Source organism: Miniopterus schreibersii (assembly GCF_964146895.1).
Source record: "Miniopterus schreibersii genome assembly, chromosome: 4".
Classification (NCBI taxonomy): domain Eukaryota; kingdom Metazoa; phylum Chordata; class Mammalia; order Chiroptera; family Miniopteridae; genus Miniopterus; species Miniopterus schreibersii.
The window spans coordinates 84,522,090-84,594,178 of record NC_138105.1 but is presented as its reverse complement, the minus strand read 5'-3'; the positions used below and the strand labels follow the sequence as shown (position 1 = coordinate 84,594,178).

The following is a 72,089-nucleotide window of genomic DNA, read 5'->3' as shown; positions in this document are numbered from 1 at the left end:
TCAAAACTCGGTTAGTTTAGGAATGTTGGCTCCTGTTTGACGAATGTGTGTCTAAGTCACAGCTGTTTGGATGAAGACCGAGAATGACGGCTGGCTGAATGACTAGACTATTTAAAAACCTAGACTTATCCCTCAGTCTCAGGCCCCGCATCTGCTGCTCCCCTAGAATAGTGCTCTCCGCCCCACCCAGCCAGAATTAGGCGCTTCCTGTGTACACCCATCCCGTGTCCTTCTGGGAAAGCACTCGCGGAAGCAACAGCGCTTGTCCGGGAGCACTGTCCACTGTTTGTTGGTCCATCTCCTTGAGAACAGGGACTGTGTTATTCTTCCCACATCCTTAGCACCCAGTATGCATTCAAAATGCCTCATACACAAAGGAGACCAAGGTGTTGCACACCCCCCCCATGTTATGGCAGTTATGACAGAGGGACATGGAAGGTTTGGGGTGGGGCTTGGGAGTTCCGAAAGCCAGAAGGGAGCAGGAAGATAGACAAGGGGGGAAAGAAGAGGTAACGCCCCAGGAGGGAAACACGAACCTCACAAGGTAAGAGCCAGTGGCTCTGGGTAGGGTTCCAGAAAACATGGGTCAGACCCTACGGCTCAGTCACTGGAGCTTATTGCTGAGAATGGATTCCTGTTATCTTTTCTCTCTGAAGTGAGATTAGCCACTGTTCAGAGCCCCTTAGCCACTCTTTAGCTTCCCCAGCTCCACTCTGATGGGGACAACTTCAGGGGAACTGATTCTTCTGTACCGCAGCCCGAAAGCTAGCCTACTACTCTGAAACCTGGAATAAGCCAGACTTGGCTCCTTGGGCTGGCTACAGGGTATCCACCTCTCCGGCTGAGCAGCAGGGCTTCTGCATCGACTCCCACCACCTGTAGAGCTGGATTTCATTACACCTACTCGACCACCCCTGTCTCAAAAAGAAAGAGACAGAAACAGAAGATGGGGGATGAGGAAGGGAGTGTTGGGGTCCCTGCCTCCCATGTATGAGACTCTTACTGTGTGCCAGGCCCCACCCTTGGCAAGTCACATGCGTCAGGCCTCACTTAACTCTCACCTTGGAGGCAGGCGTTTTTATCACTCCCATTTACAGACAAGGAAACCAAAGTTGGGAATAAATAATGTGCCCAAGGTAAGATACCTGGTCCCCATTAGAACTCATATTTGAGAGGATGGTCAGACTCCAGGACCCATTCCCTTCACCATGATGTTGCTGAACCACCACCCACCCACCAGGGGACACAAGATCACTGGTGGGTGTGGCATGCTGCTGCTGATGGTGACAAGGATGCACAGTCGCTGAATTATTATTACTAAGCATTAATTTGTGCCCAACGCTGTACAAAGTGATCCACATACATTGTCTTATTGAAACCTCCCAGTAACCTGGTGAAGTAGGTTTTATGATTTATCTGTAGACAAGACATTTGAGGCCCAGAGAGGTTGAGGGACTCATCTAAGGTTGCTCAGTGAGTTGTGCAATGGTAGAGCTCAGAATGAAAATACAGTCTCTCTGGCTTTGACGATGACACTAAGGCTGGGAAGGGTTAAACCTGAGGTTCTCTTCACTGAGCAGGGTTCCCTGTGTTTCACAGAACCTTCCTGGGGGAAGGGCTCTCCAGCAATCTTTTGATTCACCCCTCTGCCTTTGGGGAATTAAGTTGTTATTATTTGCTATGGATAGTTGCAAAGGGGTCAGGGATTCTTAGGGGCCTCATTCAATGTCGCACAGATATTGAATTGAGCTTAGATATTCAGAGACATGTCTGACATCATCTCAAGTCCCCATAAGACTGTTGGGTGATTATGAGTTAGTTGTCTGCTCCAGCTCCCTGTGCTCTCTTGGCCTTTCTCCGTTTCATTACCCTACCTGGTGCCCAATGTCCATTTGATGTTCCTGGGGTCCTGGGCCCCTTATTATTCCTGCCTCTGCCGCCTTTTTTAATTCCTTTCTTTTACTAGGATTTATCTCTCTGTGTCCCTCTTGACCCGTTAGGTGGCTAGAGTCAATCTGATCGAGCTCATTTGCACTAAAGCATTCATGGCTTATTATAGCCATCCTTCAGGACAAGTGCTGCATTTTAAAACACCGCGTCTAAATCCAGGCCAGCGCCGCACACTGCAGCACAGTGGCAGGCGGCGCTTGGGCGAGGTTTCCTTCCTGGATAGGCACATCACCTGACCTGCACAGGGGGGCATCTCCTCAGCACGTACCAGTTTGGAGAGGTCTTTCCTGGCACAGCGTCAGCTGTCTTAATCTGCAAAATGGGGATGGGCACTTTTGCCTGGAAGGAGGGGGCTGGATGTGCAGCTCTCTTGCAGCACTAAGATGAGTCTAATTCCAGAAATCTAATCTGGGGAGGCAGAGGCTGTCAGGCAGCCAGCAAAATTAATGAGAAAATTGGAGTAAACACAATGCGTGCCTTGTCTGCTCAGGCTGGGAGAAGGTGACTCGGTGCCAGTCTGCGGAGTTGGGCTCTCTGAGGTATGTACACTCAGTCTACGTGCCTCTTTGGAGGTGTGATGTGCTCCGAGCTAATGAATTCAGAGGCACGGATGAGGTCTTAGGAGAGAATGCCTTCCCTGGATAGCTTCTGGAGAAGCTTTCATTTACTCGAATCACATCTTAGATCTGCCCTCTGTGATCACATTAACGAGGAGTTACATACGCACAAAGCCCCTCGGTGTGGGATAAAAAAGACATCATGCTCAATAGGAATGGCAAGAGAGAAAATCAATAAATGATTGAAGAGCTTCTGAGTCTTTGCCTGGGCATAAGCTTCACAAAGAGGGGCTTCATTTTTTTTAATTTTTTTTCTCTCTCTGCACTGCGAGATGCGAACATCAGGAATAAGAGAAAGTTGCCATTTGATCGAGTCCCTGGTAATGGGGGGATTCTTTTGTCAAGGGTGTACATGGGAGGAGCTGCCATTTCCTGACAAGCCATCTGCTTTAATCAACCAAATATCTTTATTCCTGGCTCATTCCTTTGAGGGGAAATTTGCTTGGCAGAAAACAAGTATGAAATGGACCTAGTCCATGGGTCTGTGCTCAGAAGGTGGGAGCAGAGAGTAGGGGGCAGGTGCAGTTTAGGGTGAGAGTGGCACAGACTGTCTTAAGGACTCTCAGGTTTTTGGTGACATGCAAGTTGAATTAAAAGGGCACGACTTACCCTTTTAAGCTTTACTATAGAGGAACTATAGCATAATGTAAGGTTGTAAACACAATGCCCACAGGGGAAAACAAGGAATAAATACGGACAAACAGCGCTTACTCTCAGTGTCTGGGATACTACGGAGTGGTGGGGACTGTGGTGAACTGCAAAGCTCTTGACCATCAGGGATCAACTTCTGGAGACTAGTTGAAAGCACAGTCTATTGAATCAGGAAACCTGGATTAGTTCCCCCTCTTACTGATTTTGTGACTATGGGCAAGTTATTTAGCCTCATAAAGTTAAAATAAGAGGTTAACATGCAGCATGAGAAAGATGGTCCCTATATTGGTTGGCTTAGGTTATGCTGTTGTAACAAGCATCTGCTATTATGGGGGAATTGCGTCCTCTGAAAGTTCACATGTTGAAGTCCTAACCCCCACGACATCAGAATGTAACCTTATTTGGAAGTAGGATCGTTACATATATAGTTAAATAAGATGAGGTTGTTAGGAAGGAGAAGAAAACCAGGTGATGGGCACCACTAATGTCTATCACAATTACGTAAGAATATCTGCATAGAAAAAAAAGATTGGAAAAAGCCTTTTGCTTTTATAAATAAAATAAAGGTTAGCTCACTTATGGAAGGTAAATAGATGGCCAGAAGAAACTCAACTCTAAATTCTTACTTTTCTCTTTCTATTAAAGGAACAGGACAGGTCACCATTATGTGTAGTGAAACCCCCTTATCCAGTAGGCGTTACACATGAGATGGATATGGAACCCCCCAGGTGGAGTTTATTGTTGCCTAGAAACCTGCTGATGACGTGGAGAACTCTGAACAGTGACATCCGCATTCACTGTGTTTACATCCACAGGACAACCTTGCATAAGACAGGTTGATTCAGGACACGATGGGAGGGGAATGTGTATTCAAGGGAATACAGTCTATGGATGCGGAGGAGAAGATGACGGATGAGAGATGGTGTCTTACAGCAGGTTCCCCAGAAGGCTCCCCGGAGACGCTGCTGCATCTGCGTGAGTTTTATTAAGGGGGCACTAAAAGGATAAACGGATAAGAGTCAGGATAGCAGAACATGGCAGAGAAGAGGTGATTTCAGGCTCAATCCCAGCCTCATCCCAGGCAGGGCCCTGGAGCTTAAACGACAATGTAGGGTTGGCCCTGACTTGAAGCAAGGAAGCTGGGTTGTCATAGTCCTGCCCTGGCCGGTCCTTGGCTCCCAGGCACTTCCAGCTCTCTGTGAGGGCAGAGCAGCCCTGGCAGCCCAAGGGCAGGCCTCTGAAGAAAGTCACGGGGCGAGCCATTAGAAGCAGAACACACATTGCCCAGTTGGCGTGGCTCAGTGGCCGAGCGTCGACCCATGAACCAGGAGGTCACGGTTCGATTCCCGGTCAGGGCACATGCCCAGGTTGTGGGCTTAGGGGCGTGCAGGAGGCAGCCAATCAATGGCTCTCTCTCTCATCATTCATGTTTCTATCTCTCTCTCCTCTCTCTAACATCCATAAAAATGTATTTTTTAAAAAAAGCAACAGAGCACATACAAGCTGTCCAAGGGATCCCAGAAATGAGAGGGGATCTGAGCAGCTCTGAGTGGAGCCTCAACAGTTTCACTCTAGACAGAGACAGTGTGGAGACAAAGGTTTTGGCCCTTCAGATAACTGTGCACAGAGCCTAAGAAAGAGCCAGTGGGAAAAAATTTTCAATCAAGACAGACAACATGGCTCTTAACCTGTTCCTTGCTGGCAATGTGGAAGGGGCCCAGCTGGCTTTTGGCCAAAGATACCGCTATCAGCTGTCATTGGGAGGGACTGATGGATGGTTTCACATCTACATGGATGGCTGGGGGAAAATGTGCATCGTATTGACCACAGGAATTCCTGACACAGTGAAAAATGACAAATGACAATGTTGTTGAGTGGGGCTGGTGCCTTTATGAAGATATGACAGGAGGGGAAATTCTTGTTTTCTCTTATTACCATTTCCATTGGAATCAAGCTTGCCCCCCCCTCTTCCTCCCTCCCTCCCATCCTCTCTCTGTTTCTCACTCTCTCTCTATCCCCTCTCCCCAGTTCTGCTAAGCGCTAGAAAGCAATAAGGCAAGGCAAAATTTTCAGAGGCCTGCGTGAGAGGAAGCACAGAGATAAGGCTTAGAGAGAGCCAGACCTGTGTTCAGATCCTGACTCTATCTTTCACTAGCTGCATAAATTAACCTCCCCAAATCTCAAGTTCCCTCCATATAAAATAGGGAATGATAATACCTGCACCTAGTAGGACTGTACTGAAGTTAGAAGGAACTGCAACCTTTTTGAGTCTTAATTTCTTCATTTGTATAATAAAGTTAAAAAAAAATGTTATATGCTGATAACCCTCTCAGAACTGATGGGGGGGGGCGGGGAGTTTAAGAACTTAAATACATCAGTGTGCTGGAAACAGGTTGCTGTACCTGGCCCATCCTGGCCATCCCTCACCCCCGAGTCTCCTTGAAGATAAGGATGGGTCTTCCCATTCTTGCTACAACTGGTCAGGTCATTTTTCATATAGGCTTGGACCCCCGCTGAAGTGCTGCATCTTGTGTTTTCTAATAAGAATCTTTCTCTTTTCCTTCTAGTCATCGTGAACTTATGACCACAGTCGTCTCTGGGTGAGCAGACCCAGAGGGAGAGAAACCCCATCAGGGCAGGCCTTCTGGGGCCTGGTGGAATAACTATGAATGAGGAAATGTCTCAGACCTTCTCTTTCTTCTGATACATGTCTTGGACCAAGCTGGACCTGTTTAATTTCTAGGTCAGAAGCACAAATTGAATCCCGCACCATATGCATTTGTCTCCCCACCTTTCTCTGCAGTAATCTAGGTGGGGATTAATAGGCTCACTCTAAGAGGAAGAGACACAGGGGTGCTGAGTCCTTTGTGTTTGCAGGATTTGAAAGGATGGATCTCTAACAAGTCTAATTTAATCTTGGCTCAAGTTAAAGCACGGTGAATCCCAGCCTAGGAAGAATAAACTACGATGCCTGTAGAATGCCAGAGGTAATTTAATTCAACTCCCTTACTCAATAGATAAGGAACCGGAGGCTCAGGGGATACCCGATGTGTCTGAAGCCATGTACCAAACTGAGACTAGGGCCAGGTCACTTGTGTCCTGGGCCAGTGCTCTGGGCTCTGTCATTCGTTTCTGCACCACTGCCATGATTTATGTCATATTTACACACCATCTGCACCTTTATTAACATGGTTCCTTTAATACTTTAATTGACTCTACTTTATTCCTAAATCAATTTGTTTTGAAAGGAAACCGCTATAAAAGGAAAACAAGGATCATTTGCCACAAATAGAAGGCAACTATAAAAATAAATACTATGAAACAAAGCAGTACAATTACATTTTAGCAAGGTACTGCTGTATGCTAAAAGGGAGATTCATAATGTTAAAGAGAACCTAAAATGGAATATATTCTTATGCTAGGAAAGGACATTTTTTAATGGACCACGTAAAATTGTCTCTCATATCATATGTATGTACCATGGAATTGTTGCAAGTATTAAATTAGATAGTACATATAAAGCCCTTAGGGCAGTACTTGGCATAGGGCAAGCACACAATAGCATCAGGTATTACTGTAATTATCATTATTAAAACTTAAACGATCTTATATTTCACAGCAGGTTGCAAACCTTATTTGTAAAGGGTCAGGTAGTACATATTTTAACCTTTGTGGTTTACATGGTCTCTGTTGCAACTATTCAACTCTGCCATAGTAGTGAGAAAGTGGCCACGGGCAGTACATAAACAAACAGGCATAAATGAAACCAGCAAAAAACCCTACTTACAGGAATAGGCGGCAGGCTGGAGTTGGCCTGCAGGCTGTAGTCCGTGGCTTACAGGTATAAAAAACAAAAACTTTAATCTACAAAGCCAAATGCTTTGTAGACTATTTTGAATAAAATATGTATTCACTCAAGACAGCACATCTCATACTTTAGCCCAAATCCCAAACTTTTGAAGTCAATCTCAAGTCTGAAATGTAGATTCTATTCTTACTACCTGCCATCATCTTAACTGTCTCCAAAATGGCCATGGCACTGCATATATCCTGCACTTGAAATAGAATCAAGGTTAAAAGCTTGGGCTAGGGAGACGGAATAACTTGGGTTTGCCACTCATCCTCCAAGGAGTATCATTTTCTTTTTACACATGAGGAAGCTGCAGCTCAGCAGCGTGGAGTAATTGCCCGATGTCACACAGCCAGCAAATTGACATCAATTCCACAAACACAAAATTTGGTTCTAGTCCAGAAACCCCGGGGCCAGCCGCTTGTCATCAGGAGGCTTCCTTTTCCTGTTTCTAATTTCCATGATAAAGGAGGGGAGAGCTTGAGAGGGAGCGATTTAGAGTAGGAAATGATGCTGATGGCTTAAGGCATAACTGTGACCCAGGGAGCAGGAAAAATGTAGTCAGTCCTCAGAGACCAAAAGAGAGTAGAAAGTGTGTGTGTGTGGGGGGGGGGCACGGCAGACCTGCTCTGTGTTTCACTGGCAACCCCTACTTGTGTACCTGGGCAGATCCTCTCTGCATGTCACCTTCCCCAAGGGAACTAAGAGGAAGCAGCGTGCATTGATTTCATACAGAGGGCACAGTGCTTTCCAATACCTTTGTCTCATTTTGTACTCACAAAGATCCTGGGATTTTTATACCCATTGTGCAGATAGGCAAGGAGAGTCTCAGAAAGAGCATTTAAATGGCCCAAGGTCACAGGGCTAGGAAGTTGTGAGGCTGGGACTGGAGTGATAGTCGTTGCAGTCCAGGCTTTTCTAGTGTATACTGTTCCTCAAAGGATTCTACCTCCCCTCCGAGGTGAGTCCACAAATGAGAATGTACACAATGTCCTGTATTCTGGAATCAGAGCTCACTCATCTTGCCCTCTTATTATGGACTTGGCACGGTGGGAGGACAGTTCTTCTTGAACTCAGAGGAACTGCCCCACTCAATCTAATCCCGACTCTGGTCTGTGTCTACCTGGACGCGGCCAAGTTCACTCCTTCCCCTCAGCCTTCCCCCCAGGAGTTGGTGTCCACTAAACCCTATTGGGGATTTGCTGAAATGCTTCCACCCTGATGTGTTCCTTCCAAAAGCTTGCTGGATATGGACTGCAGCTAATCAGGAGCAGCTCCAGGAGCAGCTTGGCTTGGTATTGGGCACAAGGCATTAGGAGGCAATAATAATGTTCCCACTTCCCAGCTGGGCCTGTGTGGCACCTGCCTGTTGAGTCCCACCCAGGACTGTACATGAAAAGTTGGCTGTGGGAGGAAGAGCAGCTGAGGTCCTTCCTGTCCATCCTGCGACACAATAGTGGGCTCTTGTGGCCATCAGCAGAACTACAGGCACTCTCGTCTCCCTAAGTTTCTGCGTTTTCTTCATTCTTTCCGTTTATATTTATCGAGACCTACTGTGTGCCAGCCATAATTCTAGACACTGTGAACATGTCAGTGAACAAAACAAAGTCCTTTCACTCATAAGCATAAATACTTTAGTGTGTGTGTGGGGGGGGGGGACAGAAAATATACATATATATGTGTCCATATATGTTGATGTTCAGAAGAATTATGGAAAAAATAAAGCAGGAGACAGGGGTAGGAGTGGGGAGAAGCGTAACACTTTTCAGTAAGGTGGCCAGAAAAGTCTCACTGATAAGGGAACATCTAAGAGGGACTTGAGAGATATGGGGAGGGATATGCAAGGTGCATGAACAGCAAAGATTAAAGGCCTTGAAGTGGGAAGGCACTTGGGCTGTTTTAGGAACAACAGGCAGGCCGGTTAAGCTGGAACAGACTGAGTCAGGGAAGAGCCGCAGGAGGTACTGTCTGAGAGGTTGTGGGGCCGGGTCACGGAAGGCATGGCCTTGACAGCTGCATGTCCCCAGACTAGCAGCCTCCAGTCACCTCGGAACTTGTTAGAGATGCAAATTATTGGGCCCTGCCCCAGACCTAGAGTCAGAAACTCTGGGAGTGGGTTCTGGTAGTCTGTGTTTTAACAAGCCCTCCAGGTGAGCCTGACGCTGCTGCAGTCTGAAAACCACTGATGGGAGGCCTCAGAGGCCACTGCGGGGACTTGGACTTTTATTCTAAGGTGAGAAGGCACTGGAAATTTTGGGACAGAGGAGTGACATAATGGGACAAAACAACAACAAAAACTGCACTTGTACCCTGGTCCTACCCCCATCCCCGAGATTCCCATTTCATTGGTCCGAGACATGGCTAAATTCTGGAATTTCTAACACTCTCCAACGAACGGCTCAGTGGGGAGGCTACTGTTGTAACACGGTGAGGAACGATCGTGGCTAGGCCGAGTGGCGGCGGCGGAGGTGGTGAGAAGTGGTCAGATTCCGGATAGATTTTGAAGATAGAACTATGAAGACTTTTCTGATGGATTTGATTCAGGGTGTAAGAGAAAGTGAAAAGTCAGGATGACACTCAGGTTTTTTTACCCCAAGCAAGTGGAGGGATGTGGTCTCCATTTGCTGTGACGGAGAAGATGGGGGGAGGGACAGGTAGGAGGGGAATCAGGAGTTTGATTTTGAACATGTTAAGTTTGCGATGTCTGTTTGAGATCCAAATGGTTCAGGGGAGATGTCTAGGCTGGACATCTAAGTTTGTGAGCCATCAGTGATGGTGTTTAAAGCCATAAGCCTGAATGAGATCACTTAGGGAGGGAGTAGAGATAAAAAAGAGATATTGGAGGGAACCCTAGGGCGACTCTGATGTAGGAAGGAAGTAGAAAGAGAACCATGAGCCCGTGATGTCCCAGGAACCCAAGTGAAAAAATATTTCGGGAAGGAGGAAACGGTCAACTGTCACAAGCTGCTGACTGGCCAAGTAAGATGAGGACTGAGAACTGACTGTGGACTTAGCAGTGTCAAGGTCATGCGGGACCACAATGACCGAGGACAATGCAGTGGAGGGGTGGGGGAGGGGCAGAGGCCTGTTTATACAATGGGAGAAATTGGAGACACGGAGGACAAATAATTTTTTTGCAAAATTTTGCTGAAAAGGGAGTGTTGAGAATAGAGTCAAGAAAGGATTTTTTTTCTTTAGTTGTTGTTTTTAATATGAGAGAAATAATATGTTTCTGTGTTGGGAAAGATCTCCCAGCACAGGGAAAAATGAGTAGATATTTTAATAACAACAAACATTTATTAAGTACATTTCTGTGCTCCTGGCACTGTGCTTAATGTCGCACATGAATTATTTTCCTCACAACATCTCCTCTTTGCTACAATCCTATTAGAAGGTTCTATTATTATTCCCGATTTATAGACAAGGAACCTGAGCTCTGAGAAATAAACTAATGTTCCCAAAGATGCACAGCCAATAAGGTGGGAGGGCAGAGGTTCCACTTGGAATCGCCTGCAGAGCTAGAGCCCTGGACCCCAGCTCTGCAAAGCCTGGCCATTGAGCTTCCTGCATGTGGACACCCTTTTAAGTGCTTGGATTTCTGGTGCCCAGCTAGAAGGGATGAAATGACTCCCCATTCTTCCCAGGGCACCCCTCTCCGCACCAGGATGCATGATCTCTCCAGCTCAGTGTAGTCACTGCTGTGACAGTGCATATCATTGGTAGAAACAAAGGGCAATAACATCTGTACTGGGCTGAATGGTGTATCCCCCTGCCAAGCTCCATGTGTACCTGGAACCTCAGAATGTGACCTTATTTGCAAATGGGTCTTTGCAGATGTAACAGCAAAGTCACAGCTGAATCATGCTGGAGCCGGGTGGACCGTACTCCAACGACCGTGATCCTTATAAGAAGAGAAACCAGAGTCGCAGACAGACGCTCAGGGAGAAGGCCACGTGACCATGAAGTCAGAGATTGGAGTAATGCAGCCGCAAGCCCGGCAACAGCAAGGATTTGCTGGCAACACCAGAAGCCAGAAGAGGCAGGGAAGAATCCTTCCGCAAATAGTCAGAGCATGGCCCTGTTGACACCTTGATTTCAGACTTACAGCTTCCCGCATTGTGACAAAGTAAAGCCCTGTTGTCTTAAACCACCATATGTGTGGAAATTTGCTATGGCGGCCTAAGGAAGCTAAGACAGCACCCATTGGCCAGAACTTGGGGCACAGCTGTGAAGGATCCTGTGGTACCCCATGTGCCATGCACATCAATTAGTGCTACACAACATTGTGATCACCATTAAGAACACACTAAGGAGCCCGGCCGGGCGTGGCTCAGCGGTTGAGCGTCAACATAGGATCCAGGCGATCGGGGTTCGATGCCCGGTCAGGGCACATGCCCGGGTTGTGGGCTCGATCAATGACTCTCTCATTGATGTTTCCATCTCTCTCTCTCCCTCTCCTTTCCTCTCTCTGAGATCAATAAAGATATATTAAAAAAAAAAAAAAAAGAACACACGAAGGAGAGGCACAGAATAATACACCGGGAGGGGCAGAGCTAGGAGATAATGCAGTTCAGCCAGCTTACTTTAGGGGCACGGAAGGTAAAGTGCGAGAAGGGCAAGAGGCTTGCCCACGGTTACAAGACTAGTTAACCGCAGGTGCCGTTTCTGTTGGGCTCACGCTGCATCCTCTGTAACCTGGAGCCCTGTCTGGTACCCAGCAGATGCTCAGGGAACGTTTACTGAATAAATGAGTGAGTGAGCGAGCGAATGGAACCCAAATGCCTGATCTTCCTTCAAGTCATATTCTTACGGCCCGCGGACACCAAACCCAACACTACTTGGTTTAAGGCGGCGATGCCTTTTCTACAGATGCTCAGACTAACACCAACCAACTGCAGATTGATTTTTGTTGTTGAAAATGTCAGCGCTTGTTGGAGATCTGTCCAGAGAGAATTTCTAATATTGAAACATAATCCTTTGTAGGTTTTCCTTTACCACCTGAGAAGGACTTCCCTGTTTCACTGGACATCCCTCTTAAATAAATGGCTGAGTATCCTAAAAATAGCACCAGGTAAAATTTACTAATATTATACCAACCCACTGACTTGTGTTATATTTAGCCCCAGGCCTTGGGGATAAGTTCTTGACTAGTTTTTCACAAGGATAAAGGCGATACAACTAACAGCCACCATTTCTCAGGTAACGATGGTGTATCAGACACTCGTTAAGCACTTTCCTACAGTTTCCACCTATCTTCACAATGAAGATTTATAATACCTTTCAAGGTGTTGATTGTACGTACGTTGCCCATTACGGCAGCCACCAGCCTTGGAAGGAGCTCTTTGTGGAGGTCTGACATTAGCAGTAACAGGCTTGGTGAACATATAGGAAAATGCTCTTTTGAGTTTTAAAACTTATGAGACCGTATGTTACACATAAAGCCCCTCAAGTGTACAAAGGTATATGTCCAGAGATACTTGTTACAGAAATGTGTATAAGAGCAAAAGATTGGAAACATCTAAAATGCTCACCAACAAGTGTGGTTAAAGGGAACATCCCATAAATAAAAATGCCAGACAGCTGCTCTAAAGAGTGAGACAGATCTATAGACATTCCTATGGAAAAATATATAGGATCTGAAGATATACAATCCAAGATATAGGATCTGAATAGTACAGTCCCATTTGTGTAAAATGAATACATACAGAAAGGAAGGTGGGAAAGAAGGGTGGTATAATCTTACTTGTGTAAAATACAGTTATGTAGAATATATATAGAAAGAAAGGGAGGGAGGGAAGGAAGGAAAACATTTCTGGAAGAATGTATAAAATACTGCTAATATATGTGGAGTATAACTAGGGAGCAAGGAGTGGGAAGCAGAGAAAAGATTTTTTCAAACCTAAAAATCTTCTATATTGTTCATATTTTAAAATAATGTGCATGTATTAAGCTTATCATTTAAAACCCAGTTACTTAAAAATAATAACAAAACTAGAGGGTATGTGACTCGTTATTAACACCCTGGGGTCTGTAAAGAGACCACAAAGAAACCATGCAAACTTAGTTCTGTGCTGATGCTTAGAAATGAAGAAAACATTGGCTTTTAGCAGAATTTATACTGATCCATGCAAGTTCAGGTTAATAACATGCTCAGAATAGACAGACCTGGGATAGCAGAACTGAACAAACACATGTAAAACAGAGTTTGGCCAAGCTGTTAGAGGAAAGATATTCCAGAGCACAAAAGTTGGGCAGATGGATGATACAAGATGCTTCCCCAAATGTTACTAAGTCTCAGAAGGACACTGAAACATATAATATGTAGCATGAGATCTTAATTCATAAGGGCCCCCCCCTTTTTTTTCCCCCTGAAGGAAACATTCATTTTCAAATTCTTGCTCCTGCTCTAGTGGACTAATATGTGATCCATCAGCTATTAAGCTATAAAATTACAGAGAGATCTTAACCTTTACCGATTTCTTTCTCTGGGCCCAGTGTTTTAGCCCTCACAATCACGGATGGGTAGGGTTTTCACAAATAGAAAAACTGATGTTCAAAGAAGTTAACCTGTCCAAGGGTACTTGGTGAGTAGGTGGTAGAGCCCCTCCCCACTTTGAGCCCCCTGCCTGTGCATCTCAGCATTCCAGACAGGGGAGGACCCTTAGGTATCATCTTATTCTGGAGGAGAGGAAACTGAGGCCCATGGGGAAAGAGGCTTGCTCAAGGCCTGGGTGCAGGTCGTGGCTGAGGCAGGTCTGGGACTCAGGCATCTGTTTCCAGTGCATGTTCAGCCACCCTAACACACTTCTCTTTAGGCTGTGGATATATAGCACGTGCTTCGGACAATGCTGAACTGAATGAAACTGTGCTCTTCCGTGGACAATTCTATAATAGGCCTCCAATAATGAGGTTCCTTTAGAAGCCTGCACTTTCTAAACCTGAATATCCACTTCTCAATGTTTGCACTACCCCTGTGCCCCTGAGCACCACTTGTCAATCCCATAATTTGTGGGTGAAGGATTACTGTGGTACCACTTATTTTAACTTCATCTAGACCAAAAATATGTGTGAAAGCACTAGGTTTAGTCGTTACTTAATTTTCTCTTAACACATATTTTGAAGTGTTATGCGGCTCCCCTTGTTAAAAACATTTAATTTGTTTGTAGAATGAAGACTCAGATTCCTAGCCTGGGCCTATGGGAGAAAGGGCCTGCAATTTGGCCCTGATGGCTCTGTAGCATCGTCAGGAGCCATGCTGTCTGCTCAAATGCACCTTGGCTCTCACGACCAACCACCGCACATGCTTTTCTATCTGCTTGGAACAGTCTTGCCCAGAGCAACAACTTTGCAAGCCATTTCTTTGGGGAGGCCTCTCCCGAGCCCCAGTGTAGGCCTTTGAGGTTCTTGCCACACTTGTACTTACCTGGTCACTGTAGTCTTCCCCAGCACACTGTGGGCTCCAAGAGGGCAGGGACCACATTCGTCTTGGGTATAGTCCTCAGAAGACGGCCTGCAGGCGCCAGGTGCCCTACTTGTTGATTAAATAAATGAGAGAAGAGAGAAAAACCTATGCAATACACATGAGAGAGCTCAGAAAACCTAACAGTTCTACACATCTGTGATTTCAGAGTTTATCACCATTTTATACCCAAATATAATAAGCCTATAATGATGTCCTTGAGTTAGTGACAAAAGGCTCTGCTCAGTGTGCTGCCAGAGGAAGTGGCGCTGAAATTCATTTGAAAACTATTTCCATTACAATGGCCAAATTGAAAAAAATCTTCTTACAATGGGAGCACTAACTATATATAAAAAAACAAAACACTTAGCAAAATACCTATTGATGCCAGATAATCAAAGTGTTACTCTACTTTGAATTAATGTAAGCTGGATTTATGAATTTTAATATTATACAAATGGGTACATTTCATTTCCCCCTACCTTTCTCAGTCCCCAGGAGGTTCACGGGTAATAAAACAAATTACTTTCTTTCTCCATTAGCCTGTCATTGCCATTTTCAAATGGCTCCTTGCCCATACACTCCAATGTTTTCCTCACAATAAGCGGTAAAGCCGTTGGCCTTCCCATTTATCTTAACTGCCTTGTGTTCCAAAAGAGACAAGTAGTGTATTACCTTCCATTTACATCAGGGAAGGAGGTAAAGTGAGGCAAAGATGTTAAATGATTTCTTTAAGTTCATACAATTAATCAGCATTCACCCATCCATCTATAGCAAAGATGCAACAAATATTTAGTGATTGCCAGCCTGATGCCAAACTTTGTTTTTGTTGCTGGGAGTATAATAGGAAATAGGATAGATAAGGTCCCTGTTTTCACGTAGCTGACATGTGTTTGAGGAACGGCAAGGTCAGGGTGGCTGGATGTCATGAGTGAGGTGAAGGGGGGTGGGAGCTGAGCTCAGACACGCAGGAAGGAGCCAGCTCATACAAGGTCTTGTAGGCCGTGAGAAGCAGTACAGATTTTCTTCTAGAATTGTCTTCTAGGGGTGGGAAGCACTGTAGGACATAAGCAGAGGGTGACATAATGTAACTTATGCTTTTGAAAGTTTCTTCTGGTTGCAGTGTGGAGAATGGATGACCTGGGGACAGGAGTGGAAGCAAGCACCTTAAATAGTACAGGTAGGAGATGGTGTCATCTCGGACTACGATGGTATCAATGGAAGCAGAGAGTAAAGATTAGATGTTTTCTGAAATGAGACACCAGGACTTGCTGACCTTTTGAGTGAGGAGAGGGAGGCAAACAAATCAGGGATGATGCAGGTTTCTGGCTTGAGCAAATGAGTAGGTGGTGGTGCCACTTATTAAGAAAAAATGGTAGGGAAGACGCCGATGTGTCCTTTTGTTATCAGGGCAGGGAATCAAAACTTGTTTTTGGACATATTAATTATGAGATGCCTTTTAGAGATGCCTGGCCAAGTAGAGATGCCAAGCAGGGAGGTGTTGGATCCATAAGTTAGGAAGAGAGCATTTGGAGCTGGGAATACCCATTCGGGAGTCACCAGTGTGAAGGTCTTATTTAAACTTTGAAAGTGGGTGATGTCACCAAGGAGAAGAGTGCTGGTGGAGAAGGGTCAGCCGAACCTTCATCCCTAAGTCCCATGCTGACCAGTGGTCATGGTCGTGTGCTCTCGCACAGCAATTTCACCCTTCCCATTCCACTAAATGAAACAAACACTCATGGTCTCTTCTACATGAAAGGTTTTGCCCTAAAGGATAAAGGGCTACGAAGATAGGCGACGAATATATAATGCCAACTCTCAAGCTGTTCCCAAACTGGTAAGGAAAGAGTGACAATAATAGAAAAGATAGAATATGTGGATGTATTTCCAAAGATGTGGACGGGATCTTCAAAGGACACACTTGGGAAGACAGGTTGGGAGCAGATGGTGAAGCGTCAGGAAGCTGGATATTTTTTTCCTGCTTAGGTAATGGGGCACCACAGAGGATTTCTGAGCTCCATGATCAGATGAACACCTTTCCTTCCCCATTCACGGTGGGCCCATCTTCCTGTGTCAGGCTCAAATCTCACCTCATCCACAAAGCACTGCCCACCTTCTGCTACCACTCACTCATCTTTACGTCCTTTTGTGTTTATCATCTAGCGCTGACACATTTAACATCTGATGACACACTGTCTCTTTCAGATGGTTTATTGTAGGAACACCTTGCTTTTTTAAACTGGTCTAAGCAGGTCCCATGACTTATATCCACAGTCTCTGGCTCAGGGATAGGAACATAAGAGCCCACAAGCAATGCCTGTTGCTTCAAGTGCCACTTCTTCAGGGAATTCTCCCCTGACCTCCAGTTAGATCAGGTTCCTTTGCTCTAGGCTCTCACAGAATCATTTTCTAGCACACGTCTCCATTTTTAACTATACTCCCGATATGTGACTTGTTGAGTAGGGTATATATTCTCACAGGCTGTAAGTTCCCAGAAGGCAGGGACCACCTCTGATTTTGCTCATGGTAGTATCTCTAGTTTGTGTGCAACGAACATTGGAAAATTGATGTTCAAGGTCAGAGGGCTTAAGAGAAGGAGTCTCTGGCACGGTCCAACTGTCTGCCTGAAGTTTCTGAAAGAACAATGAGATTCACACAGCGAAACTTTCTCAGAGGGAGCTCCCCTGAGGGATGCCCCTTTTGCTTAGGAATAGTTTCCCAGAGAGTGGCTCTCCTATGGGAAGGAGGCCCCTTGAAGGCTATTTTATCATCACTTAGGACACCGAGTCCTCCCTTTCACACAGCTGAGACGGAGGCAAGGCAAAGTGTTCCCGACTATCAGGAAGAGTAAGTGCACCAGCCACCGATCTTCTAGGCAGATGGAGCGACATACGCATATTTACATATATATTTCCTAATCAATAGGTTCCAGAGAAAACGTGAAAACCCAAGAACATGACTGGAATTTAAGGGGCTCTGAAGGAGTTTAATTCCTTAAAGGAAATTAGCGCAATCATTTTTTTGTTTTTTTTTGCTGATGACTTCAGGAGAAAATAGTATTATTTGAATGAGCAAACTTTCTTCCCTAAATATGTAAGTCTCCTCCTCTTCCAACTTAGGTACTTCTAGTATTTCTTCTAAGAAATGCTTTTCTGGGGCCAGCCAAGAAGAGCTTTGAAGTCTATTAACCATACTTCTGGCCCCTGCTTGCTTCTGGCTGTCTCCCCTCATCAGCCACACAGGCCTGGTTCTTCTTTCTCCAACAGGCCAACTCGCTCTCTTCTAGGGACTTTGTCATTGTGTGTTCTTGGCAGGTGGTCAGTAAATATGCTAATAAAAAGGCTAAGATAAGCCAGTTATGCCATGGCAGAATCCCATAACTAGTGTGTCTGCTGTTTGAGCCACTTGTGTTGGAGACAATATAAGTGACGGCTTGAAGATTTAGCCTGATTTATTGCGTCTCATTCTCGCTTTGTTCATGCATGTAAATAACTTCAGGGAAAATGGTTTACAATTTTATCCATGACACACACTCATCTCCCCAGGCTTTCTTACAGCTCCAGCAGGCAGCCACGTAACCCAGTTCCGGCAGCTGAGGAACAGTAGTCGGGTGAGGCTTCAGGAAAGCTATTGCCTTCTTGATAAAAAGGTACAGACTCAGCTGCTATGTGTCTTTGTCCTTTGACCTTCTACCCCTCTCCCTGCCTAGAACACAGACATGATGCAGGAGGTGAAGTTATCCTGTGTAGCAGGTGCTGTCGGTGCTCTGCGCATAACCTGCTAACACTCACCATTCCTACCCACAAGCTCCTGTCACTCCGTACCTGAGGGGTTTTCTGGGCGACAGGTTGGAAGCACCAGTCAGGGACCCTGGGAGCAGCCTTCAATGACAAATGGGAATTGGTTCATAAATATCCCAGCTCCTTGGCCTCTGGGTGGAACAATTTTGAGGCATGAGCTACATACACTGGGGGCACACAGAGCTCCCCAAGGTCCTGGGTAGGAATAAACATCAGTTGCCCACAGCAGTAACCCACTCATTAATGCATCCCATACTGGCTTTCTTCTTTTCTGTCTTACTTCCCCACTCCCCTATCTCCCTGGGATCACTTTACCAATAAACTACTTGCACATGAATCCTCCTCAGGGACTCCTGGAAGAACCCAATCTAAGACATCTTGTGACCATGCAGATGAAAGCCACCTAGTAAGGGTGGAGAGGAATCTAGCAGGAGCCCGAGTCCTGAGACGTGAGCCCCTGCACCGGCCTTTTTCTGCTTTCTTCTGGACTTCCTATTTGAGAAAAATAAACCTCCTATCTGGGTAAGCCACCACAACTGGGTTTCTATGGCACGCAGTCAAATGCACTTGTAACTGAGAGAGATCTGGGGGAATTTTTAGTTGAGTACGAATGCTACTAGTCATCAGCTGGACCTGACTGCTAACAGAGCTGACACTGATGGACTAGGTCTACACTGTGTGGCAGGTTATAGCTAGCACCATGTCTTGTTTCTGTATTTAATCCTCATGTTAATTTTGTGAGGTAGGTATTATCAACCCCATTTTACTGATGTCTAGGGAGGCCAAGTCCCATAGTTACATGACCAGAGACATTAGAACTCCAAGGCCAGTGATCTTCTGCCATAGGGAGCTAGGTTTTCATCCTAGGAGTCTGTGACATTCACGTAATGAATCATACCTTTATCTGTTCCCTTTGCCTGCTTCTGAGATCCTGTGCTTTTCAATTATCACCCTTCACTCCCATTGAACTGCAGGTGCTTGCTTCTAACAGAGCTACCACCTGCCAAATCTCATCACAAACTTTACATACTAGTCACATGTTTCCCCAAACATGTGCTAAATCCTCGTATCTGTAGGCCTTTGCTCAAGCTCTTGCTTTACTTCAGAAGTGGAAAATGGCTACATTCGGGCCCAGCGAGGATGGTCTGGTAACTATGGGCAGGACACCCATGTAAGTATGAATCATAGCACCGAAAACATAAATGCTGAGTAAATCTTTGTAAAATTGAAATAGGTAGCCATGGTGGCATCTAATCTGAATCCAGATTTACTCGTGCTTAAATTAAAATCATTAAAATAAAATTCCATCACACATAAAAATGACTATATACTCTCTAGATTTCGGACAAACAAAATAGAATACATTAAACATTTAATAGTTTACATTTGAGGATGACATTTTTTTAAAAAGGACAGCATTATGATATAAGTACTCATTAAAATGGTGGCCATTTAAACATCATCTGAATGATACCAAATAATACTCATTTTATGAAATGTGTTGAGAACCTGAGTTTATGTATAAGACTGAGCATTTTCAACCTTATTGGCTTAGATGAGAAAAGATTGTGTTCTCTTACTGGTGATTCGTGAAATATGACATACTTGTGTTACAACTGCTGGTGTGTGGAGACAAGGCTAGCACCCAGGACTGGTTGGACTCTGGGAAACAAGCATGCTGTGTTCCCACGCCACCCGGGGACACAGGAGACAAAGTCTAATCCAGGGTGAGACAGCATGCAGGGTGTAGAGGGGACTGTACCAAGGGCTTCACTGAGGCTGGAGGACTGAGGGAAAGCTGTGTGCTTTGACTTTAAAATACATATGAAGTGAAGCAAAGAAGCCAGGGGCCTTCTCACAACCATTCCAGGTCAGCAACTCCCAAGATGTTTATATCAAGGTAGTTGGCAGGAAATACAAATGCTCACTGGCCTGACTTAAGAATTCAGCCATCATAATAGATGCAGCTTATCAGCTTAAAAGATGCCTGTCTGTCTGGTTTCAGCTGGTAAAATATCTATAAAAATGCTTACATGTCTATTTTTGGAAAATTTGTTTCACAAAGCCACCATTTCATAAAGACAATAAGGTTCATTAAATACAAGACAAAATTTATAAATGAGATAAATATTTCAAATACATCTTATTGAGTAAAGGCATTGTCACTAACTATAAAACCCAATGAGACAAAAGGATAATTACACCAGAGTTATTATCAAAAGACTTTTAGACTACAGTTCAAAAGGCTAAAGATTTTACAAAAAGATAATGTGAGACTATTAATTATATATGGAGCCTTTGATTAGATACAGAAAATATCAGTAAGTGTGATTTCCTTCCTCTTGAAAACTAGCTTTAGAAATACCAACTCTGATTAAATTTTGACCTACTTTAATTCCTTATCGATGACACCTGGAATATTCAAAGCAAACCAGTTACTTTGGCCACCAAATTAAGTCACCATTATGTTTCTAAAATAACTTATCCAGGATACACTCGAGTAGCCCAGACTTAATTATTATACAGTATTGCCTAAACTTAGAGTTTTTTTCAATATTTCCTGTATTTTTACGAAGTCCTGTTTCCCATGACTTTGATCATTAAATATGTCTACCTTAGGGTTCCAAACACTCATGTCCATTATGAGAACATGTTGGGTAAATTCATTCTTTTTAATATGACCCCAGAGCTGCTAAATTGGTACAGGATTGGGGGCACTATCTGAAGATCTGAGGAATGTTCAGGGGATAGAACTCAAACAAGGGATTTTAAAAAGCGTTAAATTTTTTAAGAGAAACATTCTGGGAAGAAAAAAGTGTTCTATAATCTAGGGTACATTCAAGAGCCCTTGCTCTCATAGCCAAATGTATGAAAGCAGTTTTCCTTAAAGAAATGCAGGTCTATGAGCCAAGGCAAGCTTTGGCTAAGTGATTGGTAGCTTTTGTTTGGCTCTGAAGGTTTCCATGGAAACAGCCTGAGAGACAGAAAAGGCAGCATTATCATATTTATCTATAATGCCATCCGATAAAAGTGCACATTGATTCATTCATGCTCTCCAGAGCAGATGTATTATTTCTGATAAGCCTGGACAAAGGGAGGCATGAGTTCTATCTGGTCACACTTTGAATTTCCTACCTTCTTCCATTTGAAACCTTAAATTAAAATCTTGATAAAACCTCCTTTGAATATTTCCCTCAGGACCCGCTAGTTCAAATGCTTCAGTAATCAGAAACCAAATGAAGAAGCGTGAAGTACCAAATGGAGCTCCACCGCCAAGTTCTTAAAATTATGTTACACCAAGCTTCCTGTAGCTAAAGAAATTGTTCTGAAGAGTATTTACAATCCATTATATCAGATCTCAGCCAGACAAGAAACAGTCTCTTAAGTGTTTATCACACACAGTTGAATCAGGTGGCATCACCCATAATTTTTTTCCGTCTTTATGTCTTGATCACTTGTATGTATGTGTATATACACCTATATGTGCATATCTACTTAATATATTTAATATAGTAACATATACCACACACCATTATCTAATCTTATTTCAGGTTACTACACCCCAGAAAGGCTACAAAAGCAGCCCTAGCTCAATTCTTTATCTGAAGTACACAAAAATAAAAACCTCAACAATAAAATATACACAAAACAAACAAGATAAGGAGGCATGCATGCAACCGTTAGCACCATATTTAAGACCACAGAGGGCAAGAAGGTTGATAGAGGTCTGAAGAGGAATCCAGTTCTGGGTTTTCCCCAGGAAGGGATCCCAAACACAGAACCCTACTGTCGAGTCCAGTACTTTCAAAAAGGGAAAGCCTGAGAAATTCTTGTAACAGAAATGTCAAAATCCATGATTTACCAGAGACAGATGATTTCACATTATTTCTTATTCTAAAAGCACTGAAGACACTATTCCTTAGAAACAAACTGCTCACTTTTGGAGATTAATTGAGAAATCACTGCCAGTGCAATGACACCTCAGTAAGTTAGAAAGACATGATACATCTCCCGAAGGACCAATTTACTCATGGAAAGTACTTTACTAACGAGCAGTAAGCTCCCTGATGTCTGTGTAACAATACAGACATGGGCTACACTGAAAAGAGTCAATCTAGCACATGCAATTGCACACTCCACAAGCCAAAATATCTGAAACTCACCCACACCTTTATGTACTACGGCACTGGTGTGGAAACCTAAACCACAGAACAGTCTCAGCTTGGTCCTTTCCATAAAAAGGGACTAAAAGTCCAGAGACGTGCTTATTTAGGGATGTGCTAAAGATTTCAGTGGATTAAAGGTGATGGATAAGAAGTTATAAGGCTAGAAAAACCTTTAGATATTACTTAATGCAAATATCTCACCTTATTGGTGGGAAAACAGAGGCCTCAAGATGCGGGTCAGCCCTAACCAGTGGAAGAACCATGACTAGAAGAGAAGCCATGGAACTCTTAGTGCAGTACTTTCCCCATTACTTAATCTCTCAGGCTCCTTTAAATCATAATGCGTATCATCTACTCAAGCTTGAGGAAAAAGACAGAAATATCAGATAGGAAAAACGCTGCATTTTTACAAAGATTTTGGCAATAATGCACATTTTGATGTGCTTAATTTGAACAGGGGAAAAACCCCAGTCATCTCTTGATAAAAATGTTATTTCCTGCATGAAACAGGTTTCTATTCTGAGAGCAGTTTTTGTAGAGCTTCTGGGAGAGCTCAGAGCTGGCAGTTTTCATAGGCCCCATCTTTGTAGTTAGAGTTCGACTCGGCAGATCCCATATCATCAGGTGGGCTTAAATGACTGCTGTCTTGAGAATCTGTACCAATACTTTTGGTCTCTGACTGAAGGTGAACAGAAACCTGAACTGCTATCTCCTGGCCTTGTTCATTCAGAGAACCATCATCTGAATCTCCTCCTGGTGAATTGCTCCGCCCCATCTCTGGGTTGATGATGTAGATGGCACCTTGAGCATCCAAGGCAGGTCTCTCTTTAATTCTTTCTCCCATGTCATCAGGGTCATCCATTCGCACAGCCTCAAACATCTCCTCAACAAAGGCCCTGCAGTTTAGAATAAGGGGTGGGAGAGGGACGCTTCGTGCCAGTTCTTCTATGTAACGAGCAAACTCCATGGTTTTAAATTGCGTTACTTTGGCGAGCTCCAGAGTCTTGGCCGAGGTGATGATGGGAATGCGTTTTGCAATCTCAAAGGCCTTCTGAAGTTTCTCAGCCCCTTCAGTTCTGAAGAATTCATTGATAGCCTTTTCGGTCTTACGGAGATGGCTGCTCATCATGCAGAGCCGGGTGACATTCAAGATGAGAGTGATCGTAAAGGCAATCAGGCAAACAATCATGTAGTAGACACTCATGTCTTCTCCCGAGGTAAAGATAACACGCAAGGTGACGGAGTAGGAGGCATGAATTGGAGAGGTGACGAAACATGTATAGAGCCCACGGTCATCAAAGGCTACGTTGGTGATATTCAGGAAGTTATCAGAAACCAACCATTTTCCACCTGATAACCCAACAGAAATAAATAAATAAAAATTACAGCATAAAGAATATTATCACTAAATATGCCAACTGGCTTATCACCATTCCTTTCCTATTTTTTATTTATTTATTTATTTATTTATTTATTTATTTATTTATTATTTATTTATTTATTTATTTTTCAATCCTCACCCGAGGATATTTTTTCCATTGCTTTTCAGAGAGTGGAAGGGAAAGAGAGAAAGAGAGGGAGGGGTTGAGGGAGAGAGAGAGACCCATTGATTGGTTGCCTCCACACGGGGCTGGGGATTTAGCCTGTAACCGAGGTATGTGCCGTTGGCCAGAATCAAACCTGGGACCCTTCAGTCCAAGGGCCGACGCTCTAACCCCTGAGTCAAACTGGCTAGGCAATATTCCTTTTCTTCATGAGAGTATTTTAACTCATCTATTAGGATCATGATTTATTCAAATCATGCAAGAAAGGGCAGACAGCTACATCCAGGGTCAGAATTTAAATAGCCTGGAACTGAAAAGGAAATCAAGATCTTCCTTCCAGACAGTAATGTTTACCATAACTACCTTTTTACTCCTAAACGTAACAAGCCTTTCAGGGAGACAGGTATGTCTACATAATGCTAAATGAATAATCTTAATAAAAAAAAGATTATATATACACACAATATATACACAGGCATACCTAGGAGATATTGTGGGTTCAGTTCCAGAGCACCCCAATAAAGCAAGTATTGGAATAAAGCAAGTCCTAAACATTTTGCTGGTGGTCTTGCTTTTGATTTGTCAAAAAAAAGAGAGCAACATATGTGAAGCGCAACAGAGCGAAGTGCAATAAAACAAGGTGTGCCTGTATGTGTGTCTACATCACAATTTCTACCTATACATTTTCATACACTAGAAGAATATGCCGCAGAAATATAAAACAATGGTTACTTCTCGGTGATGGTTTGAGTAATTTTTATTTTCTTCTTTTTATTTAATTGTGCTTGTTTTCAATAATGAACTTATATGACAATAGACAAAATTACTTTTTGAAAAACCCCTACCAATTTAATGACTTTGTTCAATTACTAACTGGCTAACGTGGCACACCTTGCACATGTGAATTTGTTTTGTTAGAAAAAGTTTGTGGATGATGATACCTTAATTTTCTGGCAAGAGTACCTGAAGCACAAGCCAAAAAATATGTCTCACAAGTCAAGGTATGTGAGCAGCTTGAGAGAGAATAAAGTTGCTTTTAAGATGCCTGGGCTTCTGTATTTCACCTAAAACATGCCACTTCTCTTCCGTATATGAAGGTATCTTCATTCAGAAACACATGTACAGAAGTACAAAAGTATGAAAAGCAAAGCATACTGACCACCCACCTTGATTCAATATCTTCTAATAACTTGGCTCTGACTACACAATTCTCACATTTGTAAATTCTCAGAGTACTCTGTGCTTTAGTTGTTACAGTCATTCAAAGATGGGGTCAATGGGTTAACTTGGGGTGTAGGTGTGAGTTCCAGTGACTACAGATGATGTCCCAGAGGAGGCTGGGTGACTGCTTAAGCACCACCCAAATCCTTATCTGCAAGATCTCTTTAATCCCTTAGATTCTATGGTTCTGGATTATTTTAGTGTCACATCAATTAGTAAGCACTTTGGATTGTGCCCATGTTTTCATCATCAAAATTTATCTAAATTCTATAGTTATATTTAAGAGCCATCACTTCACCAATGTAAAAAGAGGAGGAAAATATGTAGCTATAAATATAGCCACTATTCCTCAAGCTTCTGTCCTATGAACTTGGAGCTATGAAAAGGATACCCCATGACTCCAAAGTATGATGAACTACATAGACTCCATTCATCAACCACTGTGCTACGCCTACAATCTAAACTCTAGCTCACTAGATAATAGCTCAAGATTTATGAACCTTGTACTAGACTGGAATGCTCTTTAAACTCCTCTCACTTGAGAGTCATAAAATTTAACACAATTTTCTAGAGCTACTGTTGAAAGCATCAATGATAGATGTTAGTTTAATGGTTTTCAAAGTAAAGGCAAAATAGGAAAATAAAACTGCATTCCAATCGGCTGGTCTCAACTTAACCTAAGCTTTGTTTATGCCATCAGTCTGTATTAATCACGGTAACTGAATTAATTCAAATCTCAGATGCATTTGGTCAGGATCCTACAGACCAAAGGAGGTAAGAGTCTAGGTCAATCAGTCCAAATGTGGAACCCCAAATCATGTTCAAAGTACATATTCTAGGCACCACTCTAGAGATTCTGATTTAATAGGTCTATTTCTTAAGAAGCTGGTTAAAAATACACTGTTCTTTCTAACAATTCAAACACTTCAATCTCTTGGTGGTCAGTTACTCAGTTTGTAGATGGTTAAAATGCTTAGCACACATTTTAAAAGGAAATACCACCTGTCCCTTTTCTGTTTCCCACTGTAATGTGAATAAGCAAATATCCTTTATAGTCCAAGAGATCAGGCCACCTTTCGAGCAAAGAAATATAAGAGTCCTTTTCCGAAAGTGTACCTTGTAAGGATCCCAAATTTAACCTTTATCCCAATGATTTTTCATGGTAATTTCTTTTTGAGGTGCTTTAACCCAAGTAGTTTTAAAAAAAATCTTTCTAACAGAAGACTAGCTCAGAAAATAGTATACAGATTAAGATGTGTTCATAGGTCCACAAAGAGCAAAAGCAAATAAAAACCAGTCAAAAGGTAGACCTTGGTCACATTATTATAATGTTTGTGTGATTTTTAAGATGGAGAAACAAAAATTATACAAGAAACTCCCGTTTTCAAGTAAATTAAGCGTATAGAATAGAAAGAAAAAAAAGGAGCTAGAAGAGTTTACAGAGCTCCTCTTCAATGCCCTTCTAATTCTCAGAGGCACTTAAACTTTTATGCACAGATCTATGATCATTAAAAAAAAACAACCACCCTGGATTTCCTCTAACATTTTTAGTAACTCATTTCTGAGCAATGTTTTAAAAAATTTAGGACAAATTTACTTAAGTCTAGCCCAAATCCTTCTTGCTGTATCCACACAGAGCCTGCATGGTTATATGCAGCAGCCCTGATGAAGTCCACCTTCAGTGAAAAAGAAAACCAACTCATCAAGAGGAGAGAAAGTAGCTCACTGTCATTGTATGAATACCTTTTCAATTTATAACTATTCCTTATTTTCTTCTTCTGCTGGTTAGGTAATTATAATTAATTTGCTTTCTCTGATAGGTTTAAAACTCCAGGCCTTTCAAAAGTTGTAACTATTCACCCTGGTACCTCACCTTTGAGATTTCTTATTGAATATGCTATAAAACCAAGAAGAAAGAAGTAACAGGAAATGAGCAGCCTTGACTAATTATACCCTAGCATACTTACCTCTGCCTCTGTCATCCAGTTGCTGTCCTTTTGAGTTGTGCCAATGGACATCTTCAAAGTGGTCAACGGTGAGAAGACACTCGATTGAAACACTAGCTCCCTCTTTGGCTATGATGACATCATCACCTGAGTGGGAGCCTGCTGAGAGTTCAAAGCTTGGGGGAAATGATACATTGAAAGAACTATGATTTGCTCCCAGTGGGTCCATTTGGTTGAATCCTCCATCTTCCAAAACAAAAGCAGCCGGCATAGTAACACCCACCACTAAAGTGAATAAACAACAATGTGGCTTCATGGGAAAAGGGAGACAATCTTGTTCAGCTCTGGAGAACTCAAAAGCTTCTATACTATAGCAAGAGTACAGTGTGTAATTTACTGCTTGGTATTGGAGTTTTCCAAAAAAGGAGTAGATCCAAATGTATTTTGAAGTCTTCAAGATGAAAACATGTGAGAGAAGACCAACCTAAAAGAAAGCCAGATATAAAGTTTAACCAACAAAGACTCATAAGGGGTGAAACTCTATGTTCTAGAAATGAATAGATGTAAAATTGATTAGAATAACTGGTGCCAACATCAGAGAGTGCAATAGAGAGATCACCTCCTAAAAATCTTACACAGAGATGGTATAAAGAGCACTGAATTGGGAAATGGCAGAACTAGATTCTGGTCCTAGCTTTGCTACGAACTTGGCTGTATGACTTTGGCAAGTAGCTGAGCTTGTTTTCTTCTTTGTCAAATAAGGACTCTTGTAGTTCTGAAATGGTGTGATTCTATTTCACTCTGACAAATTCTATGCAATGGGGAGCCAATGAAGGTTAAAATATTTAGCTCAATGATCTCTTATTTCAACCTGCACCATTACCATCTGTTGTTACATCAATAATGTAAGTCAACTGGTATATCGTAATCATAACTATGGAGCTCAAAATCTAAGTAGTTCAAGTACATAGATATATTACATATAAATAATGCAGACAGTTGAGGTAGTTCTTTTAATATTAGAAAGAAAATTGCACCACTCTATATACAGAAAAATACTGACTTCGGAGGCTATAACACTCTTGGACAAGAATGTTAGACAAAGAATCTTCTTTTAACGGTTTCTTCAATAACAAGAGACAGTCTGTAAGAATACCAAATTTCTAGCTCAAAGTCTGTAAAATTAAGGGAAGAACTGACATCTTAAACAACTAGCTGGTAGAAATGCAAATGTAAGCTACAGGGAAAGATTACCACACAAATTTAAAAGAAGAGTGAAATACGACATCCCAGTCTAAGAGTTTATGTGAGTATGACCATTGTCCTGGTAATGTGATTCCTCTTTTAAATCACTGACTCTCAAAGAAAAATTTCAACTCTTATCTCTGTAAAATATGGGCTGAAACACCTTGCGTTATTTTTATAAGGGCCCAAAATAATTAGTTTTGGAAAAGACATTTACTCTCCTTTATACTTTCATGATGGCTTCTTGATCATTTAACATAAAAAACAATGGATCATTGTATTTTGCCATTAAACTCCTCAAAGTTTGAATTACAATACACTGTAAATGTCATTTAATTTTCATTGGCCCTTGAAAGGATGGTTGAATGATGAAAATAACTTCCTGTATCTTTCTACATCTTTCAGATTTAAGGACAGACTATTTAGAGTAAAACAAAAAACTCCAGGCTCTGTTATACATAATAGATTGAACATGTGCTTATTTTCATTTCCTCCCAAAACCCCACTAAAATGACACTAGAGGAAACAAAGCACTTGGGCCCAGGTGTTCCCCAGGACTTTGATGAGGTGTTCCTGTGGCTTCATCTAAGCCAGCATTTTCCAAATTTCATGCATTTTTTCTACTGCCATTTGCTATATCCGCGCACCACGTTATTACTATTTATGCTTTTTCTTTAAATCAACTCATTATTTTACTTTCATACATTTATTTTAGAAGGAAAGTCTGTATCACATCTGTGGATAAAAGTAACTATACACATAAACACAATAAAAAAAGCCATGTCATTAACTTTCAGAGATACTGCCATCTGCTGAAGGCTCTGAGCTAGAGGCCTGCTCTCTTTGTAGGGAAAACAAACACAAAACAAAACAAATAAACCCCCCATAACTCCACTTTATTCTCATATCATCTCATTTCTCCCATTTCCTTCCTCCCTACCCTTGCCCCCCACTGAGTTTAAACCACTATTTTAGACTAGAGGTATACATTTTTCATGTATTCAATAGTACCTATTGAGCACCCACTATGTACTACAGGCACTGTCTCTGCCTTCATGGAGCTCAGCCTGCTAGAGGACAAAGACACTAACTAAATATGTGCAGAACACACTAAATGCTACCCAAGGGAAAGTATAGGGCGCTACACGAGCACCCAACATGGACAACTAACCACACTGCAGAAAGCCTCCCTGAGAAAGTGAGACATGCAACAGGACCTGAGGGATACACAGAATTCAAGGGACAGGGAAAAAGCACACGGATCACTGGTTAGGAGGCGTTCAGGAATAAGAGCTACAAGTTGTGGTAAGGAGAGGTGATGGCTAAAGAGTGCTGGATTCCTGATTCTGGAGGGGAGCAGTCTGGGCCAACAGCAAAACTGAAGGTGGACTTTGGCTCTTCTCGGACCCCTGTAGCCCTCACCATTACACTACTCACCTGGCTCTAGTTAATGCTGTTCCGTATTGCTAGGTAGTCTAACCCATCTCACAGATGAGCCCTGTAAGCACAGGGACTATATTTTTTATTGCTATACTTCATAACTAGCACATGCTCAATAAATATTTACTGATGGAGATTAGTTTAAATTTGATAAAGTAGGTGATGGATCTTTGTAAAAAGAAGAATGTTACGCAACAGGGATCATAACTTTCAAACCGACATGCATTTACTAGCACTTGCTATATTCTCTGACACAAAAGGAGACAATGCTAACAATCCTGAAAGGACTTAAAGGCCTAATGCCTAAAGGAATTCCTTGAACCAACCCCAAAGTTTTCATTTATCATCTTGTTCTATAAGATGATGATGGGAATAAAAAATTAACAAGTCCAGAGTTGCCAAACCAGGCTGAATATCACAATTATCTAGAAAGCTTGTTAAAAATGTAGATTATTGGTCCTATCCCAAAATAACACCTGGGTTCAGACCTTGGCACTTATCCTTTTTAATTAGCACCCTGAGTGATTCTGAATCAGAAGGTCCATGGGCTGATACACTTCCTCATTTCCTCTACAACAGCCCTGTCTATTGGGGCTCCAGACTGTTAAACGAACTATCATTCACATTCCAGTTGGATTACAAATGCCCTGGAACATCATAATTACAGGCCTCTGATAAAGGCAGGATAGCAGAGAAGTTCAAAGTACAGACTCTGGAGCCAGATTTCCTGGATTCCAATCCTGGCCCTAATTTTAACCAGCTTTGTAACTTTGTTAATGACCTAATTTCTCTGTGCCTCAGTCCCCTCATCTTTAAATAGGGAAAATAATTGTACATATTCTCACAGGTCTATTGCGAGGTCTGAATGAGACAGTATATATAAAACAGACTCTGGCAATAGTAATCACTGCTCTAGTTATTACTATTGTTGATGGTTCTTTCAAATCTACACCTTAATGCAAAACCATTATTTAAGACAAAACACTTTTACTCAGAATACCACCAACCACTTAAAAATCTTGGAGGGGTAGGGAGAAGGAGAATTCTAGAATTCCATTATGTAATTTCAATCTTTTAATTTTAAATTTCACATTTTTCTCACTGCAAATAAGTATTTTGCAAAAATATGGATCAAACAGGCATTGTAAACTAACCTTGGACTCCAACCATAACGTGTTAAAATTGTTAAAACTGTCCTGAGTTTGTGGTAGAGAACCTTTGTTGTGATCTACCTAGCCTATGTTTCCCTATTTTGAATCCTGCCTCTCTGGCCCAGGAGGAAGCCAACCTACTGGCTGAGTAAACTAATTAGAATCTTTGTTCTTCGAATTGGGGCTATTTGAGGAAGAGAAGGAGTCTAGGGGGCTGAGGCAGTGAGGTTTGGACCACATACAAAGAGAAGCAGAGAGAAGGGAAAGAGAGGGTGGTAGAGAGGGGCAGAGAGGAGGAGAGACTCATACATGCGGCTCTGGCTCCTGACAGAGTTCTATTTCCTGGTTCCAGTAAGGCTATCTCCCTGCTTTCCCATCCTCCCCTCAAAGAAACAAGCATATTTATTCAGCTTTATTCAAAATTAAAACCACAAAAATATAGACTGAATGTACAAGCAAGAAAAGAAATGGCTAGAAAGGAGAAAAAGAATTAAGTTAAACAAAAGTGACTAAACTGCTATGGCTCCCAGGAAGTCCTCATTATGGATTTCTATCGCCCTCCTCCTTGGACACTGGTGTGGCACACAAACAGCCCATGAAGTCAAGATTTGAGGTTCCTGTTCTGTACAGACACAGCCAATTGCCTCTGCTAGAAATTTAGAGAAACCTATAAGGCAGGATCTACAAAATACTATGAACACCCTTAAACTGCTCCTAGGTGAAAGGTGGCAGAAGTAACCTGGTACACTAATTTACGCCAGGAGAGCAACAGGTTGCACAATATCCTTATATGTCTGGTCAGTAAAGAAGAGGCTCAGTCTGGATACTTCATAGTCATACCATGGGCATTCTGAACACAAAGGACTTCTAGTCTGAGCTACTAAGAAACACAACCCATTTGGAGATAAGAGGCTATTAAGGAGTTGGGAGAGAAAACACCCACAAAGGTATGTGTTCAAGGTGACAGAAACAGACAAGAGAGTAAGGGAATGAATCACCATTGGGATCAGGGTACCCTTGACTTATCTCCTCATATTAAATTTCCTTTTACTTAAGTCAGTGTGAATTGGTTTCTGCTACTTGCAACAAAAACTACACTGACTAAAACCACCTACTCATTTCTGGAGTAATGATTTTAAAACAGCTTAGCTAAATCATGCACAAGATAAAGGGGCTCATCATGCACAAGATAAAGTCCTGGGTGCTGCAAGGGATGCTCAGGTGATCTAGGATACTGTCCCAGACCCTCAGGAATTTACAACCTAGCTGGAGACAGAAACAGCTAAAATACACATACACACACGCGCGACAGTGTGAGATGTACTGAAGAGAAGTATAATTGTGCTGTGAATGCATGAGAAAGACCTTCATGAATTTTAGGAATACAATTCACTTGTAAGTTTGGGACTTCCAGTGATATCGTGCCTGCTATTCTCAATGCAGCAGCTGACACTTGCAGGCTAGGAAGAAAAGAGTTCAAAAAGGAAAATCAAAGTGCCATCTTCCTGTAAACAGTTAAAAAGGGCTATGCTTGTGGATGAAGTTCCTAGGCAGAATTTTTTACCACCTTGCTTCAGCATGAATAAGAAAACCAGCAAAGTGTAATACTCCAGTTTATTCCAACACCTTTTTCATCTTTTAGGTGTAGTAAAATGTAAGCTTTTCTAAGCTCATGAATACTCAAAAATGTAGATGACTTTACCCTACAGAACCATTCTGAATATTGGTTATATCATTTAAAAAAGAAAGGAAGAAAAGTGCCTAAACTGCCATCCTTAACAGATTGCCTTGTTGCTGTTCCTGCCAACTTCTATGAAATATTTGCTTTCTGTTCCAATCCTCAACAGAAGTAAATAAGGAAGTAATGTGGCTGATTTCCGTTCTTGTGGCTCAAGAGTAAGTTGGCTGAGAAAACTGCTGTTTGTAGAAGCAGTTCTGAGATAACTTGAAGGGAGGAACACACTGATGCCCAGATGGTATTGGCTTTTGCTCCAAGTGTGCTGGGATATTGCTTTACTCTCCATAATGAAATGTGTTCTAGGCTGTATTTACAGCTCATTCACTCTTCTCTGCCTGCACCGTTACACATGAAAATGGAGAAGTTCCCCTACCCTTGGCACACAAATGGTCAAAGTGGCATTCTGAATTGGCAAAGAAGAGAAAAAGCAAATGAAGATCCAATTTTGTTAGCAGACTGTTAGCACTCCTCTATCCTTTGCAAAGGACAAACATAAAAGCCTCTCTGCTTATAGTGAGGCATTATTACAGGGATCTGTAACATAAGAGGGTTAGTAAGATTCACAAAGAAATCACCATTTTGAGGGCCATTTTCTAAAAAGTTTCGAATTAAAATAGCCCCTATTCTCTCAATAGTATCTTGGAGCCATCACGTACCCCCTAGCTGGCATTTGGGCACTCAGCTCAAAGTTCAAAGTATTTGCTAGCACACTGAGAAATACCTTCTGTATTTATTGGAGCTTTGCTTGAAATCCAGGATTATTTGTTATACTTATGACCTCTATCCTTTTTGCCATAAGCACTGGCTGAAGCTACTGGATATAAATGACAAAAACACCGATGTAACAAGTTTGACTTATGATCTCCTTATCCATTATTTTCTCTGTAGTCTGCCCCCTCCTCCCGGTATCTCAAACTCAGTATGGCTAAAACAGAACTCCTCCCTCTCACCCTCAGATCTCCTTGTCCAGCATATACACAGCTTGAATGAAAATGATAGCTAAACAATACAATTCTTCCAGTTTTGCAAGATCGAAGTTATGGGATCGTCATAGCTTGGTGGTTAGGCGCACTGGAATTAAGAGTGCCTGATCCTACCCCTGGGTGAAGCTGTGGGTTTCAGAGGCCTTAGTTTTCGTATCTATTGAATCAGATTGTTAACAGTAACCACCTCATAGAGTAATGGTGAGCTACCCTCTGAGGTGAACTAATGTGGGTACATTACAAATACATGGTATTGGTACTATTATTCCACCTCCTTGATGTTTTTCAATTAAGTCCTAAGTCCCTAACCTAGGTCATAGTCCTTTTACCTTACCTGGATACCACGTGCCACATTATACCAAGTATACCCCTTTGATGTCCCAAACACTGCTCCTCTCAGAACTGGTCCTAAACACAAAACCAAGAAAGTCACGGCAATTTCAAAATCTATTGGTGATTTTCCATTCCCATGAGATAAGCTTCAAATTCTAGTCTGGCATCCACAATTCTCCAGCAATAGATTCAGGTGGCAAAACAGAAGTAGCTAGACAGCCCAGCGGTGCCTGCATGCACAGTAATTGCTTGCTAAAGGAAGAAATGCACTTAGAAGTCAAGGCTGGTCTTTAGTTACTGTCACTAATTAGCTATGATCTCTAGTGGTCTTAGTTTCCTTATCTAAAGGCTGATTCTCATTATCATTCCTTTTTTTGCTTAAATCTTATAATCTTCCCAGCTTTCCTGTCATGGCTTAGCCTTAACAACACTTGTTTTACGCCCTGTTCTTTCCAAATAACTTGTTGCCTCAAGTTCCGTTTCCAGTTGTTATTTTTGCTTGAAACTTCCTGCCCCTCCACACCAGTATCTTCCTGTGGAAATCTGATCCTCTCTACAATAACCAATGAAAATTTTACCTTATTCAAGAAGCCTTTTCACCTAAACTCTCACCTCTGCCCTCTTAATTTTAGATGGATTTCTTTTAGTGTTAGTCCCCTAGCTCACTGAGATTACCTGATTCTAAGACTTACCACTTTCCTTCTATCAGTTATCTGTCCAAAAAAACCTGTAAACTTTACAGATGGACACAGTTAAAAACATCAGTCCTTGGCACAGGATTAGATTCAACATTTTGAATTTAGACATCAACTTGGTAGTCAGAACGGTAGTTGTTACAAACTTCTCACTGACTTTGCTGAGTCTCAGGCTCTGGAAACTATTAATGGAGAGCTTTGAAGGTATGAAAACATGATTGTTGCTTTTTAAAAAAATTTAGTGGGCAGAAAACTAGAGTGAATTTGATCTATAACTGGTTTTCCCAAACTGCAAATCTTAGACCATTTACATCAAATTAATCTGTGATGCTTGTTAAAAATGCAGATTTCTTGGCCCCACTCAGACTTACTGATTTGGTATCTATAAAGGTGAGACTTGGGCATCAGCATTTTTAATGTGCATATAGTTTTAATGACTTTCAAATCAAGTTCATATTTCTTTTGATTGTCGTAACAATATTGCAATTTGGTGATTCTCAAAGTGTGATACAGGGACCTTGGTGGGGTATGTGTGTGTCCCTGAGACTTTTTAAACATCATTTTTCAAAACACTTTTCATACTAATGCTAGGACATTATTTGCCTTTTTCACTTTCATTCTCACACAGTATGGTACAATTTTCCAGAGGCTACATGATGAGGGATCACAAGAGAATGAACACAGGAGATAGGAGAATCTAGTTGTCTTCTATTAAGCCAGATATTAAAGGGACTTGTAAAAATGTGAAGCAATGTCACTTTTCAATAATTCTTTTGTTTATTTTGGAAAATATTCTTCATAGAAATGCTATTTTGTTAACATGCAATGAATTTAATATTTTAAATAAATTAATAACTGTTTTGAGCCCAGCTGGTGTGGCTCAGTGGTTGAGTATTGACCCACGAATCAGGAGATCACGGATTGATTCCTGATCAGGGCACATGCCTGGGTTTCAGGCTCAATCCCCAGGGAAGGGGCGTGCAGGAGGCAGCCAATCAATGACTCTCTCATCATTGATGTTTCTCTCTCTCTGAAATCAATAAAAACATATTTAAAAAAAAAGTTCTGTTTTGATATAAAAAACAATATTGATAGCTATAACCCACAAAAACTCTTTCACATTCTCAGTAAGTTTTAAAAGTGTAAAGGGAGCCCAAGACCAAAAGGTTTGAGAAATTTTTGCTATAATTATTACCAGGAGCATTAAAAAAAAATTTTTTTTAATATATCTTTATTGATTTCAGAGAGAGGAAAGGAGAGGGAGAGAGAGATAGAAACATCAATGATGAAAGAATCAATGATCGAGCCCGCAACCCAGGCATGTGTCCTGATAGGGAATTGAACCCCCATCGCCTGGATCCTAGGTTGATGCTGAACCGCTGAGCCACGCCCGACTGGGCCCAGGAGCATTTTAAAGATTACGGCACAGTTAAGGAGCTTACTGAGAATCCACACTTAAATCCCAAATTCTATGCACTTTTCCATTACAACAGAAAAATCAGAGGGAATAACCTATTTTATACTTATACAGTTTTTTTGGAACAGGCATTTTTAACAAGCTCCCAGGTGATATTGATGCCCCTCAGTTTAGAGACCCATCATGAAAGGCAAAGGAAACTATCTGAAGGGTTTTAGGAAGTGATAATTATATATATGGACATTAAAACCATGATTCTTTTAAGGAATTAAAAGGAGTAGAAAGACTTGGGTTCTGAAAGGGCCAAGTCCCTTCACCTGCCTGGGACTTCGTTTTACACCACTGCCCAATGAAGGTGTCTCTAACGCCTTGCATCTTTACTGGGAGACGCATCTTTCTGAGGAGGGGTCAGTTGTAAATCTAAAGTCATAAATCAGAGCATGTCATTTCTCTGCATAGAAACCTTCAATTGTTTCCCATTGCTTTCCAAATAAAAGTCAAAATCCTTGTCCTGGCTCATAGACCCTACAAGATTTGGCCTGTTTCAGCCCCTGGCCACATCTTCCTCTTTTTCGCCTCAGTCGCAGCGGCCTTTTTTCTTTTCCGTGACCTCGCTAAGCCCGTTCCCAGCAGAAGGCCTTTGCACTTGCTATTCCTCCTGCCCCTAACGCTCTTCTCCAGATCGTCCTGAGGCGTGTTCCCTCACTTCTCTCCGTCACATTATCCTGTCGCATTTTCTTTAAAGCACTCACTACCATCTTAGGTAATTGTGATTTTGTTTATTTTTATTAAATTTTTTTTCAATTACAGTTGACATTCAATATTATTCTGTATTACTTTCAGGTGTACAGCACAGTGGTTAGACAATCGCATACTTTTCAAAGTGTTCCCTCCGATATTTCCGCCTGGCACCATACACAGTTATTACGATATTACCGACTATGCTCCCTGTGCTGTAGTTTACATCCCACGGCTATTCCGTAACTACCAATCTGCACTTCTTACTCTCTTTTCACCCAGTCCTTCCCCCCTCCCCCTCCGTTTTCTGTCTCAGGGTAGGCTTCTAAACTAGAATGTCCGCACTACTCCAGGCAGGGCCACAGTCGCTTCCTAAACCTGAGTGTCTGTCCCAAGCGCCCAAGGCAGTGCCGGGCAGGTACCTGTCCTTCAGTAAATGTACGGTGGCCAAACTCCTGCAGCTCAGGCCACGCCTTTAAAAAAACACCCGCGGATACCCTAGCTTCCATCACGTCGTACCCCCACCCACCGGCTCCAACCCAAGCCACGGCAACCCCAGCAGCTGCCCCGCAGTGCCCCCCACAGAGCCCTCACTCACCTCAGCGGCCCCAAGCCTTTTCCGGCCCGAGCGGCTTGACCCGGAAGTGCTCCCGGGAAGGCGAGGCCGCCTCAGGGCTGAAGGAGTACTTCCGGGGTACTAGGAGCGGCTCTTCGGCGGCTGTGGCGGCGGTGAGGGTGGCAGCGGGCTGGGTGCGGGGCTTCCGGGGAGGAGGCTGGTCGGGTGCGGGGGGACCCTCGCTGCTCTGTTCGCCGGGGTGGGGAAGGAGGGGGTCTGGGGCTGGGCGGCGGCCACCTCGCGGCCGGACGCTGAGGCTGTAGGAGGGTTTTGGGCATTGAAGCGCTACGTTAGGGTGAGGCAAACTCCTCATGGGCGAGACGTCGTCAATTTAGCGCAGGTTTACAGTAGATCCCCCGTTCGGAACTGGTTCTCGTTTGTGGGAGGAAGTGACAGCGCACGGCTGCCCGTCTGGAGACAGCCTGTTAATAATGATAGCAGTGATGTAAACCACCACCACCACCACCACAGGTACTAACAGCAGGGCTCCCCGGGCGCGGTCATGGGCCAGTCTGGTCCCAGCCCTCACACACCCCGTGTCGTTTAGTCTTTGTAGGAGCCCTGTCTGGTAGGTACTCCTAGCGGCATTTTACAGACGCGCTTGGGTGAACTCACTTCCTGACAATCACTGCAGCGCGGAGCTGGAAGGATGTCGCTCTAACTCCGGAGTCCGTGCTTTTTAATCACCAAACGAAACCTCCTTCCACTTAGATAACTGTGTGGCTGGACGTTCTCCAAGAAAATGCAGGAAGTATATACATATATACACACACACACACACATATATATGTATATTAAGTGTATACATTTTTACTTTTAAAAAACGTGACTCAGTCATTTAGTTTTGCTTGTAATGGTCCAGTCCTTTGAGTCTTTCTCCTCCAATTATGAAAATAAAACACTACAGAATACTTGGAAAACTTACAAAAACATTAAATAGTGCAAATACATGTAGTTGGTATTTACCCACCCCCCTTTCCTGCTAGATTATGAACCCATTGAGAACAGAGATGGTATAGCCATCTATTAACGAAAGTAATAATGATAAACAGCCAGCACCACAAAAACTTCTCTTCCCATCTAGCTGAAATGTCATTAAATCTTTGTTATACAAATGAAAGAATAGCGATAACTAGTGTTTAGTATTTTAGAGTATGTCCTTCCAGTCTTTTGTAAAGTTATATAAATTATTTAGTACATATATATACTACGTGTAGTATGTGTACTATATATACAATGTATAGTATGCTATATTCAAAGTATACATTATTATGTGTTGTAACTTGGAGAGAGCTTAAGGAGAGTAAAAATATAGTTAAAAAAGTACATATTCAACTACACAGAACATTAATTGAATTTTATTCAAGAATTGTGTAGTCTTTCCTTTTAGGCCCTTAGAGTAAGTGGGGCGCAGAAATTGTGTCTTTATTTCTCAATCTCCAGAGCTTGGTAACTAGTAGGTACTCAACAAATGTTTGCAAGTGAATGAATGAATAAATGACTATTTCAGACTTCGTTTGTATGTATGTGGGTAGTTGTGTCTAGATTGTTTTTCCCCCCCCTGTGTTTTGGTAATGTGTAATGTGTGAATATCATATAACCATATGACTTAGGATCCATGGTGTTGTGTAAATCTACGTTTCTAGTCTACCATTTTTCTCCCTGCCATGTTTACTACTGCTGGTATCTGTCCGTATTTCATACTGTCACACCTCAGGTCTTTGAGCTTTCCTATGTTTTGTTTCCACAGCCTTGAATTCTCTCATTGGCATCTTCATATGTCAAAATCTTAAGTGCCCTTTAAGGTACATGTTGCAAGTTGAGATGCCTGTAGGGGTTAATCAGGTCACATAAACAATAAAGTTGATTCAAGTGGAGATTGTGGAGAACTAGAGAGCACTACCCTCTCGAAAATATCCCAGCAATTATTTGCCGTGAGCTAGTTATTACCAGGTCAAATGTGGGCCCAGTGTTACAAGATCTTTCAGTTTTACAAGGGAAGTTAGAAATCTATTTGTATACAAACTTTGAGTTTTAAATGTTAGCAATTAATATTAAAAAATGTTGAAACACTGTGCAGGCCAAGTAAAAACCATCTGTAGGCTGGATTTGGCGTTCAGAAATCTCACTTTGTGGCCAGTATTGTATGTTTATTTCTGATATGTTGTCCATGAGTGGTTTTCTCTGTTTCTAACAGAGTTCTTTCTCTCTGTTCTTTTAGTATTTTGTGTATACCTCAATTTTGTGCTCCTTCCAAGCTGCCTTAATTTTTAATATGTCTCTCTTTTCTAGTACATTAGGAATGTTTTTATGGCATGGGTTGGGTCTGCACTTAGTGTATATTGGTACAAAATCTGTGCTTGTACATACCTAAGGTCTCATTGTGTCATATATTTCTTCCCTGGTGATACTTGGTTTTCCTGCAAACCAGCATCTGCTCTTTGTGAAAACACCAATAGTATTCTTGGCTTTAATTGCCAAAGAGCTTTACTTCTGGAAGGAATTGAATTGGTTAACATTGTTAAATGGCTGGTCTCATATATATCCTATCTGATTGCTTAAATTTCATAATGTCTCTGAAAAATTATGGTAGGAATAATGACAGGAAGTAAAAGCAAAATTGATAAATTAGACCTCATTGAAATGAAAAAGTTTTGCCTTATGAAAGGTCCAATAAAGATGAAAAGATAAACTACAAACAGATAAAATATTTGCAAACCACATATCTGACAAAAGACTTGAATCTAGAACATAAATGGAGCTCTCAAAACTCAACAGTAAAAGAAAAAGATTCAACTAGAAAATGAGCAAAAGGCACAAATAGGTATTTCACCGAAGAGGATATACAGATGGCAAATGAGCACATGAAAAGAAAGATGTTGAATACCATTAGTGATGTAGAGAAATGCAATTTAAAGCCAGACAGAGATGTCATTACACACCTATCAGAGTGGCTCAAGTAAAAAATAACACCCCCGAATGCTGGCAAGAGTGCAGAGAAACTTGATCACTCATACATTGCTGGTGGGAATCCTATTTTGGAAAAGAGCATGACAGTTTCTTATACAATTAAATTTTAAGTACCAGTGATTGTACTCTTAGTCATTTATTCCAGAGAAATGAAAGCTTATGTTCCCATAAAAGTTGTACATGGATGTTCATAGCTGTTTTATTTGCAATAGCCCCAAACTGGAAACAGCTCAGATACTTTTCAACAGGTAAATGGTGAAACAAACTGAGATACATCTTATTGCCAAGTAATACTACTTGGCAATAAAAAGGAGAAGCCCTTGACACACACAACTTAGATGGATCTTGAGGGTCTTATGCTGGGTGAAAAAAGTAGATCTCAAAAGGTTACGTAGTCTATGATTGCATTTATATAACATCTTGAAATGACAAAAATGTGGAGATGAACAGATCAGTAGTTGCTATGAGATGGGAGGAGGGTGGGATGTGGCTAAAAAAGAATACCCCAAGGGATCCTTGTGATTTCATGTTTCTGTATCCTGACTGTGGTGATGGTCACAGAAATCTATACATGTGATAAATTTTTATAGAACTAATTACACATGCACAAATGAGTGCATATAAAACTTGTGGGATCTGAGTAAGGTCGGTAGTCAGTTGTTTCTGTCAATATCCTCCTGGTTGTGATCTTATAGTATAGTTATACAAATTGTTACCATTGGGGGAAACTGAGTGAAGGGTATGTCAGATTTCTCTGTATTATTTCTTAAACCTGCATGTGAGTCTTATGATAATCTTAAAAGGTTGAAACGAATAATTTTTACCAGAAAAACCTATCTAATTAATTTTTTTCTTGGGATTTTATATTACCAGGCGATGATCTAATCATGTCGGATAAAGATGATATTGAGACTCCAGTGATAACTGAAGCAAATCCCATCCTTGAAGATGAGAACTCTGAGCCAGCCAAGAATTCTGAGTCTGTTGACCAAAATATCAAGCCAGAGAGTAAACCAGAACCTGTAGTTTCTACTCGGAAAAGACCAGAGTCCAAACCTCCCAGTGACTGTGAGACTTCAGAAGTTCTTCCTGTTCAGGCATCACAGGCTGCAGACAAAGTAGAGTATCTACTGAAAATTGAGATTAAAGAAATGTTAGGGTTAAAAATAATTTGGAATCAATGCCAGTTTAGAATTGTGCCTATTTCTTTCCTTTTATAACCATAAAACATAATTTTCTCAGTTTTATAAATGCCTTTTTGAGTAGTTGTCTTTGCTGTCTGGTGCTTACATGCAGGTTACATACATCTGTCAGTCAAACAACACACATTTCTTTAGCCAAATAATATGTGTTTGCTTGCCCATACTTTTGGCTACTAATTAGATGCCTTGTCTAGACATCCTTATTTTCCTCTGATTTTAAAATTTTCTTTTGCCTTTTGTTTTTCTGGCTACTGGGAAAATTAGGAGACTGTTTCCAGAGATGCACCTCAAACCGGATGGGGCTATTGGGGCAGCTGGGGCAAGTCCTTACTTTCCTCAGCCTCAGCTACAGTGGCCACAGTAGGTAAGGCCATCGGTTATTTTATTAATTTTTATATCTATTTTGCTACAGATCTGTGTTAAAAATGCTTTTGTTAATAATTTCTCTTTTATGTTTGCTTTGTAGTTTGAGAATGCATTAGTAATGATGGGCTCATTTATACAGCTGCTAGAGTTTGCAGCACTTTCTTCCTTAGAAGGTTGATGTTTAGGACTTGTTAATATAAAACTATTCATTGGTGATAATTTTTTTCTTCTTTTGGTAAGGATGCATTCTCAAACATTATGTAAGATCAAAATAACATGTCCTGTGGCTGTAATGAAATTAAAAATCTATGGGTTTGATTTTTGGTTTGTTTCTTCAGTTTTAGTGACTAATAGCAAGTAATATTTAAATATAAAAATGTTATCATTTTCCTCATTAGGACAAGGTATTTCAAATGTCATTGAGAAGGCAGAGACTTCCCTTGGAATCCCTAGTCCCAGTGAAATTTCAACTGAGGTCCAGTATGCAACAGGTCAGTATATGGAAACATTAAGACCTAGAATTATGGATCAAAATGAAATGGTTGAGGTCATTTTTCAGTAGAAAATTATTGAGTGTGTGATATTCAGGGCATGATGGGAGTGGGGGAGAAGAGAGAGAGAGAGAGAGAGAGAGAGAGAAACTTCAATGTGAGAGAGGACACATCGACTGGTTGTCTCCCGAATGTGCCCCAGTGGGCCAAGGATCTAACTTGCAACCCACTTATATGCCCTTGACGGGGAATTGAACCCATGCTGGCTGATGCTCTAACCACTGAGCAACACTATCCAGGGCTCGTCTGTTATTTCTTATTTGAGGACCTGCTGTGCTTTACTATGTTTTTTCTTATGCAAGTATACATATGATAAAGTTTAATTTATAAATTAAGCACAGTTCATCTCTCTGTTATTTGAGTCTGTTTTTATTGACCAATTATTTTCTTGGTTATAGATCATATTTTTCATTTCTTTAATTGGATGCTGGATGTTACAAATGTTACATTGTTGAGTGGATTTTGTTGTCTTTCAAAGGGTCTGAGTTTTGTTTGGCAGGCAGTTAAGATATTTGTAGCTTAGATCCATCCTTTTAAGCCTTATTTTTAAGCCGCTTTAGGGTGAATCTAGAGCAGCCATTACTCTTTTTTTTTAAATCCTCACCTGAGGCTGTCTTTTCCATTGCTTTTCAGAGAGAGTGGAAGGGAGAGAGAGAGAAAAACACAGATGTGCGAGAGACACATCCATTGGCTACCTCCTGCATGAGCCCCGACCTTGAGCCTGCAACCGACGTATATGCCCTTGGCCAGAATCGAACCCGGGACCCTTCAGTCCACAGGCCGATGCTCTAGCCCCTGATCCAAACCGGCCAGGGCCAGCCATTACTCTTAAGTACTAGTTTAGCCCTGCTCCTAAGGCCTCTGACCTATCTGAGGTCTCTACCTAATTCCCAGATGTTTAACTAGATTTCTCTAGTTAAACTCTGGTCAGAAGTCAGATGTTGTATAGCCTAGCATGGGCTTTGGACATTGTTTAGTTTACAGCTCCATGGTAGATTTTGCCCAGTGTCATGGAGTCTCCCAGTGCATGAACAGCTTAGTATTTAGCCAAAGACTCAAGAGCACTCCTGCGTAGATTCCTGGGACTCCTTACCTTTGTAGCTTCCTCCTCTCCAGGACTTCGACTTGCAAGTTCCAGGTGTTTCAGCCTTCCTAGATTCCAGTCTTTCCCTCTTCCACTCAGCAAGACTGCCATGCTTTGCTTGGGTTTCCCCTCCCAGTGCTGTGGTCTGGAAAGCCAAACCAGTCATAGGGTTCCCTTTGTTTCTCTTCTCTGTTGGTTTATAGCCCTGTACTGTCTGTCGTCCAATATCTGCAGGCAGTTATTTCTTATATTTTGTCCAGTTTTCTAGATGCTATGGTAGGAGGGCAAGTGCAATACCAGTTAACTCATCAAAGCTGGAAGAGGAAGTCCTTCCTATAATAGCTAATTATTTGTTTGTCTCCTATAAGAGATTTTGAAATTAATAGATTTTTTTCAATGAAACATGTTCATTTTTGTAATGCATGTTACAGATAAGCATAATTTTTAGGATAAAATTTAAACTAGACTGGAATTTGAAAAGCCAGGTTTATTGAGCTATAATTTATATACAGAAAGTTTACTTCTTTTAAGTATATAGTTTTACATGTTTTGACAAGCATACAGTCCTGTTTACACTGTATACACAGTCCATTGTGATTATGCAGAGAGAGGAAATATTTTCTATATCTATAAAGGCAATCAAGATGCAGAATATTTTCATCATCCCCCAAAGTCCCCTAATGCATGCACCTATTCTCAGCTCTTGACAGCCACTGATCTCTTTCTGACTCTATAGTTTATTTGTCCAGAAGATCCTGTAAATGGAATTATACAGTAGTCTTGTTATATATATCAGTAGTTGGCTCAAAAGACTGGATTTTATTTCTGAAATTAAATGAAAATGAGAAAAAGCTCTCTTACCTTTCATTTTAAAATAGGCAAATAGTTTAATAAAACAAAAAGGACTAATACCTTGTATATGGGAAGTAGGATTTAATTTTTAAAAAATTCACATAGATACTAACAAAGCAAAATCATTTATGGACCATGTCGTCATGTTTACACATCTCTCCCTCGTGTAGGAGAGGCAAATGCCAAAGAGAATGAAAACTCCTCCCCGGTGACTGGAGCGTTTGGTGTTTTCTCAACCATCTCTACTGCTGTTCAGAGCACAGTGAGTATAAAGCACAAGGTAGCCTGCTGCCTTCCATGATTATAGTGGGTTTTTGTCTCTTTCTCCCTTATTCATTGAAAAGCCATGGGAACGAATTACTCTTAATGACATTACAAATCTCTGACGATCAATTACTTTGATTTTAGGGGTAGAGTGAGAGCTACTTGAAAATTTTCTTTAAAGGAGTAAAGGAGGGAACAGGAGGTGAAATGTAATACAGAGGCAGTGTACGTAATATTTTATGGACTAGAGTTCTTAGTTTTGTGGCCCTAGAAAACACTGCTTTACAAAAATATTTTTCTCATAATTGCATCTTTTAGGCAAAGAAGAAATGTATTTATGATGGATATTTGTAAAACTATATATGATTAGAAACTTTTTTTTAAGATTTTTAAATTGATTCTTAGAGAGAGAGGAAGTGGGGGAGAGAGAGACACACATCACCATGAGAGCGATTCATCTATTGGCTGTCTTCTGCACACACCCTCCCGGGGATGAAGCCCGAAACCTGGGCATGTGCCCAGACTGGGAATGGAACCGGCAACCTTTTGTTGCATGGGATGAGGCCCAACCAACAGTCACATTGGCCAGGGCTAGAAACATTTTTAAAAGGGTAATATAAGAAGCTTAATATCGCCCGGCCGGGTGTGGCTCAGCGGTTGAGCGTCGACCTAGGATCCAGGAGATCGGGGTTCTATTCCCGGTAAGGCCACGTGCCCGGGTTGTGGGCTTGATCAGTGACTCTGTCATCATTGATGTCTCTATCTCTCTCCCTCTCTTTCCTTTCCTCTCTCTGAAATCAATAAAGACATAATTAAAAAAAAAAAAAAAAAGAAGCTTAATACCTTCCCTATATGGTGATAGATAGCTAGTTCTTTTTAATTTTGACTTTTTTTGAAATATAACACATATACAGAAAAATGAAGTCTCAAGTGTTCAGTTTGAATTTTCACAGTGTGAACACATTCAGACTAAGAAACAACATGATGGTACATGAAATATCTACCCTGTGCCATCTCCAAGTCATCTGTGCTTCCCACTCTTACCTACCAAGATAACTACAACCCTGACTTCTACCATTGTAGATTAATTTTGCCTGCTTTTAAACTTTATATAAATGGAATCATACAGATTGTACTCTGTTGTGTCAAGTTTCTTTCACTCAACATTATGTTTGTATGGTTTATCCATGGTGAAGATTGTGTGGTGTAGTCTATTTTCTTTGCTGTGTTTCATTGTGCGACTATGTCACATTTATTTATTCCACAGTTGGTGAGTATTGGGGTAGTTTATAGTTTTTAGCTTTTACATAACAGTTTCTGCCGTGAGCATTCTTGTATATCTTTTGATGAACCTCTGTAAACATTTCTGTTGAATATGTAACCATGTGTGGAATTGCTGGGTCATTAGATATTCATAGGTTCAGATGTAGTAGATAATGACAGTTTTCCAAAGTGGTTATACCAATTTATATTCTCACAAGCAGTATATGATTGTTTCAGTTGCTCTAAATTCTTGCCAGTTCTTGGTATTTTAAGTCACTATTTTATATAGTCAAAACATGCAGGTGTCTTTTTTCAATATTATTGTAATAAGGTTGCATGTGTTTCCTAGGGAAAGACTGTTATCAGTGGGGGTTTGGATGCCTTAGAATTCATTGGGAAAAAGACAATGGATGTAATAGCAGAAGGGGATCCTGGATTTAAAAGAACCAAGGGTCTGATGCACCGGAATTCTACACTGTCTCAGGTACTGCCTTTACCTGGTTGTTTCCTGTTTCTGTTTTGATCTGTATTTTTGCCTGTGGTAACTTGGGACATTGTTAGCACTTACTTTTGAAGACTTTTTAAATGATTTTTAAATTGAGACTTTTTCTTTTTTGGTGGGGGTGGGGGGGAGGAAGAGCTCTAATGCTTAGAAAACTGCCCAGTTCTTTTTTCCCTCCTCTTTCCTTTCTGCAGAGGCCTCCTGTCAGTGCATTATAAGATGCCAAGTCCTTTCAGAGTTGTTTATTAGATTAATGTTTAAACCACTTTCAGAGAAACACCTGGTTCCTTGGGTGTTATTTACCCTGTCTAGAATCAAATTATGTGTGATCATTTTCCCCCTGCAGCTCCTGGGCCTACCAGCTTTGAATGACAATGCCAAGAATAAAAGGGCAGTGCGCTATACTGTTACCCATCTCACCCCTGAGCCCTCATTACTCGCTGCAGTGTAATGCCTCTATCTCTTTTTCAGGTTTTACGAGAGGCGAAGGAGAAAGAACAGTGGACCACAAATGAGGTTACTATGGAAACGGATAAGAAAACTCATTACGGGCTACTCTTTGATGAATTTCAAGGCCTTTCACATCTAGAAGCTCTGGAGATGCTTTCCCAAGAAAGCGAAGTAAAGGTAATTCTAAACCAACCATTTCAACTGGAGGCTTGAGGCTCTGAGAATACCAGGCCAGAACAAACTAAAAACTAGTGTTTGAACTAACTGCTGAAAACAGAATGAGTCAAGTGTTATTTCTCTAAATTTAAACAAAAAAGGAGAGATTAACAAAGAAGTTTTAATAGCACATTTGTTGTTTTTCCTCACCTTGGTCTTTTTTTTTTTTTTTAAAGTTTCTTAAGCTTAAACTGCCAATTTGGATATAGTTACCTGTTAGCTATTGATTAATTCAAGACTGTTTTATTTCCAGACATTTATGTCTTATATTATTTTTGGAAGTACAAATTCCACTTTTCTGTAATGACCAGCCTGTTGTGTTAAGGTTCTTCAGGACTAGATTAGGTTGGCCAGTGAGCTCCTAATTTTAATTTTAATCTGACCTGTAGCCTCTTCCCCATTTGAGAATGTTTTTCTTTTATCTTCCCACAACTTTATGTTGATTCAGGTGAAATCTGTTCTTAATTCTCTAAGTGGAGAAGAATTAGAGACTCTAAAACTTGAATTGGAGCAACTGAAAGAAGCATTTTCCCTTCCAGAGTTCTCTGAGGAAGAGGAAGAAGATAAAAAAGGTGAAATGAAAGCACAGCTTCTGGGTGGGAAGGATGCAGTGTGTCTGTGTGCGGTGGATTGCCCTTAAAATATTTTCTCTCCAATTACACTGGCCAGATTTTACTTTTTTCATTGAGAATTTTTATGCAAATTCTCTGCAGCCTGGCCCCTGACTAGGCACTGTTATGAGCAGTGAGCCTTATGTGCCTGTTTCCTCCTCCTACCCCCAACCCCCTCTCCCCTCCCCCCTCCCCCCAAACTCTTGGAGGCTTCTAATCTGCTCTTGCAATGCACATCTCTGCCTGCTTTTTCAGTTAGAGAGCTCCCCCTGTCAGATTCCTGCCTCATTGGGCTGGTCATCTCTACGAGGTTTTGTATGCCTGGATACTGCTCCCATGCCTCTCTGGCCCCTGTGACCCCTGTCCTTTTCTTGAATTAAGGCTTGTAGGGTGGCAGTTATCCAAAATGTGGGTGATAGTTTGTCTTTTGTATTTTCAAAAAATTTTTATGCCATCTTTTTTAATATCTACATCCCTCAGAAAATGTAAGTGTAGTAACTACTCACTTTTGCAAAATTATCAGGAAATTTCCAAGCAACTGAATCTTAAGCTTTGAGTTATTTTAACATTTTAGCTGGAAATATTTTTAATATATGTTTACGTACTAATTGGATTTCTTTTCAGTAGAACATAGTGAATACAGTTTTGCCTTTTTTTTTTAAATTAAATAATTAGTTATAAATGTTAAAAGTGAAAATTCCCTCAGGGTCCATCACGACATACAGGGCCAGTTACCCATGTAGTAGATTAAATCAGTGGTTGGAGAGTGTGGTCTGCAAATCCTTGGGTCCCCAAGATCTTTTCAGGGAGCTCATGAGTCAAAACTCTGCATAATAGCATCAAGATGTCATTTGCTTTTTAAAAAAATAATCAGTTTCACATTTGCACTGATGGTGCGAAAGTAGTAGTGGGTAAAATTACTGGTGTGTTAGCAGAAATCAAGTTGATGGCACCAAACTGTACTAATATGTGTTTTCACTTCATTCACAGTAAAAAAAAAAATAAGGTGCCATCTCATTTAAGTTTGTCCTGATGAAGCAGTAACAATTATTAATTTTATTAAATCTTGACCCTAGAATATACTTTTTATATTCTGGGTGATGCATACTGAAGTTGTCTCAAGGAAAAACACTTGTATTATTGGAGTTTTAAGCTGAATTACCTGTTTTATTCATGAAACACCTTCTTTAATTAAAAAAGATTACAGTCACACAGACTATTCAGAGCAGAATATTCGGTAAACATTTTCTTGAAAATGAATGATGCGAGCCTTTCTGAATTGTTTTACATGGGGATGTAAAACATCTGAATTGTTTTACATGTGTTTTTTTAGGGGATGAAGACTTTACCAAAGAGGTATCAGAGCTATTTTCCCAGCTGCATGTCTCCTCCAAACCAGAGAAACTTGCCAGGGTAAGTGACTACTTCCTGATGATTTTTTTTTAAATTGTATGGGTTTAGTGGATAAAGAAAGTAAGATTGTTAATTCCTGGCAAGGATATCACCAAAATTGAGGGTACATTCTGAGTTCCACACCTTTTGCCTGCCTCTTGCTTTAACAGGTTAGCATGCTAAACTCACATCTGCATCCCTTTCCCTTCCCGTGGAACACACACATCTGCCATCCTTACCTGTTTTCATTTGGAATTCTTTGATTGTCTGAAAGCTTAATTTAGGTCACAGAGTTGGTCAGTGCTCACCAGCCTTCATGGCACCAACAGGGCTAGCCTCTATTGAGTTTTAACTGTTCACAGGGTTCTGAATGTTTTCAGAGATAATGGGATGTGGCCCCTGCCTTTGGGAAGCTGGAGGTTGCCATTTCCTAGAGCCCAGTGACTAAGATAATGACCATTTAGCTTGTGTAAATGTGAGAGTCTGTGGCCTAGGTGATGATATTTTCCCATAACTTTTTCAGAGAGAATGGAAGGGAGGGAGAGAGGGGGAGAGAGAGAAACGTCGGATATGAGAGAGACACATTGACTGGTTGCCTACTGGTTGCCTCTCGCACGAGCCCCCACGGGGACAGGGAGTAAACCCGCAACCCAGGTATGTGCCCTTGACCGGGAATCGAACCCGCAACCCTTCTGTGCATAGGCCGACACTCTCACCACTGAGCAACACCAGCCAGGGCATGCTTGCTGCTGCTTCACCCTCCTTTCCAAATCTCCAGAAACGTTGCTTCCTGGCCAGGGAGAGCTGAAAGCCCCACCTATTGATCCTTAAAGCCTCAATCCCAATGCTATATCTGAAATAAAACCTGTGATTCTTTTAGTTCTCAGTTGGAATATTCTCAAAGTTTTCTCTGGATTCCTATTGCCTAGTTACAGCTCTGAACACATTCTGTCCATATGTTACTCAAGTGAATGCTTTCTTTTAATGCCAATAAACATTTCCTTAGAAACCAGAACTTTCTAAGTTGCAGATGACAGAAACTAAAGTCAGACGGGCTTAAGCAAAAAGGGGCATTCATTAGCTCAAGAAACTGTAAAATCAAGGGGCAAGACTGGCTTCTGGCATGGATCTCCACCTAGAAGCCTGCCCCTTCTCCATCTCTTGACTCTGCTTTCTTCTGTTTAGCTCCATTCTTAGGGGTGCTTTTCCACAGGGTGGTAAGATAACTACTAGAAGCCTCAGAGTAACTCAATCCAGTTGAGTAACTCCAACAGAAAGAACTCCCTTTCCCAGTAATTTTATCAGATGTCCTGAGACTGATGCAGCGAGACCAATCAGAGTGCTATTGCCACACCGTGGATCTGAAATCAAGTGGTGGTAATAGAGAAAAAGAGGAGGGGCTGGTTGGAGAAATATGTAGGGTAAAATCAGACCATCTTGGTGATTGATTGGGAAGGGAAGAATCTAGGATGGCTCACATATTTTAGCTTGGGTGACTGATATATGGCTGTTCCTCTAAAGCCCTGGGGATTAAAACTTTTGGGAGGGAAAGGTCATTCAAATTTTGTACATGTTGTATATGAGGTGACTATAGAATATCCTGATTCATATGTCCAGCAGGAAGTTGGAATATGTTTTCAGGAGAGGTCAGTGCTGGAAATAAGGATTTAGGAGTTAGCAGCAGGTAGGGAATAGTTAAAATCACTGCAATAGGATGAGCGAAGAGGAGAGGGAGAGGGGTGAGACGAGAGCCAAGGCCAGAACTCCAGGTAATACTGATGTTTAAGGGACTACCGGAGGAAATCAGTACATACAAGAGACTGAGGAGGAATGCTCGTGAGGGTGGAGGGAGAACCAGAAGATAGTGGTGTTACAAAAGTTTAAGAAAACTAGAAACATCCCAAAGGGCCACCATCAGAATGAGTGAACTATGGTATATGTATAAAATGAAATACTGCACAGTAATAAATAAGAATGACCTGTTGGTACATGCAGCAACTATGTGGATAAATCTAACAGGCAGTATGTTGTGCATAAGAAACCAGACACAAATGAGAACTTATGGTTCCATTTACATGCATTTTAAGAGCAGATAAAATTTATTTATAGTGAGCCAGAAGAGCGGTTACCTTTGGGTAGGGGTAGGGGGTCTCTGCTTGAGCAGTACTGACTAGGAAGGGGTATGGGGGCCTGCTATGGTCATGGGAACGTTCTTTATCTTGATCTGGGTCACAGATACATAGGCACATGTACATGTAAACATTTCTTTAGCTGTGCTCTGATTTGTGCACTTGACTGTACGTAAATTACACCTCAGTTTAAAAAAGTCAAAGGATTAGAGAATTCAAGAAGGCGTGAGTGGACAGCACTGTTAAGTGTTGTAGAGCGTTTGAGTGAGTTAAGCACTGAAAAACCAGGTGTTATGTTTGGATGAGAACAAAAGGACTGACTTCCATGATGCTAACATGTTCTTGGTCAGTACACAGTAATCTTGGGGAGCTGAATTGTTGATAGACAATAATCTTTTTCTTATTTAATAGGCAAGAAATACAGCCTATGAATGGATCAGGACATCTCTGGAGAAGCCATTACAGGAGAAGGAAGAAGGAGAAAAACGGTTGGAAGGAGAAAAAACTGAGCAAATCAATAAAAATTCAATAGAGGTAACCAAAGCAAAGAAATACTTTTTTTTTAAAAAAAGGATTTGAGATGTGGGGGTATTGCAATCAGGGATCTAAGGGCTGTGTATTTTTTTTTTTTTAAATATATCTTTTTATTGATTTCAGAGAGGAAAGGAGAGAGAGAGAGAAACATCAATGATGAGAGAATCAACATTGATTGGCTGCCTCCCGCACGCCCCCGACTGGGGACTGAGCCCGCAACCCAGGCATGCGCCCCAACCGGGAACTGCACCGCAATCCCCTGGATCCTAGGTCAACGCTCAACCGCTGAGCCATGCCCTGCTGGACTAAGGGGCTTTGTATTTTGTTGCACTCTCATTCATAATTTCTACCTGTGTTTCAAGATTGTGACATCTTACTTCCAGACTGTAGGATGGAAAGAAAGAGTGAAGAGAGAGACAAAGGGCACATATGTGGTGTCATGAGGGTTTCCAGAGCTGCTACAAGAAGCTTTATCTAAATCTTTTGGTGAAAACTTAGTCACATGGTCACACCTGACTTCAGGGCAGCCTCTGTTTTGCAGCTATGCGTCCAGCTGTAAAGTTATATACCTACCAAGGAAGAAGAGGTTTACTAAAGGGTAGCTATTAGTTTCTGTTGCTTTCAAGATATTGAATCCTTCAGTATGAGAGAAGTAAGGCGCTGTCATTTCCTCTGAGATTAAAAAACACCTATGTTCTCTATTGTTCCATCCAGGATATCCATGCATTTGCAATCCGGAGCCTAGCCGAACTGACTGCCTGCTCAATTGAACTGTTTCACAAAACAGCAGCTCTGGTTCTGCATGGCCAGAAGCAGGAAGTGACAGCTATAGAAAGAAGCAGAACCCTTTCTCAGTAAGTGTAATAAGTATCCCTCCAAATGATGCAAATTGCTGAAAGAATTTTCTTGGCTCATTTCCAAAGTTTTAGAAACTTTCCTTTCAACAAGATACTATTCACATTGTACCATTCACATATTACAGGTTTGTCCATTTGGGGTTTTAGTTAGTATGTAGACAATTGTGGTGTTTCGTTTTCACTGAGCCATAGTCTACATTATAATTTTGCCCTTTTATTAACCACTTTATACTCTAAAAACTGGTTCTCAGATTATTCGTCCTGATAGGAATAGAATTTTACATAAATAAAAACAGAAAGTAGTTCTGAGAGTCTCAATTCTGTATAATTAAGTTATTGAATGCTAATTATATACCAGGCACCATGCTAAGGGATTTACATGTATCATTTCTAATTTTCACAACAACCCTAAATGATCAGTCCAGTTTTAAAAGTGAAGAAATGCAGACTCAAGAGAAGTAATCTGCCCAGGTATGCACACTGGGAGTTAATCCCAAGTTTAACGGAGTTAAAATTTTTTTTCTTACTATGTTGCTGATTTTGAACAAAAATTTCAAAAATAATAGAATGTAGGTAGTCACAGGAGGGGAAAAAAGACCTATGACTTTCTAAATATGTAAATCTCTTAATTAAATAATGAGAATTTTCATAGGGAAGAAAGGTGTGAGGGAGTGTCCAGTGTGCCAGGGTTTGGAGGGGCTCTTGATGTCTCCAGACCTCTTCTTCACCTACAGTTTTGATTGATACTCCTCTGTAATATCCCATAGAGGGGGCCTGGCTTTGTCTTGAGCATCCTTAGGATGGGGCACTCTGAACCCCAAACTAGCTTGTTCTGTGGAAAAATGACTATTTCTACTGTTTGGAATGCTCTTTCAGTCATGACTGGCTCCCTTACAGAATTCAGGTTTCTACTCAAATGCTGCTTTCTTTCACCACCCAATCTAAAATAGTGTCTTCTCCTATTTTATAATCCTTCACTTGCTTTATTTTCTTAGTTCACATCACCACCTAGTGTATGTGTATGTATATGTGAGTATGGCTGTATGGATGAGTGTATGTTTATATATCTGTGTACATGAGTATACGTATACATATATACCTACATGTGTAATGTGTATGTATGTAAATATATATGCACATTTATCCATCTATATATACATGTATAGTTTCCCCCCTGATTAGCAAGTAAGTTAGAATCCATGAAAACTGGGACTTTGCTTGTTTACTAATATATCCCCAGTGCTTGACACCTGGCACAAAGAAAACTTTCAAAAAATATTTGTTGAATAAATGAATGAATGTATTTTAATTTTAACTTTATTTTTAAGTTGAATGTAGGATTTTTAAAGTATTATCTTGTCTCCTTAAAATGTATTTTTAGTTATTTCCATTGATTTAACTGGAAAGTATATTACTTTCTAGAGGATTTTGTAGAAAAATGTTATTCCAAGGAGTGAGTCTTCCTGTAGCCTGAATGCCTATTCATATGGCTCCCCAATACATAAGATAGCTGACTTAGGCATATTTACTCCCTTTAAAAGCTTTCTTCTTTCACATTTAGTACCAGGAGTGATTTGTTCTCTTCTTACAGTTGTTAAATATAGCTTATTAAAAAAAGAGTGGAAGAAAAACAAAAAAAGGAACCCTCCTTACTTTTTTCCCATCTTTTCTAGGATGACGGTTGTGTTGTGTAAAGAGTTGTCCTTTTTGTCTAAAGAGTTTACCACCTGCCTAACAGCTGCTGGGGTAAGAATTCATGCCTCTTGTCGGGCTAATGTCTGTTTTGTTTTGTTTTGTTTTTAAAACAGCTTTGTTAAGATGTAGTTTACATACCATAACATTTTCCCATTTCAAGTGTATAATTCAGTGCTTTTATAGTATATGTGTAGAGTTGTGCAATCTTCACCATAATCTAATTTAGACTGTTTTCATTATTTCCCTGAAAACCTCATACCATTAACAGTCATTCCCTTTTCCTCCATACTCTTCTATCCCTAAGCAACACTAAATCTACTTTCTGTCTATAGATTTGCCTATTCTGGATATTTAATATAAATAGGATTATACAATATGTAGTATTTTGTGTCTGGTTTCCTTCACTTAGGGTAATGTTTTTGAGGTTTATCCACATTGTATCGGTATTTTTTATTAGCAAGTAATACTTTCTTTCGTGGATAAATACTATGTGTCTGTATCCTTATCCTAGTACCATGTTGTCTTAATTAGTGTAGCTTTGTAGTATATTTTAAAATCAAGAAATGTGAGCCTTCCAACTTGCTGCTGCTTTCTCAGTATTTTTTTGTTTGGGCCCTATGCATTTCCATGTGTTTTTTAGGATCAGCTTGTTCATGCTAACTGATTTTTGCAACTCATTTTTGTTTTCTCTTTTTATGAAGTTGGCAGAATATTTTATGCTGTCCTCTGAGACCTGTATTAGAAATGGAGACCTTGATAAAGCAAGAACCCTAAAGTTTGATTCTGGTTTTAAGGACTGGCACCTTAGACTTGGCAACTCTCATTCATATTTTGCACTTGCTAGCCAGTAGGAGAGTTGTAGTTAAAGCTAACGTTGTGTGTGTGTTTTCAAGGAATTGTAAAAAAATTTACTGAGTGTTTGTGAACTGTGGAAGATGATTCAGAAATCAGGAATCATGAATTAGGATAAAATGAAGGGCATTTCTTCTCTATTTTTTATTTTATTTTTCAATTAGTTTAAATCCTTGAGGAGTCTTTTGAATTACATGGATTCTGTGTCCATTGGCCTTAGCGGGAAAGTTGCTTCAGAATTTGGTAGGAACCATGCTTCTGTTTCCATGAGCATGAATTACCTTTCCCCATATTGCTCTGATTTTGTTCAGTTTGCCACCAGGAGTGACTGTATTATTCTTTGTTTTGTACACATAAACACATCTCTTGCCTAGATAGACTTCAGTTTCATCTCCAGCATAAACACCTTTAATTTTAAGAAGAGCTATGTCTTCCCTTTGGTTCCGGAGATCCTGCTTATAGCTGGCAAAAATGGCCTTGGACCACAGCCTTCCAGATATATTTGTCGTCATAGAAGTCCTGTTCCCAGCAGTCCTCCACAGACTCCAAGATGGTGGCAAAAGCAAATAAAGGGCATTTTTAAATGAGCAAACAAAAATTACTTTGTAGCAAATTGAGCTCATAATACAAAGAACAGGTTGGTGCTTGCCAGAGGTAGGAGGTGGGGGAGGCAAAGTGTATGAAGACAGTCAAAAGGTATAAAGTTCCAGTTGTAAGTCATGGGAGTGTAATGTATAGTAGCATGGTGATTGTAGTTAATAATACTGTATTGCATATTTGAAAGTTGCTAAGAGAATAGATCTTAAAAGTTCTCATCACAAGAAAATTTTTTTTTACCTATGTATGGTGTTGGATGTTAACTAGACTTATTGTGGTGATCATTGTGCAGTATATGCAGATATCAGTTATGTTTTACACCTGAAACTACTGTAGTGTTATATGTCAATTATACCTCAATTAAAGTAAAAATTACTTTGTAGTAAGTATATAAGTGTCACTGTGGCAGCATAGTTATTCTGTGCCCTTAAATTTTAGTTAAGAGCATGACCCAAATTAATTTTTCTTTTGAATTTAGATTGTACCTGTAAGGCATAATAGCTATATTAGATATAATATAATCATGTAGCTTCTCTTTTCCTCTTATATTTTCTTTAAAAGAGCTCTTGGGTTTTCTGAAGTTAATCTTTCAACGTCAAATCTTTACATATGTTTTATAAAGATACTTTAACCCAATAAGTCAACTGTAGGGTGCTAACACATTGAGTAGTAAATTTGCATTATTTATTTCCATGTTTTTCAAATAGCCACTCTAAAAACCATTAAGTATTTTGAGCATATGTTTCATATCTGCATATTTTGTTTTAAAAATTTTCTGAAGTTTTCTGGTCAGTTGTACCATGTCCACCTCCTCTTCCAAAATGCAAATACTTTTAAAAATCAATCAAAATTACAAAGGTGTAAATGATCAATTTGGATAGCACAGAAAGATATAAAGAAGGAAATTTAAAGCACTTCCAGAGATGATATTTTGCTGTCTCTCAGTCCAAACTTTTTCTGTGCTTACATTTGTGTGGGGGGATGTGTGTGTGCACATATGCTCAAGTGTGGGCGTGTGTGTTTCAAAGTGAGATCATGCCATGTTTATTGTTTTTTAACCTGCTGTGTACATATAATGCTGTATACTTTATTCTAGGTCAAAGAAAAGGCAGATGTCCTTAATCCATTAATTACTGCAGTATTTCTAGAGGTTAGTAGTAATTGTTTTTAAGTCTCTTAACTTTTAGGCATTTTGTATTAGTTAACCCTTCTTAAGTTTTTTGGCTTTCTTGTTTTTTTCACAAGCTTGGTAGTTTAGCCATGTTGATGCATATGCGACCAAAATGGTGTGTATCTGATGCATATTCCCTGTATTAATTATAACACATAAAAGATTAAGCTGCTGGGTAAAGTGCACAGGAAGGAGTAGTAAGCTGTCATTACTTAGTACTACCCCTTGGCAGTTAACGGACAATTCTCAGTAATGAAACAACTTCTGGAGACCAGTGGGTAAACATGAAGGGTTGGAAATTAAAAACAGGCAAGCACTGCTTCTTAAAGGACCAAGGCTTATGCAGAGATTTGTTAAAAATAAACCATTTTGTCATTTCCTTGCTGAGAAATTTGCTTTGTTTTGTCAAAGAGGTAGCCATATTTACATAATCCTCAGTCCATTAGATTTAAGGAGGTGGGTTGTTTAAATCCATGGAAAAGGGGGGTACATGAAGACCCCTTGATGGGTTACAATGCTTCCATGAGTGACGCTTTCTTGATTCCATGTTTTAAGAACTCTATCTTGTAAATTAATTGTGCAAACAATTTAGACATTTGATGATCTGTTTAAAACATTTATGTAAGTCTGGGGAGGAGAAAATATATTTGATAATCGGTTAGGTTTTTAGTATGAATTGAAAAATATTTTTTTGCTACTAGACTGTTACTTCTTTAGTTTTAAATTCTTTAAAGTCACCACCAATGAAATGTCTTTAATTCCTTAACTGCACAATTTTTCTTGAATAGTTAGGGAAATTATTCTGATCACTTAAACAATTTTTTAAAAAAAAGCAAGTTTGTGATTTAGTAGATGGCAAAGTGGTTTAGGTGAAACAAGTGTGCAAACTAGGAGCCCAGGGATGTCCTGGATCTTCCCTGATTTGCTGATGACCATATATACCAGGCATTTACCTTTTTGGCAATCTCACTATCTTTATTTACAAAATGAGAGATATAACTAGATAGTCTCTTGAGGTCTCTTTTGGCTGGAAAATTGAGTATCAAATGTCACACTGAAGTTTAAATAGGAGTACTTGTCCTTGGTAAATCCAAAACAGGCAAACTCACTTGATAGGGGCTCCCTATTGCTATTTTGAGTTCGTTGTTCTTACTCACAGATTTGAACACTTGTCCTTGAAATTATACATTTTATCTTAATCTAATGAACTCTCTGTTACTCTTTGGTAAGGTCAGAACTTGTCAGATATAAAAAAAGACTGGTGACTCTATACTGTAATCATCTTTGAAAACATTATTCCTTGTTCATATTTGTGAGCACTGACTATGTTGAGTCGGTGTAGGATTCATAGCCTCCTGAAATCCTCTTTGAGTAATTGACCAAAATGCTGTGATAGGATCTTCCTACTCAGTCAAGGAATAAATAAGCTTTGAATGCCAAATTTGAGCAGGACACCAAAGAATGCTGACATTCTTTTTTGGTGCTTTCATATGTCAAGAGCTAGATCCTTCTTTCCCCTGTACCTTTACCGAAATGGTAAAGTCTGCCCTTATTTGTCAAACTACAGATTCTATTAGATTTATACAAATTAATCTTTGTTGTTGTTGTTATCTTATGGTGTGTTTTCTTTTTTAAGTGACTGTGATATTTTCTTTCTCTCTTTCTCTTTTTTTCAATCCTGATAGGCATCAAATAGTGCTTCCTATATTCAGGATGCCTTTCAGCTACTCTTACCTGTGTTGGAGATCTCGCTCATTGAGAACAAGAATGAATTACCGGAGGCATGAGCTGCAGGGCCAGGGGCCTTTATCAGAACATTGAAGAACAGAGAAGATTGACCTGAGACTTGTGATGGCCAAGAAATGTCACTCTGTTCTGGGTACCCTTGTGGAAGTGAGGGAGAAGGGCTATTTTAGTATATAAAAATTCAGGCAGGATAGCAGTTGTACGGGAAATTTGTTGCCTTCACTGCTTGGTTGAAGTATTCAGGTTCTCACACTGCCCTTCTCAGTTGTTATAATTGATAAATTATTTGAAAAGAAATTTTTTAAAAAAAAGTTAAAAAATACTAGCTATAGATAAAGGTTAGTGGGACACTCAGGTAAAAATATTGGTCTTTGATGGTACAGAACACAGTTTTGTCATGGATATAATTGGTTGTTAAGCAAGAGAAAAAGTACTTAATTTCTTGTTCTAGAATTCATGTGCTTGATCTATTAAATGCTATGCACTTTCTTTAATAAAATCTACGGTTTTAAGAAGCTGAGTATATAAAAACTCTGTAATGATTTCCTTTTATTACACAAATTCTTAGAATTGGTTAGAAAGTTTTATCTGCTTTTTAAAATATGTTTTTATTGACTTCTTTAGAGAGAGAGGAAGGGAGAGGTAGAGATAGAAACTTCGATGAGAGAGGGACATTGATTGGCTCTCTCCTGTATGCTCCCTACTGGGGATCGAGCCTGAAACTTGGGCATGTGCCCTGACCAGCAATTGAACCCATGACCTCTCGGTGCCTGGGATGACTCTCAATCCACTGAGCCATGCCGGCTGGACAGAAAGTTTTATCTGCTCTTTAATTCTTAGCAGGTAGTTGGCACTGAGAAGGAACTTATAGAATATACTTGTTAGCCACATGTATTAACTAGAGCAGTGTGTCGTTTAGCTTCAAATTGCTCTCCTACTCCAAGATGACACGGTTTAAGTTGTAGTTGACCTCCATTCAACTGGATTCAAGACCAATAAGTGCCATTTAGAGAAACAGTTTCATGTTTGCAGATATTTTTGAGTTTCTCCAGGATGTTTTTCCTGCATATCCAATATGCAGGGTAAATTCAGTAAGAGCCAGCTCCACAGGAGTATGAAGCACCTATAGTAATGGGGTTTTCGTTGATTGAATATTGTTGAAGTGGACTGTAGGGTCCCGTAGAAGTGATGTTCATTAATAACAGGATTTCACCTGTTAGGCATGGTATATTTTTCCTCATTCTTTTTGTTTTAATGTATTCTTTAGCATGTTTGTAAATTCAGCTTTATCCTTTTAGATCATCAGCCGCCATTTTGTTCTCCTCGTCAATTTAAGAGACTAAAAGGCTATTTTCTTCCTAAAAGTTATTTTGGTATTCCCTCTTTTTTAAAAGTTCTTCAACTTATGGCTATTAATGATTTAGGTAACTTTTGTGAGTTCTGCTGCTCATCTTCTAAAACCTATAAATAGAATGTAATAAGTTTTTCAATTGATCCTTTTATTTGTCTAAACATGAGTATCTTTCTAAGACCAAAGAAATAGCAAAGTCATAACATAGATTGATATCTAAACTGTTTCTGTGTAATCACCTTATTTGGGGTAGGGGGCTGTTTGTAAGCAAGGAGGAAAATAAATAGACTTGGCTAAAAAGGTACACCAACAGCACTAAAATGTAGCTGTGCTTATATTCTGTTCTAAAGTGATCAGAAACATTTTAAAATATTCCTTTTTATAGACAAATTCCATCCTTCCCAAAGTGACTAGTTCTGAAATTTCAGAAAAACAAGTTACCCTGTGGTTAATAAAGTTGGTGTTTCAGTTCTGATTTGCTGCCTCAAGCTCAGTTGCTGTGTCTGAACCTGGATCTCTTCAGCAAGGTACTCCTTAAGGAAGGCTATGGGCTGCTCACAGTGCCCACCACCTGCTCAGACTCGTAAAAGGAAAGTTTGCAGTGTTTACTCTTTGGTCTAGAAACAGGTCCAAGGTTTTTCTTTCAAGAAGACAGATATAGGTGGAGGACAGAACAGTAACTCTTTATGTGTCTGTCTGCAGTGTAGTCCCGAATTTGACCCGTTTTAGATTAGACCTCTCAAAAGCCAAATGCCTCTTTTCTTTCTTCCTCATTTCTCTCCTCAGCTTCCCTGCATCCACCCAAATATTTTTTAATGGATTTAGGAGACCACCAATGGACTGACAAAAGGAAGAATTAATTCTGAATAACACCTAAAATATAATGAAGAAAAAGTCTCTTGATTGAGTAGAGAGAGAGACTAATAAGAGCATAAACATTTATTTGTAGGTGAATAGGTAAATTTAGGGGGCATCTTGGAACCTATTGGATTATGGTGATGGTTTCCAATGGTACATGCTTCATTATTCTGTTTGAGATTGGTGCATGATGTAGTTTCTTGATGACACCTGCTTTTTTGGTGCTATTTCCTTTAAATTTTCGGGTTTCCAAAATTTACTGTTACGTACTAATTACGTGCCACTCCCCCTTTCCAATGAACAACTCCATAGGTAAAATGTTTAGTTACTACTGGAGTAAATGCTTCTCTTCCTACTGTTGAGATTTTTAAAGGCTATGATTAAAAGAGACCATTAATTTGATCTAAAAGAAATAGAAACTTCCATGAACTAATTATTGTCTTCTTTTCCTTTATACAATATTTTGGAAACATGTTGAACAAGCTATTTTTTCCTTCCCTCTTTTGATAGATTTTTTTTTTAGGCATAGATACCCAGATTGACAGGCCTCTGAAATGTGAAATAGTAATCCTATATAGGTGGCATTTCCACAAATCTGAAATTAGTGCTAATGCACAAATGTGAATATTTTAGTCCTACAGTCAGGAAACAAGACCTTGTGAGTTCTTCCACCTGATTGAGGACCTTCTTTTTGTACTTTATCTAAAGAACTGTTCGAGGGAGAGATATTTTGTAAGTAGTTGCTATTGATGTCATCATTTGAGAAAAACATTTTTCTATATTTTTAGATGCATTCTGAATTTTAAAGGTGAGAATATTCTTCATGTTGGAAAAACCCAGAATTAAATTGTACCCACAGTGGGAACTTAGTAAGCATGATACTTCACAACTATCAAAGATTGGGATTGGGGTCTCTTATTATGTCTTAACAACATAATGTGATGCTCATGTTCATTGAAGACTTGAAATGAAGCATTTGAGAAATGAGGAAGTTCTAAAAATAGACCTCTTAATTACCATGTCCTCAGATCTCTGGCTAATGTATGAGGAGAATTTTGAAAACTTCCTCACTAGTGTCACTTTCCAACTGCACCCTGATATTCCTCAATCACCAGTCCACTCGTCCCTCCCTGTTTTACTTGTGGCCCCTGTTATTACATTCTTTGTTGTTGTTTCATCATTTCGCCAAATCCCAAAGTCAGTTCATGTTTGATTATCGCTTCCCCAATCAACTCTTCAGGAAAAATTTAAAAAAGAAATCTGGATTCTCTGAAACTCATTTGTCCTTTAAGCTAAAGAAAGGAAGCCTACAGTGATTGATCACTCTACCCTTGCACATCAGTGTTGAATTTTATAGACATTGAAGTTTCTGATTGGTCTACTTTTATGAAGGGCATATACAGAGACTACAAATTGAATGAAATTATCACCTGTTTCTACTTGACAGCCTCACATGTGTCTCCTTCTGTACACACTAGCCATTGCTGTGCTCTTAAGCTAGTTCTAAAGAGGAAGTCATTTTCCCAACTTGATTGTGGGTGCACCAATATGCTTAATTTTTTAAAGCACATATTTAAGTTGGAATGGGAGGAGTTTGTGGCAGAGTTTCTACCAGCCAGTCTTACCTGGGAGACTGGTGCACTGACCTGGGCAATTTCAGCCAAATCTGTTTAGGCCTGAATTATCTACATAATAATTGTAGCTGTTTATATCAGAATTGAAGGATTTTTCTTTAACTGTTTAGTACAACTGGATCTTCCCTGACCCCTCCAACACATATTATTGAGAGTAATAACTGCATAGTTAGCATGTATGTTGAAGCAAAAATTTCCAAGTTAGAATTGAATATTCTTACACACAGCATTCAGTAAATCAGCAAACACTTAAGTTCCCTTAAGTTTTGCTTGCCCTGAGTTTCCAGCTTCTGGCATAGAGTCTGGCACATGGTAGGACATAATGTGTTGGCTGACTGAAAGAAGGAAGAAAAAGGGAAGGAAAAGGGGGGGTAGGAAGGGTATCCTAGTGCTCTGCTACTCGTAGAGAATATAGAGCTGGATGGGACTCTCAGGCATATAAGGTTGAAACCCTTCATTGCACAGCTAGGCACAATGAGACCTCATAAGAGCAAGTGACTCCTCTGAAGTCACATAGCTAATCGGAGGCTCTCTGGGGACCTGAACTCAAATCTTTGGATCCCTGGCCTGGCCTCTCTGTTACACCAGAGCCTCACTAGGGTTCTGCACACATTTGCTGAGAGGCTCCTTCCAGACACTGGGGCTGGGGAACAAAGTGCAGAATGTGTGGCCTCTGTCCTGTAGGAGCTCACACTGGTGCCACTGTCTGAGTAAGTGTAGATGCAAAGCCCTCTGAAAAAGGAAGGGAGGCAGCTCCTCTGTTGTAATGAATTATGGTTGAGTTGGATGGACTTGTTCCCAATCCGGTTGTGATTATTGGGGCAGGTCAGCATAGCAAATATTTGCAGATGCATCCCTTAAAACCCTCAAATTGCTACTTTCGTTTTGGTGGCTTGTGTCTTAAGTGGCCAATTTCTGCTGTATTTAGAACTATACAGAATGATCTATTATTCATCAACCACCAATAGCTAAGAGAGCACTAATGTGTAGAACAGCTTGAATACTAGGCACGATGGAATATACTTTTCTCTGTAAATCTTCCCAACTGCTCCCAACCTGTGAGGCAGGTTGATGACACCCCAGTTTATGGTCCTGCAGGATGGTGTAGAAGTTAGGAGCAAAGATAGACTCAAAATTGAGTCTCAGCTCCCTCATTTTCTAGCTCAATGATCATGAGCAATTCTTTAAATTGCAGTATTGTCATCTGTAAAATTGACCTCATAACAACACTTGTATTATGAAGTCATTAACAGGATTAAATAATCTGTGTAAGCTGCTTAGTGTGGCGCCTGCCACATAGCAAAATGAGGTAATGCTTAGTGAACACCATGTGCCAGGCACTGTTCTGAACATTTCACATGTATTCAATCATCATCATGAGATAGGACGAGGAGCATGCCCATTTACAGATGGGAAAACTGAGGCACAAAGAGATTAAATAACTTGCCTGAGGTAACATACCCAACAAGGGGTAGGGTCAGGATCCAAACTCGGGCAGCTTGGTACCATAGTTTCTGTTTTTAACCTTTACATTACACTGCTGCCGTAAGCTATCAGTAAAGAAATCTTAATGGCTGTTAGCTACTTTATTATGATTATGAAACAGATTCAGAGAGTTGAGTGATTGCTGAGATTTCACAACTATAAATGGCAGAGCCCCTGCAATGTGAGCCCAGGTTGTCTGGCTCCCAAACTCATGTTATATTTTATTTCTTTTAGGGGAAAAGCTTGGAGGTGCCTATCTGGTGATAAATATCTGTAGGGGAGCATCTGGGCAGACTATTCAAAGCCACTAGGAGCTGGCATAGAAAGGACGGTGTGGTGACAACTCATGTTTGCAAAAGCAGGAACAAAGATCTCAGTGAAGTAAGCGCATCTGTGTCACTCAGTGATCAAGAGGAGAGAGGAGTACATCAGTGTTCATAGATTTATTTGTAATAGCCCCAAACTGGAAACTATGCAGATGTCCTTCAGCCAGTGAATGATTAAACTGATACATCCACACCATGCACTACTACTCAGCAATCAAAAGGAACAGGCTATTGATACACGCAAGAACTTGGATGAATCTCGGGAATTATGCTGAGTGAAAAAAATCCAGTTCCAAAATATTACATACTGTATAGTTCCATTTATATAACAGTGAAATGACAAAATTATAGAAATGGAGAACTGATTAATAGTTGCTAGGGGTTAGGAATGGGGCTGGGAGCAGAGGTAGATAGGTATGTTTTTAAAAGGGTAACTGGAGGGATCCTCATGGTGATGGGGCACCTTGGCCGTTGTGGTGGCTACATAGACCTACTTGTGATAAAGTGCATAGAACTAATATGTGCGCATGCACGCACACACGTGAGTACAGGGAAAACTAAGGACTCTGAATGAGAGGTGGATTGTATTGCTGTCAGTATTCTGGTTGTGAAATTTTATTTTAGTTTTGTAACATGTTACCATTGGGGGAAATTGAGTAAAGGGTACACAGGATCTCTCTGTTTCTTGTATTTCCATGTGAATTTACAATGATCTCAATAATGATTTCTATTTTTAAAAAAGGTAAGAGGGGGGCTTAGGGCCAAGGAAGCCAAAGAGTCAAGAAACTGCCCACTTCCTGGATTTAATAAACATTTAGGGATGCTGTGATTGTCCCTATTACAGGCACTTGGAAGCAAGAATGGTGGCAAGTGTGGCTCTCTTTGGCTCCTCTTAATAAGCAGGTACTTTGGGAGCAGGTTTCAAAGTAGGGTGAGAGGAGTGCAGGAGGAGTTTGAGGTTTCCTGGGCGATTCTGATCCATCATTGTTCCTTGAAATCCACCAATTTAGTGGAAAAGATATTTACAAGTTCTGTTTCCAGCACCACTAAAGCCATATCCTGCATCAGATGGGAAAGAAGCATTGCAAATTACACAAAGAAAGGTTTTGACGGCACCTACTGGGTTCTAGTTCTGGCTCAGCCACTAACTCACAGGATTGATGTGGAGCCACTTTGAATCTATTAACCTTAATAATGATAATAGCTATTATTAACTGAGTAGTTATTTCATGCTGATGGTTTTAAATACATTACTGCATTTATTTCACAACAGCCCCACAAAGTTGGAACTGTTCTTAGCTCTCGTTACAGATGAGGAAGGACAGTTGTGGCCTGCAGAGGTTAAGACATTCGCCTGAGGTCATACAATGAGGCAGTGGAGCAGATTCTCTGCTTGTTTTCATAATCACGGCACTGACTTCTACTTGGTTCTCAGCCATAAAAAGAGGAGATTGGGCCAAGGGGTTTGGTTTCTCCATGGCTTCAATGGATGCCGAGCCAATTAGCTAATTCTGACCTGAGCTTAACAGGGAGCAGTAAAGAAATAATTCCAGAACTGCCAATCTTGCCCTATAGGGAAAAAGATACACCTGGGCCTGCAAAGAGAGAGAGAGAGGGTAACTGAATGATTTTCCACCCTTCAAAGGACGTGACTTAACTTAGAACTTTCTGTTATATCCTGATTGAATGTGAAAAATAAGCCCTTTCTCTAAATAGAGTTTGGGTCTCTAAAGAGTCCTGTTGGTTGAATGCATTTTATAACCTGTCTCTTTTGATTACCTAAAATACAGACAGTGGGAAGGTAAAATGTCTGTGTGCTGGCTCACTCAAGTTCACCTAAAGCCCACCGGGAAAAGCACCTGGTGCTGTTAAGAAACTAGGAAGAAACCAGGATAGGATGCACTAAAGGCCAAGGTGGAAGGGAGATACCAAGATCCAACGTGAGAGGAGAACACAAAATAGCATCCCCAGGTGGGCTGTGCCTTCTCCGTCCAGGTGAGAGCCTGGCTGACCCTGGTGTGAATCATGACGGCTTTGACTGGAGGGCATCAGGGGCTACAGCTCTGGAGAGGCTCCCCTCCATGCAGTTAACCTCACTGCCTGCTGTAGAGTAAGACCGCAGGCTTGGGGGTCAAATTGGTCTGGGTTAAACCCTGCCTAAGCTATTTCTGTTACCTTGGGTAATGTTACTTCTAAGCCCAACTTCCTTGCCCACAAAATGGAATAATATGAGCACATTACTTATGTGGACATTTTACACTTACCCAGGGCTGGCTACTTAATTTTCAGGCTTTAGTACAAATTGAGAATGTGGGATTCCTTGTTCAAAAAGCAAGAATAAAGCTTTGTATCCTGCTCCATGGTCCCTATCTTTGCCTGTCATGTTTTTTTTTTTTTTTTAAATTTCCTATTAAAAGCCGTGCTACCTCAGGCACAGGGACACTTGCTGGGTGAGTGCAGACCCTCACAGGTGCCTGGGGCCCCACCTGGAGACAAAGTGAACAGAGCCATGGGTGAGCTGAGGCTTCAAGCCCCAGCACATGTTTTATTGTCACATCTGACTTTGCTTGCAGGAGCTAAATTCAAAGATAAAATTATTAAGCATTTCAAGATGGTGACTACAGAACATTAAACCCCCAAGTGTATGCCCTTCCAAGCTTGGGCCTTGTGTGATTGTACCAGTCACACGCCCATGAAGCTGGTCCAGGATGTGCTTGTAAGCCATTAGCATAGACCCTGGTCCATAGCAAGGACTTAGTAATGGTCAGTAGAGAGTCCCAGCTTTACTCACTGATCACTTTAGGAACCCCATAGCTCTCAAGCCTTCACTTGAGTTTTACATCCAGCCCGGCTTGTGGGTGGGTCAGGGAAGGCGTTATTACCACCCTTGTGCAAATGGGGAAACTGAGGTCCAGAGAAGGGATAGGACTTGGCTATGTCACCTTGTAGCTAGTAATAGAAGCCAACAGTGATCTCTAGACTGTCAGTGCTGAGTGTTCAAGTTCAGTATCCCCTCTGGACTTCATGACCTGGAGATTATGAACGACAACAGCTCACGCAGCTTCCACTGGGGAGCAGCCTGCTCCAGGCCCCTGCGTAGGTTTCCGAACTCTGGCTCAATGCCAGCCTCCCAGAGAGTCTTTCCTGCCAAGTATTTTTTTCTCTCATATGCATATTCATCCAAAATTTAATCATGAAATGTAGTTTTATCTGTGCTTTTTACATTACCAAACATTATAAGCATATTTGTGGCTTATTAAATATTTTAAACTCTATTTATAAGAGTTTCATAATATTCTATTTTGGGGAAGCTCCATAATTTATTTGACGAATCCCATATCATTAGACACTTAGGCTTTTTCCTATTATCTTTCAATTACTGAAAGGCAATGCACAAGTTCTAAGTGGGATAAGTGTACCTGGCTCAGGGGTCATTGTGAAGATTTAATAAATTAATACAAGAATAGCATTTAGGAAATGAAACAAGTACTATGTATGTAGTAATACATACATAGTAATAGAGCTAATATTCTATTGGCTCTATTATTTTGATGATGCTGTAGTTGATAGCATTTTATACACATCTTTGTAAGTGATTATTTCTAGAAGTTGCATCACTGGGTCTGAGGGGAGAGCATCGTTAAGGCTGGCATGGAGTTGTCCACAGTTTATGGGAGGTGTGCTCTGCAGCTGACAGGGAGATCAAGGGGAGAGGGGTGTAGCATGAGGGTGGGATTGAACCCCAGGCTCTGGCTAGAAACACTTGTCATGATCTGACTGTGATGCCTGAGGATGTTTGGACAACAGTTTGCCCACCGTAGGGCTGAAAACCAGAAGGGGCGAGAGCATAAAAACTTCAGAGAGGGCCGCAGAAAGCATTTGCTCTCCCAGCACAGACAGCAGTTTGCTCTCCAGCTCCAGGTCGGTTCTCTTCCTTGGTTCCTTCTATGACTAAGGAATTGGGCCTTGGATGCCAGGGAGTTGAGATGAAATTGGATGGGACAGTGAGTCTTCTATAGCCAGGGACCTGTGACAATGGGCTGTCACTTCAGGTGAGCACTGGCTAGAGGAGCAGGGAGGACTAACAGCAAATATCTGCTCTGTCAACTGTCTTCCATCATGAAGCGTAATTAAAAGTAATTTGTCTTTAGGATGCCCCTCATATACCCAAATGTGTATTTCATAGCATGCAGAATCATAGAATTGCAGAGATGAAAGGGAATAAAATTCCGCACAGTGTTCTAGAGCAGAAATCTCAAACATTCATTTGTGAGTCAGAATCCTATGTCAGAATGACCTGGGGGCTTGTTGGAAAGGTTAAGTCCTGGTTCAGTGATCCTGAGTGGGCCCCAGGAATCTTCCCCTTTAAGAATCCCCCAGGTCATTCATGCTGATGTAGGTGGGTTACACTTTGAGGAAATCTCGTCTGTTATATCCCTAGCAGGTTGCCTCTAGTCTTGGGAAGCCCACCACTTCAGGAGACTGCCTCTCCATTTTAGTACAGCTCTGACTATAAGAAAGTGCTGCCTTATGTGGAGCTGGAATCTGCCTCTTTATAATTTTCACCCACTATTCTTAGTTCTATCCACTATGGACATGCAGAGAAAGCCCAATCCCTTCAGGCTTTGATGGGCAGGATAGAGCCATGAAGAAAGGAGACATAGGCTCTGGTGGCCCTTGCTCTTGCTCAGAGACAAAGTATTCAGGTCTCTGGATCCCTAGAGCCTGTGCTTCCTGGGCTGGAGGCTCCCTCCCTTTAGGCTTATGAGCTATTTGAGGCCAAGGCCTTGCAGGGGGAGACAGAAAATAGGAAACAGGGAGGGTCTCTGGATTGTCAAAGGGTCCTCATTCTGCAGACCTGTCTCTGTCTGGCCCATCTCCTTTTGTCCAGAAATATATGAGGTTTTAGGCGAAGAGAACCCTGTGTGAGCACTGATCCCCTGTGGGTTCCTGGAGAAAGTCACCTGTCTGGGCCTCTGTTTCCTCATCTGTCCAAAGGGTTAACAATATGGACCTCACAGGGCTGATGTGCTTATTATATAAGACTGTCTACAAACAGGCTCTGTAAACTGTAATGTGCCAGGAGGATGCCAGCTGCTGTTACTCTGTTTTCAGATTAGTGTGCATAGAAGATAACTTGGTCGAGATGGGCTATGTCCTAAAGTGTGAGTTCCTGCTTACATGGGATTTTTTCCCTCTATGACCAGGCCTTTTCTTCAGGGGGCTGTGACTTGGGGCATGATGGGAAAAGGGGTCAGCTCAGCAGGAAACCCTCCCCAGGGTCACCAGAGGTCTGATTAGGATTTATGGGAAAGAAAATGTTAATCAGGAAGTTTGGAGATACAGACCAACAATACTGGGGTCAGAGGCCAAGCCAGCTGTGAGTAGAAATCACCACTCACACCTGTGAGTTGATCAAGTTTGCATGGACAAGCTCATGCATGTCATGTGTACATACGTCACACATGGTCTCACTTGTCATTACATGCACCAGGCGCCCAGCATCCCTTCCTACAGCCCACAGGAGCCCCAAGGCTGACTTGAGGGTGTGCAGTGCTTAGCAGAGACTCCAGGTCTTGGGGGAAGTGCTTAACTATAGGGCCACCATTCAGTGTTGATGGGGAGCAGAAGCTTTCCTCAATAGCAGTCATGCTCTACTTGGTTGGGGAAGGACTCTGGATGGGAGGGAATCCAAGATTCCACTCCCACCATGGCACCAATTACCTTGTGTATTTTTGGAGATATCACTTTGCTTCTCTGGACCTCAGTTTCTCTTTCTGTAAAATGGGTCCATAATCCCTTCCAAGCCCACTTCTGAAAATGGTGGTGGGGCTTAAATGGAATAATACATGTGAAAGTGCTTGGAGAAAGCTGAAAAAAACTGCACGTGCAAAAAGAGGAGGGGAAAGGAGAAAGGTGGACATGAGAGCAGTTTAGGGAGCAGTCCAGCTCCAACTAAGGGTCCTTTGTTTAATGCAGCAGCACTCCCCGGTAACCTCCTTCATCCCTGGAATTCACCTTCCAAACAGACTTGTTTTTGAAGCTTGTGAAGCAGTAGATGAGTCGATACAGCTTCCTTCTGCCTTGGGCAGATTTTTTTTTTTTTAAATATATCTTTATTGATTTCAGAGAGAGGAAAGGAGAGGGGGAGAGAGAAACATCAATGATGAGAGAGTCATTGATCGGCTGCCTCCTGCACGCCCCCGACTGGGGATCGAGCACGCAACCTGGGCATGTGCCCTGACCAGGAATCGAACCCTGGATCCTAGGTCAATGCTCAACCTCTGAGCTACACCCGGCCGGGCTTGGGCAGCTCTTGAAGTTGTGAAGTAGGAACAGTTAGATGCCACCCATCTAACTGTTCCCATTTTTCTCTGGGTGCTTCTTCCCCCTCTATGCTCCCCTTGTAGCCTCTCAGTGCCCGGAGGCTGTCCCCCTCCCATCTTCCTCATAGAAATGGAAATAATCTGATATCTACCATTTATAGTTTAAAGTTATAGCCTTCAAGAAACTAGTGTCAGAATTTGGACTAAAACCTGTGTCTCTCCATTGCAGTGTTGTGTTGACTGGTCTGTGCTGCCCAGGTTGAATTTTTCCCCATCATTGCTGCTCAGCACAGATCCCCATAAGGGCTCATCTTCTTGTCTGGTGCTCTGGGCATATCCCACACCTAGCTGAGGGTCTGGAGGAGAAGGGAGGTCCTCTGAGGGCAATGAGGGTACCAGAAGCTGTGGGAGAACCTGGCCCAGCACCCCAACCCCCCCATTGGCGTCGTCCCTCTAGCAGGAGGACAAGGGCAGTGAGAGTAGCGGCAGCGGCAGCAGCGACGAGACTGCACAAGTGCTAGTAAGAGGCTCAGCCCGTGGGCTTGGACTCCCAGCACACCGAAAAACCAGGGAGACAGCCCTGAAGGGGGAAAGGACTCGCCACAGGTCACCCCAAGAGTCAGAGCAGAGTAGAGTTGATCCCAGGGCTGCTCAATCCCAGTGCAGAAATGATCTCACAGGGGAGGCTCTGGATGAAGGGCTGCTAGGGTGTCTGGAGAAAATGCCAGTGTCAGACAGACAGATGTCAGAGCAGAGCCAGACATCTGACCAGGGTCTCTTGGGTCCTAGCACAGTGCTCCTTTCACTGCCCTAAGCAGACTGAGTTCCTGGCCTTGAGCTGGAGGAGACAAGGGGAAAAAGTGCCATCTTTTCTCCAGAGGAAGCTTTGGGTCTCTGGAGAAACGTGTATACCTACAAAGCAGAGACCACAGAATCCTGTGTTGGGAGCAGGGATTGGAGTGAGCTGTAGGAAGACAGAGTCCTTGGCTGGGTCCTGAGACATCTGCAGGAGAAGGTCAGAGGTGTGGAGTGATGAGGGTGTTTGGCCTGGAGTGGAGAGAGATGGAAACAGCAGGAAGGGCAACTGAATTCTGGAGGAATTCACGGTATGAGAGAGGAGAGTCTGAGGTCAGAAGTTGGGACCTCCATGACCTCCCGGGGGGGGTGGTGGTGGTGGTGTCTCAGGTGCTTTGGCCCTGCAGCCCGTGCCACTTTCCTTCTGCCTTATCTCCTTGGCAAGGTCTG

General features: G+C 41.3%; 2 protein-coding genes across 3 annotated transcripts; one reads left to right on the top strand and one right to left on the bottom strand.

Annotated features, from left to right (window-relative positions):
• Nucleotides 1-19,647: 19,647 nt before the first annotated feature.
• On the bottom strand, nucleotides 19,648-37,578 carry MFAP3 (microfibril associated protein 3). Its single transcript, XM_081136340.1, has 3 exons — nucleotides 37,543-37,578; nucleotides 27,226-27,688; nucleotides 19,648-23,843 (listed from the first exon to the last, which is right to left on the bottom strand). The coding sequence occupies exons 2-3, from the start codon at nucleotides 27,518-27,520 to the stop codon at nucleotides 23,047-23,049; spliced, it is 1,092 nt and encodes a 363-aa protein (XP_080992466.1). The 5' UTR covers nucleotides 27,521-27,688; nucleotides 37,543-37,578; the 3' UTR covers nucleotides 19,648-23,046.
• Nucleotides 37,579-37,610: 32 nt separating this feature from the next.
• On the top strand, nucleotides 37,611-61,504 carry FAM114A2 (family with sequence similarity 114 member A2). 2 transcript variants are annotated; one of them, XM_081136338.1, is made up of 14 exons: nucleotides 37,611-37,673; nucleotides 41,404-41,648; nucleotides 41,997-42,096; nucleotides 42,497-42,589; nucleotides 44,756-44,847; nucleotides 46,462-46,596; nucleotides 47,086-47,241; nucleotides 47,729-47,852; nucleotides 49,225-49,304; nucleotides 51,824-51,946; nucleotides 52,661-52,800; nucleotides 54,477-54,549; nucleotides 57,044-57,097; nucleotides 58,804-61,504. In XM_081136338.1, the coding sequence occupies exons 2-14, from the start codon at nucleotides 41,418-41,420 to the stop codon at nucleotides 58,903-58,905; spliced, it is 1,503 nt and encodes a 500-aa protein (XP_080992464.1). In that variant the 5' UTR covers nucleotides 37,611-37,673; nucleotides 41,404-41,417; the 3' UTR covers nucleotides 58,906-61,504. The 2 variants fall into 2 exon arrangements, with proteins under 2 accessions (XP_080992464.1, XP_080992465.1); XM_081136339.1 differs by having other exon boundaries at nucleotides 37,658-38,031; nucleotides 58,804-60,689.
• The last annotated feature ends 10,585 nt before the right edge of the window (nucleotides 61,505-72,089 follow it).

Bases quoted from the DNA above. Each gene is read 5' to 3' on its own strand.
- FAM114A2 (XM_081136338.1), top strand. From the start codon at position 41,418: ATGTCGGATAAAGATGATATTGAGACTCCAGTGATAACTGAAGCAAAT. The intron at 47,242-47,728 runs GTAATTCTAAAC...ATGTTGATTCAG, and splicing joins CCCAAGAAAGCGAAGTAAAG to GTGAAATCTGTTCTTAATTC. The intron at 54,550-57,043 runs GTAAGAATTCAT...ACTTTATTCTAG, and splicing joins CCTGCCTAACAGCTGCTGGG to GTCAAAGAAAAGGCAGATGT.
- MFAP3 (XM_081136340.1), bottom strand. From the start codon at position 27,520: ATGAAGCCACATTGTTGTTTATTCACTTTAGTGGTGGGTGTTACTATG. The intron at 23,844-27,225 runs GTAAGTATGCTA...TTGGGTTATCAG, and splicing joins ACTGGATGACAGAGGCAGAG to GTGGAAAATGGTTGGTTTCT.